The following is a 72,089-nucleotide window of genomic DNA, read 5'->3' as shown; positions in this document are numbered from 1 at the left end:
TGTGTTTTGTTCAGATCCTGAACAGCCAAAGTGGCTTGTCACGTTGCAAGGCAGCAACCAGCAGCAGCCAGGTGCCACTAGGAACCAGCTCTCGGGTGAGCCTCACTCCTGCCTGTGCTACAACTTCCTCAGCAAAGCTGCATTCATGAATCCATTGCAAAGGAATGAATTAAAATTGTTCTTGTAATGATTTTAGTGGGATTTTCAATTGCTTTTGTAACATTATAAAAGAGATAATGTTAGTCTTTTACCAGCAACCCATCATCAATTTTAGCCTGTCTCTCTCTGAAGGAAAAGAATGCTGACAAATGGAGAGAGATTAAAAGGATTTCATTTGGATTTATCATTCTTAATTTTCTAGTCTTAAACCTTCTCTCTGAATGGCTCCTTTTGAGGAAGTGATCTGAAACCTTTATTAGTTTAATAGGATTTGGCCAATATTACTGACCTTATCCCACCCTCAAGCAGGATTTCCACCAACAGACTAAACAGATTTCCCTGACACTGTGGCAAATCCTCTCTGTAAACAGTTGTAACTGAGGTGAGACTTGCTATCAGTGCTTTTCCTCCAAGTGAGTAAGCAATCCTGTTGAAAATCTCTCCTAAAGAGAGGTGAGACAAGTGTGACTAAGTGTCAGCTGGCTGTTTGTTTTTTTTAAATCATATGATTAATTACTTTAAAGTTTTCTTATCTTCTTTCTGTACTCTTCTGCCACCTGAAGCTGATGAAGAAACCCCTGCAATCATGTTGCACTAAAACAATTGCAGTGAGAGATTATCAGTATCATTAGCCTCCGAGGTTCCAGCACACTGTCACTGGGCTAGCAAAAGAGGCTGAATTTGTTTGTGCCATGATGGAAAATACAGTTAATTCCCATTTAATTTCTTTTTATTTCATAGTCTCTCTAAGGATTTCATTACCACACCATGAGAATAAACTTAATTCTGCTAATGAAGTTAAAAATCACTGTATTTGAGGTAATTCCACACCCCGCTAAAAAAAAAAAAAAATGAATACGACAAAATAATTGTGTCACACCTCCAACTTTCCCCCCACCCCCCTTTGTTCCCACATTTCTTCCCAGATGAAGAATGCACTGTAGCAGCCACAGGGGAAGTTATATCACAGATTACGGAGCGAACTCCCTGTGGAATGCTCAGGGAGTCCACCTAAGGCTAAGTGGTCTCTACAGGCTGAGCCCACTCGCTGTAACTTTCTCCGGTAAGCGGATCCCGAGCATTTCGAGGCCCTGGGAGCGGCGTGCGGGCCCCGTGTCCGCAGCGGTGCCGCCGGCGCTAGATGGCAGGCGGAGACAGCGCAGCCACGGCAGCGCCGCTCTCTCTGCGCCTCTCGTGTCTTCACTGCTGCTTCCCGCCTTCCCTGGCAGGCTCGCAGTTTATTATTAGCACACCGAGCTCAATTTCTTCGCTTTCAGTTGTAGTTAAGTAATATTGACGTCTTTGATTTTGGAGGACGTGTTGTTTCGGCTGCTTTAAGGAGAGGCTGCAAGCGGTGAAAGGACCCTGGCTGCCCCTCCAGCAGCGGTCACACATCTGGAAGGTTTGGGGGATCTGTGATTTATCTGGGCGGAAATAATGCACTGTGCAGCCCCTCCTGGGTACTGATTTGAAAGAGCAATTTTTACAGAATATTTTACCACTTTCACTTGCAGTCAGTCCCCAATAGGATTTAATATTGCCATCACCAATACTATAAAAAGTAAAAATCAAGGCTTGTTTGCCTCTTAACCATCCCTGTAGACAAAAAATGTAATTCAAAACAGGTGATGGGTGCCATTCTCAGTTCTTGCTCAGATCCTACTCTATTAGTCCTGCAAGGTGGACACTCCACCAGCATACAGTGCTCCTGCGTGTTGCAATAACCACAAATTCAGTGAAATTCCTCCTATAGTGCCTTTTGCTTTGAATTTCATCCTTGTCAACACAAAAAAGTTAATGACATGTGTGGCTATATACACATACAGCTCTTGAACCCTGCCCTCCACGCGGAGACGGGGCCGGGACCTTGGGCTGGTTCTCCAGCTTGAGTTGAAGTCCGCTCCCCCGCCTGGCACAAAGCAAACAGCTCCTCAGGGATGCATTTTTACAGCTTGTCAGTCTGATTGTGTCTACAGTAGCGGTTTAAATTGGATTAGTGGGTGTGAAGCAAATTTCCTAATCGTGTTTCTAATGATGTCTTGGGCTGCCCAGGGGGGCTGACCTCCGAGCGCTCCAGAAGGATGCCTACTGTGGGAAACTACAGGGGGAGATGTGCTCCAGGAGCACACCTAGAGCTCCCCAGCTGCCAGCAGAACATCCCTGCCCACAGGACTAGCCTAGAGCTAGTCCAAAATGTGAACAATTGGAAATACCAAGTCCTCAAAGCAAACCCCTATGTACAGACAGCCCTATGGGGCAACTCGAATGGCCAAATTTATGTGGAGATACTGTTCTTGATACTTAACCTGAAATTTCTCCCAGTCTTTGTGTAGGAGCAGTTCTTGAATTTGTCTGTCAGTGATCTCTACACTGTGTTTTCTTCAAATTTAAGCTTGTGGAGAATTTTGCCACTGATCAGTAAGAACGTGCCTGCTGTGCGGTACTTTTCTTCCCTCCTTTCTCCTTGCCTCTCTATGAAATACCTTTCAGGACTGTCCCAGGGATTTGTTCTTCTGCAGTATTGATGGACATGGCACCAGACACAGGAAAAATTCTATTTCGTACAGAGAAGTAACATCACTCACTATCCTACTCTACAGTCTATGATGTCAAGGGGTTGAAGGATTTAAAAGGCATGCTGCAATTTGGTTTTGGGAGAATTCAGCCACATAGGGTAGCTGCTTTTCAGCCTTGCTGGTTTTTAACTTTCACCTTACATTCTGGTTTGGAAAAGGATGTATAAAATCCAAGCTCTATGTGCCCTCTAGTGAGAACTGGTTTCTTCCTTCTTCTGATTAGAGAAGCCCTGTCAGAATTTTAATTTCTCTTTAAATATGGATGGAGAGGGCCTGTTGATACCACTTATTCATGGAAAAAATTTCTTCAAAGCAACTCCTTCTGTTAGACAGCAATACTGTCTAGTGATGGATGTTATCCAGCTCTGTTTTAGGAGCTGGTAAGTTTAGGCCTTGCAGTGTGACTGTGTGGCAAGAAGAAGTAAAGCAGGGGCAGAGGGAGAGAGCCAGGACTAGTGCTCACACCTGCAACCTTTCCTCAATAGGTCATTTTTCCCTGGGCACCTTCTCCTATGCTAAAAGATTGCAAGGTCCAGAAACACATGGCACGTATTTGTATCAACTAAGACATACATTACACAGGTACAACTAAGAGGCTACTCAGCTAAGTAGTACTCAAATATTAACTATGACTTAAGTTCTTAAATACAGGCTACTTTAGCTAATTATTACAAGTATTACCAGGCAGGTAGGCAGCTGTTGGTTGTGGGGGAGTTGTCATTTCCATGACTTTTGGAGAAGACCATGATCTCTTGTCTGGCCAAGTTGCTGTATGCTCAGCCTCTGCTTTCTTTCTGAGGGTGTTGGAAATTTTGCCCCTCCTCAGTATTTTCCAGCTGTTACAGCCTTTACAATTTCACTTCTGCCTGTGAACTTACTTTCATGTGGCATTAGCCTACACTCTTTCTTGCAGCTGGGGAAGAATGTTCTAAGCAAAACTCAGCCAAGGCATCACAGCCGTGCTACAGCAAAAGCAAGCCTTGGGCAGGCAGCTGAACATGTGGGCTGGTGTTTAGCATCTGAAAGGCATAATATTGCTCTTTGTTGTGACACATAGACTGCTGTCACACTGATCATTAACATTTGGGGGGACAGAGAGGGGGAATTATCATTAGGGCAGATTAGAACACTGTCTCTGGTTATTTTGGTACCATTATGAAGTTCAGGCTGGACAGCTCATCATGACACCATCAGCATAAGTAACCGCTGACTATGTGACAGGTGGTCTATCAGATAAACACACTGGTTTTAATTTCTAAAAAAATCTAGTGATAGAAAATGTCCCAGTGGCTCAGACATATTGTCCTGGGGGTTGTGTTAACACCTTAAGAAGCGCCAGAATGCTTTCAGGAAGACCACTGGTTTTGAAACAGGCTGTAACAGATCTGAACAACAAATTTTGTGGTGGAGTCTTTCAAGGAGAACAAATGTTCTCCTGTTTGAAAGTTCAGGCAGAAAGGAAGAAGACCAAGCTTTTTGGACAGCAGAGCAGAAAAGCCCTCAGATAGCTGATAACTGAAAGAAGCACTTACATACCAGAAGCTGCACATGCAGAGAATGAAGAATGTGATCTTTGTGGAGCAGCTGGAAAAAAAAAATCTTTGATTTGCTGGTTAATCAGAATGTACTGCAGAGAAATCAATTTAAAGATAATCTCATTTGCTATTTATTTCTGGCTCATATTTCCACAGGCCTGGATATATGCATTTCATCAGTCATCTACTTTGGAGAGGAATGGCATAAATTTCAACACATCTGCTATTTTTGCCTGCAAAATATTCAAAATTGTTTCTGCAGAGGCTATGGGCAGCAGTGGGGGACATTTATTTAAAGAAACTTGGAACAATGGATCACTAGCGATTAAAATAAAAATGGAAATTACATTCTGGATGCAGGAGGCAAATGAGTATTGCATTTACAATACTCTGGCATTTAGCATGTATGAACCATCTTTGAATAGTTGCATTTTGGAAATTTTGAAACCTGGTTGTCTTTTGAAAAATGCAGATTCAAGCTTCTCATTTTATGCTAATGTGAAGAGGTGAAGGAGAATACCAGTTTGTTGAAACAAGTGAATTAGCATGTGAATGGGGCGTATTGGACTTCTCCCTCTTGAAACGGTGCCTTTCAAAGTACAAAGTAGGTTTTAAATCTCACATTGTGCTTTTTCTCTTTTCAGATCCCCAAATCATGTTACTTGTAGTGCATTAATAGACTTTGAACCTGTACCCCATTGACTAGAGGTGCTGTCATTTTTACTAATAGCCATAATCTACAAATCTAGCAATCAATGAAACCTGTTTTCTCTCCCCCTTCCTAATTCTTCTTTTGGATCTCACTTTCAGTTTTCAGGACTGATGGTTATGAAAACACTTGCAAAATAAGAATGTGAATGGCAGACCAACCTGGACTCTCTCCCTCCTCATAAAATCAGGGTTTTTTTCAGAGGACTGCACTGTCAGCCTTGCCAGAGAGGTTTGCCTTCAGTGCTGATGTACTCCTTGCAAATAAGACAGGCTTGCAGCAGTATATTGCTGAGGAAGCTAGACTGCGGTGACACAGGGGAATTAGTGCTGCTAAAGGGAAGAGACTTGGGGAGGTATGTTTCCAGCACCTGGGTGACTAAAATCTCACAGCTCAAACAGTCTAATCCCATACTGCAACAAGTCAAACCACCTTCAGCAGAGACTATGACATTTTTTGCTCCTGTGAAGTAAAACCTCAGGAATCTCTACGGTGAATGAAATTCCCCAATGAAAAAGGTAAAGTGCTGCCTTCCAAGATCCTCTCCTCCCTCTTCCCAACCTCCATGCCCCCAAATTAGCCACAGTAACCTGGTTTGCTTTTCAAATACCTGCTTGTATTTGCGCGATGGTGTGCACATTTGTTTTCCTTCATTGCGTTTTACTTGCCTCTGATTAATGATTAACACAAAGCAAAACCATTGTATCTGGTTCCAAGTGCCTCCTTTAGCAAAGAAGAGAGCTTGCAGAAAGTCTGCTCTGGTGCCACAACACCAGAGCTGGAGCGCTCTTGGCTGCTCTCGAGCCAAGTCCTGTAAATATGACTTGGCAAGACTTGCCTCACCCAGCCTGCTTTTATTTGCAATCATGTTCACATTATTTTTAATGCAACATCGTATTTGACAATGACATGGAGATGCTTCGGTTTTAGTTCTTTTATTTGTTTGGGGTAATCGTTGTCTTCCTCTTATGAAGTAGCATTAGTCCACTAGCTGCTCTGTAGCAGCTGCATGTGTCCACTGCAATATCAGAGAGCGATAGCCAGCATCCATTTGTGCTACACTGCCAGCTGGAAAGGTAGCAGGAGGTGCAGTTGTAGCAGGCTGCTTTAAAAGCTGTGAAACTCTTCTTTCTCATGGCAATGCCAGTGTTTGATTTTCTGACTAAATGACTGTCTCTTCGATGCAATAGCTGCTTTGCTCTATAGGGGGAAGGTAAGTCACTCAATAAAACAAGTGTTTACAGTCATAAGATTACAAAGGTTGTTTATTTTTGTTTGTTTTTAAAACGGATGTGTACTTTTCTTGATTGCTTTACTGGGCAATAAAGGTTTTCTAATCAGTTCAGTGAAAACCTTGGATTGGTGCTGGTGCTGCCTAGTATTGAGATGTAGTGTCTCCCAAAAGGATTTATCATAAGCCACCTGTAATCTTCTCAAGAGAAGGAAATGTAGGTGGTAGCTGGTAGAATAGACCTTGTCTTTTTTCAGCTGAAGTTGCCCTGACTGTCCTTTGAAAGTAGTAATGGGGGTCACATTCCTAAATCTGCTTTACAGTTTGCTGATTTCAATGAACTCAGTGTCTGCAAGGGAGGATCAGAGAGCTACTGCTGTATTTATGGTAGATGAGATCCTATAACATGGTTGAACAAGTCTTGTGCTGAAAGGAGTGGCTCTACAGCCCCTCTGGTTCTCTTGCAGCTCTAGAGAGGATCTGTAACTTCTCCCCATGGTTTTGATAAGGAGTGGGAAGTAGGACCATTTCTCTGATTCTGTAGATTAGCTCCCTAAGGTGGCACCTGAGGCTGGGTCAATGCCTCAGCTGGACAAGGAAACATACCTGGAAATGGGGTGGGGGAGATTGGGCAGCCCCTTGCTGCAGCTGACATACTTATGGCAAAGTGTGAGCCTGATACAGACATCAGCTCTTACCTTCCACCTTTTGGACCTGAGGTTCAAAATTAGCTGGCATTGCAAAGTCCAGCCATTGCAGACAGTACACCCTGACAACTCAGGATTGGCTTATCCAGAGCTATTAACTGCTGGTTCCCTTCAATTCTAAAACCTGAGCATTAGCAAGACAGCTGAGTGACTTTTGGCTGGGGTCAGGATGTAGACTCTTCCTCAGAGCTGTCTCAGCTTCTTAGCTTCCTTGAAATTGTTTCCCAAGAGGTGTGTTAATCTGTTTTTATACATCATGAATGCTATTCTTAGGAGCTACCTTTGATTTGTTCAGTGTGGCAAGGCAGAATACAGAACTGTATTAAGCCGAATGTTTTAAGTGCACTATTCCCCCATATACTGCAAATGCACATCCTTATACAGATGTGCCTCGCATTTGTCTTTGTCTCTGTGTGAACCTACATCAAGTCTTAAAGACTGAGTGGAAAGTCTGTATTTTACCAAAAGAGAAAGAAGGCTCTGTAATGCTGCATATGTAGGGCCAGTGTATTGGGTTTGCATGGCGAGGATTTTGTAGTGAGGGGCTACTGTGAGCTTCTGTGAGAGGCTAGGAGAAACTTCCCCCATGTCCAGCAGAACCAAGGCCAGCTGGTTCCAGGATGGACCTGCTGCTGGCCAAGGCTGAGCCCATCACAGTGCTGGTAGTGTCACTGTGTGACATATTTCAGAACTGGGGAAAAAACCTAACTTGCTCTGGGAACACCAGCAATTGCAGATGGAGGAAGGAGTGAGAGTACATGAGTGAAACAGCCCTGCACACACACCAAGGTCAGTGAAGGAGGGAAAGGAGATGCTCCAGGCACTGGTGCAGGAATTCCCCTGCAGATCACAGTGGGTCAGCCATCCCCCTTTAGCCCATGGAACACCATGGTGGAGCAGAGATCCACCTGCAGGATCCCTTGTTGGAGCAGGTGGATGCCCAAAGAAGGCAGTTGCTCTGCGGGAAGCTGGCCCTGGAGCAGTCTCTTGGCAGGCCCTGTGGAGAGCAAAACCTGCACTGGAGCAGGTTTGCTGACAGGATCTGTGGCCCTGTGGGGGATCTACAATGGAGCAGTCTGCTCCTGATGGACTGCATTCTGTGGAAGGGACCCATGTTGCAGCAGTTGGTGAGGAACTGCAGCCCATGGGAAACACTCACATTGGAGAAATTAATGGAGGATTGTTTCCTGTCAGAGTGACCCCAAACTGGAGCAGGGAAAGAGTGTGAGAAGGAAGGAGTGACAGAGACAAGGTGTCTCTGGACTGACTGCAGCCCCCATTCCCTGACCCCCTGCACCTTGGAGAGGAGGGTGGAGAATTTGGGAGTAAAGATGATATCAACAAGAGGGGAGTGTGTGTGTGTGAGGTGAAGGTGTTTCTACAGAGAAGTCCAGTTCAAATTTGACACTTTCTCTTATCTGGAAATGTGAAACTCAATAGATGTGCTCCACCATGTGTAAAAGCACACACAAGACAGAGGTCCCTTTGAGGGACAGGGTAGATATATCTGGGCTTGATTATGATGCAGGTTGAGCCGTGACTGCGCCTGATGGATGCTCTTTTCCCTTCTGCTCACTTAGAAAAGTCATCCTGTATTTAATTCTCATTCATTATGCATGTGTAAGATTCAGCTACCAGAAGTCAGTACTCCTCAAGTTAAGGTTAAGAGCTGGCAAACATCTTTTGAACACAACTGGAAATGGTTTCTAAAGGCAAGCATTCAACAACCTTAATAATAAAAATGATCTGTGCTCTTCATTCTGCTTTTCAGTGTATCCGTCACATGCCACTCCAAGCTTCAGCTGAGAAGAAAGGCGTTAAACTACATGAATGTGGAAATGTTGTTGCTCATTCGAGTGTGACAACCTCTTGTTTAGCATTCAGTTACTTAATGAAGTGTAAAGATGACTTTGGAGCATCGGTAATTCCATTCCTATCCACATCCACCTCCATAATCTTATCTAATCTTTCAAAGCTAATCCATTTTACAACAAACTTGTAGGCCTGAGTAATGTTGCAACATGGAGAAAGTAAAACTTCAGGTTGTCAGGAATCTGCACAGAATCCATTTTTCACCTTAGAAGAGCATTTTATTACTCCTGTTATCTCAAAGCACTCATCTGCAAGCAAACACCAGAGCAAAAGTTTTCTTCCCACCTATGAAGCCATCATGCTATGCCTTCCCACAGATCATCAAAATAATTTGCATAATTATTTGCATAATAAGATGCATGCTATGTTTTGTTAGCAGAACAGTTGAAAAAACTATTTATTTGTTTATCTTGTTAATTACAGTTTTTTTCCAGTCATCATCTTTGAGAAGGCTGTGTATAGAGACACAGGATATTTTGCTAAATGATGCTCCTGGAGAAGTCACCAGCTGTTGGCAGAAGGCCTTCTGGGCTACTTGAAGAAGCCTGAATGGAGATTACTACACTTACCAGGATCAGGTGCATGGATACGCCCCATGAACATGGTGCATTTACTTCTCCCTTAGACTGTGAATTTAAAGACAAATTCAAATAGATTCTTGTTTAGCATCACTATTGAGCTCCACTATATGCATGGATATGAGTAACTCCAATTGCATCCTGATGAGACTCCACCTTGCTAAGAGGTACTGGAAATTAGGGTAATGACGCAAGAGCTCCTGTACAATACCTACCAGAAAAGCTTATCTCTAACCCAAAACCAGTGTTATTATAACCCTGACAAGTTTCTCTTTAGCTTAGAGCTAATTTGCTATGTCAGTGTACATAAATATGATGCTGTGTTTGCGTATTTTCTCATCTAGACCAGTCTACAAGCTACGGTGTACATGCTATTACAGAAAATCAAGCAAAATATGTATTGCAAGTTACGGGGAAGAAAAACTCCAGAATCCAGCAAGAAGCAGTATCAGCAAGAGGTATATATTTGAAGTCCAGGATGCTACAAAAAGGTTAAATATGATGTTTAACTTGAGCTATGTAAACTAGTTCAGTTTCCTTGCTGTGCACTTTTAAATCAGTACCAAATAAAAGGAGTATATGCAAATGGGAAAAATAAAAGCTTATTGGTTGAACAAGTGCAGGAAAATGTTTTTACCAGACAAACTGGGGAAACTACAATAATTTGTTTAAACTTTATGTGGTCTTAAATAAAGACTAAAATACCCACCAATTCATGTGTAAATCTATAGAGTGAAAAAGCCCAATGAACAGTAAGAACTGTAGATTAATAAAACATATCAGGTCAAACAAACGTGATACCCAAACCCACTGCAATTGCCTGTGTATTATATAAAAGTATTCTAGTGCATGTAATGCTTATTGATTTCAGAAAAGCACTTGATATGATACTGAATTATAAAACTTCTAGCATTTGGTGCATGAGATACAAGGAAATATAATGGGGTAGAAAGGAGGTTGATCAATGCAGATGAACAAAATGATGCATCACTGTTCTCTAAGGGCAGAGTTGCTATTGGAACATGTTTTCTACTGCCAAGATCGGGAAGAGGAGGCAATCAGAAAATGCACTTGTGCTTCCCTAATACTGTTTGGTTGGTTGGTTTTTGAGAGGAAAATGGCTGATGATTCATTACAAAATGTGTATTTGGACTCAGATTTGTTTATTAACTTGTCTCTTGGCACACAAGCTCCTCTGGAAAGTGCAGCTCAGGAGCAGGAATTACACTCCAAAAGATTTTTAACATTCATAAAGCTCCAAAATGACAAGCATGACAGCTCTTCTTCCTAGTTGTCACGGGAGCTGAACTTTTATGCTGTTTTATTTAAGGAATCCAATTAAATTGGTGGATTCTCAATGAAGAATGTTTTGATGTTTCTATAAAAACGGTGGTGTTTCCTGGAAGCTTTAGTTCTCACCTCATGGTTGCATGAAACCCCAGTTTCAGGACAGCTTATATGGCAGAGATGTGAAAGTCCTGGGAAACCTGCTTATCCAATCTTTCAGCCTGCTAGATTGGCTATCAAGTACCAGCAGATATGGGAACAACTTCCAGTGACATTATGGTGTTTTTCAAACAAAAAGAGTGGTTTCTTCTTGAATATTTGAGCGTATGGAAAACGAACCTATGCAAAACGACAAAAAGCGCATTTCTATCTCCATGTGAAAATTTTCAGAGGCAAGATGACTGAACCCTGCTCCCTTAAATGGCAGATTTTATTCCATTTATCTGAGGATATGGGAACTTCTGTTGCATGGTAAACTTCATGAAGCAAGGTCAACTCCTTTTCAGCTTTTTCCTCACAAGACCCCTGCAAATTTCAATTTTGCAAACAAAAAGGTGCTGGGATGATATTCTCCAAAGATAAAGGTATGTCAGGGTGGGGTTATGATTATTCAATCTGAAATACAGTTTTGAGTTTTTCCCTGGAAGACTCCCTAGCAAGGGAAGGAAAGAAAGAAAAAAAAGACAAAGAAAAATTATTTCACACACACTCCTTTCCTACTAGTGCCAAACTAGTTCTGCCTTCTCCTCAAAGTATACTGTCAATCCCATTTTCAAGGATCTAGTACAAAACCCAAAGTTGTGTTTCTTATGTAGCAAGGACTATTCCTCAGCTGGTGTTCCTTCAAGCTGTTTCTGGAAAAGAAGATTAAATGGAAATCCTTGGTACAAGTGTACTGTCTGCTGGTTAGATTCAGTTTTTCACATTTCAGCTGCAAGTTAGGACCTTGCTGTGGGATATTTTTTATGTTTGAATAGTTTTAAGGAAGCACCGAGGGGTTGAATAGGGAAGGGGTTGTTCTGGTGTGGTTCTGTGCCACTCAGTCATAGCTCTGCCTCGTTGGTTCCAATGTTTCCCTTGTGGCAAAAGCAGGACAAAATACCATGGCAATAAGGATACTACTAAATTCTTTTTCTCTGCATTTACTCTCAGTTATCTCAGTGGCAAGAATTCTCTCTCCTGCATGCCTTAACAATTTCAAAAGAAAATATGCTATTAGTTTTTCTTTAGATATGAAAAGTTTTTTGGCTGTTAGGAAGTAATGTAGATCTGCCCATTAGTGCTGGACACACAGATGGTGTCATCTGATAGAGAGTCAACATAAGCTCCATGGTGGCACCAGCTTTAATTTAAAGCAAATTACAGGGGACAACTCTGCAACTGACAAAATTGTGGAGTGCATACTCTAAAAAAACCTAACACCTTGTAACCAGATAAACCATTTGATAAGCCATGGTATTTTTGGTTTCAAAGAGAGTCAAGACTCTTCAACTTCCCAGCTCTTAGATTTGCTGAGTGCAATCTTTGATAGCTCCAGATGGTTCCTTTAGAAAGACTGCTGAACTCACTGGTCAACTAACTAGGATGAGAAAAACTAAATGCAGTGACTACCAGCTTTTGCTGGCAAAAAAATTGGTAAAAAAAAATTATTTCCTTGGGTAATAGACAAGAATGGCTGAAAATGTAGACTATGGTAGCAACAAGGTATAACACTACATGAATATTCCCAAGTGCAAGAACTATCAATCTTCTGAATATTGTGGGTAACAGTCCTTCCAAAGTTACCCACTGGAGTGCACAAATACTAGGAAGAGATAAATCATTAAAAATAAAACCTGATCCTTTTTGAAGTTCAGGAAAGCTTCAATAAAAAACCTTATCCCTTTCTCACTTCATGTGTTCCCAGTGTGGCTTTGATCCACTACTTGAATCTACCCTTGAAAGCACTTAATACCAGGTAGGAAAATACAGTGGGGTTATTGACAAACATTAGGACTGCAAAGAACAGGAATTTGTATGAAACATCAGCCTATACTAGTTTTTCCTGTTCTGTGCTGATTTTTCTGTCATCTTGTAAGAGGTACTTTGGGACTATAATTTTCTGTGTAAATTTTCTCCAAGTAACTGTTACCGGTCATTATTATTGTTCATGTTTCGATTGTATTATCCCCATTCTCAATGAGTGCTTCTGAACTTTAAGAAATAGGGGTTATATTAACTTCAATATAGGTTTATTTTTTTGGTAAAAAAGAAAAAAAAAATTACTATGAATTCCACAAAGTCAATGTGTCTACAAAACACTAATAACTGTGTTTTCTTGGTTTGCAGTTTAACATTCCTTTTCCTCTCCTCTGACATCCATACAAAGAAGTTCATTATGCTGAATCCCCTGCAGCTAGTTTATGGACCTACTACATATTCTGCAGTGAAATAAAACAAGCTTTGTTAAGGAGATTATGGCTCTGGTGTTTTAAAGGTCTGAAATTTTCACTATGAGTAAGTGTTAATTGGGTGAAATACTACATGCAAAAGCTTTGATCCCTGAAAACAATTACATGTAATATAAAGGTCCAGAAAGAACAAGATCTGAAAATGTAACAAAAATGCATCTTTTAAAATCTCCATACCAAGTTTGGATACAAATTTCTGTAGAAATGAATTTTTAATTTTTACTAAGTGCTAAGAAAACTCAAACTCAAAAAATTTATTTTATGGTAACTTAATTTTCTGGTTATTAGTCATAGAAGGGTCTCTTATTTATTCCCCTGGCCCCACTGAATTAACATACAAGTCCCATACAAGGAGCAGCAAAGGCTCTTCCATGTACACCCTGTCATTCGGGTCCCTCCCTCCTGTCATAGCTAAAACACAAATCCTAGGCGAGGCCAATTTTTAAGTACTGGCACTGAATCCAGTGGTCAACAGTCAGTGCTTGAAATTTCTGAGGGTAGGAGACACCAAAAAGCTTTGCTTTTGCAGTTATTTTCTACATCAGTTCCTCTGTTTTAGGGAATCACTCTGCAGCAAAACCTGATATTGCTGCTTTTCCCTCTCAAAGTTTCTGTGGTTTGTGATTCAGAAGCATTGATTTTATACCAACTCCAGCACAGAAAACCAAGAAAAATTAAGGCAAGATTGCTTACTCAGATTTAATTATCCATCTCCTTTGTCACAGTGATGGCCCAACACAAACTGATTCTATGATGTGTCTGGGGCTCTCTGGGAACAATCCAGGGGCAGTGGGGCTGGGTGGTGCTCTCTGGGCCAGGACACCACAGGCATCTTGTCCTCAGTGCAGAGCTCTGGCACGTGTCTGTACCAAAACCTTACATACCTTACACCTTACAGGTGCTTAGGTTTCCCGTTGCCTGTGTGCTTGCAGATTTTAACTGAACTAGGGACTAAGTTGTTCTGGCTACTAAACAGCCATGTAAAAGTGGGTCATCTTTGACCCTTTGGTTAATTCTAGTTATTTCAAATTTGAATCTACTTGGAAAATAATACCCTCAGTAAAAAAGAGTTTTAATATTTATCAGTGCTAAAATTAAATTTTCTTAAGGGATAAATAATTTCTTTCCTGTATGCCTGTAGAAGTTTTTTAATATTTAAACAAAGACGTTCTCATAGACTGAGTTCAGGAAGCTTTTTTTGTACCAGACATGTTCTGAAATACATAAAAAGGCAGGTATGAAGTTTGAGAAATCCAATCCAAATTCATCCAGAAGCAAAACTCAGTTTATCATTTAATCCTATTGATCCCAGTGACATTTTGTATTTTGTATGGTTTATGCCACTACCTTTTCTTTATTTGGGCAGGTTGTTTAAGAACTAGGTTTATGTGTATGCTTGCTGCTGTCTTGCATTGGTGAAACTATAGCCTTTCTCATGCGCATTTTATGTTCTCTCAAGCAAGTCTTGCAGTCTTCTTAAGCACAAGGCCATGAAGAGCTGCTGGGTGGGTCTAGGATTTGAATGTCTTTAAAGTGTGTGTTTGAACAGTTTTTGGTGAATTCAATCTGTTGGTTATGTCACCAATTTCTTCAGAGTTGAGAGAAGCTACTGGGAGTCTGATGAGAAGAGCACACCACTGTTTTGCAGTGACTTTGTGTGTGTCCTCATTGTGGTTTTAGTCTGTATCACCATAGACAAAAACAAGTCCAGTTTTTCACATGGGTTGGCTAATAAAGGTTTAAGAAATTTCCAAAAAAAATGATGCTGTGATGCTTTATATTGCAAAAATGATTTTGTGTTTAGAAAGACAACTCAATAGTTAACTGTTGTCTTGCTACTTTTTGAAGCTGAAATCACACTAGAATTACTTAGAAATGTGAAAGATACATAAAATCAAGTGGCTTAAATGTTGATAATGAATCATCCTTTGAAGTTGCTAATTTCATCTTAATTTGTGAAATGTTATTCTGTCTTCAACAAAAAAAGATATTGTTTTCTGCCAGATAATTCTGCAACTGATTTCAGAGTTATGCTCTAAATGAATCACAATCAAGTCCTGATGAGTATATAACAAAAGTTTTAAAACACTTTTCCTCACCTGCCAAAAAAACTTCAGAATTACAGTGGATGTTTCATTTTGTCAGTCTTGATTACATGACATGCCTCTTCAAGCCAGTCATTGCTATAAGCTGCAATTGAAGTGATTTTAAAATGCTTTCCAGTTATTTTGTACATTAGGTCAGGATTTCTCTGTCTCAGATTCTTAAGGACAATCACGACAGAAAGGATGGAGAGAGACTTCCAGTAACTGGAGAATATTGGTTTCTTTTGCAAGTCAGTTATAAAATTAGAGTAATACTATTGTGTACCTGCTGAAGTTTACATTTAATTCACTGGAGAAAAATAAGGAACTGGTCACCAGTTATTTGTCTTAAGTGCACCTAACCCACATCATAGCAAAAACCAGTCAGTGACTGCATTCAGTGCTACATTTTGATTCTCCAATACTTGGCTTCACTTTTGATTCTAGTCGTCAAAATTAATTTTAATTGTATTCATATGTTCTCTCAGATAAAAATGGAACTTTTTCAGAAAATTTCAGCTATTGTCACATGTAATGAATTTGTTCTACCAGTCTTACACCCACTGTACAACCTGCTGGTTACCTGAGGGCTGTATTTTGGCTGGAAGCCAGCTGGGCAGGCACCCTCTTATGGACCAGCTGAGACATATTAACCGGTCCATATGAAACTTGAGCAGAGGGTATAGCCAGGTGGGGGTTGGGCTCTTCTCTCAGGCAACCAGCAACAGGACATGAGGACACAGTCTTAAACTGCCAGGGGAGGGTTAGGTTGGACATCAGGAGGAATTTCTGCACCGAGGGGATGATTAGATAACAGAGTGGACTGCCAAGGTGTTGCAAAATGTGTCAAATATGCAAATATGTAAAATTTGTTCAAGAAAGGATGTTCTTGGTGTTTGATCTTCGTATATGTTCAAGCTTAACAATAGGGAGATTTAATCTGTGAAACAGAGAGCAGCTAGCAAGCAAGCTATAAGTGATATCCAGCTGTCAGAAAAACAACTTGTTGGTAGAATTGCCTTGTTAAGGTGCAGGGCTTGATATGCTGCGATGATCTCGGATGCAGAGGGAGGTTAACAAAGCTTGGGGAGAAGGATGCCCACTGATAGTGGCCACAAGGACATCTGGCAGAACTCCCAACATTAAGAAGAAACAAATAAAGCCAACTCAGCAATTGTGCTGAAATCAGCTCCAGCTGGGTAAGAGGTAACTCTGGTAGGGGGAGATTGGGACCACTGACCCAGGAAACCCACTGTACCAGCAGAGAGACTGAACATGAGGGCTAATTAACACGGCATGTGAGAGAATCATTAATCACTGATTAATAAGATAATACTGATTAATAAGAGAGCTATGTAACTTGCAGCCAGTGACCACTAATTCTTTTGTTTGCTAAAATCTATAATTAGTAAAAAGTTTTGATAGTTGGTGTGCTTGATTCATGGAATACCAGTCAGCACCCAAGCTTACGCAACCCTGAAATAAAATAGTGTGTCCCTCGAGAGTATTATTATCGGCTTGTCACACAGCAGCTCATGAATCTGATTTTTGTGGACAACACGGCGGTGGAGTCACCGTCTTTGGAGGCGTTTAAGACTGGCGGTGCCGCTCAGCGCCATGGTGCTGTTGACACGGTGGTGTTCGGTCATAGCCTGGACTCGACAATCCCCGAGGTCTTTTCTGCCTGAGGGCAGTGATTGTGACTCTAAGGGCCGGCTCCGGCACCCGGCACTCCCCACACGAACCCCGCTCCGTTCCCGCTCCCCTCACGCGCCCGCCCCGCCCCGTCCCGTCCCCCGCGCGCCGACGTGCGCGTGCGCGGAGCGGGCGCGGCGCTCGCCCCTCCCGCCGGGCCGGGCCGGGCCGCGGAGCGCGACGGGCAGCGCGGAGCGGCCGCGCCCGGGCAGAAGCCGCCGCCGGCGGGAGCGCAGCGGAGCCGGGCGGTCCGCGCCATGCGGCTGTGCGGGGCGCTGCTCAAGAACCCCATCCCCAAGCAGATCGAGTACTACTCGCGCTTCTCCCCCTCGCCCCTCTCCATCAAGCAATTCCTCGACTTCGGTGAGTGCCGGGGCCGCGAGGTGAGGGGGTGTGGGGGTGGCCGCGGCTCTCCCGGGGAGCGGCGGCGGCGGGCACGCAGGCCCCGGTCCCCGGCCGCGGCTTCTCGGCCCGCATCGGGAGCGCGGCCGGGGCCCGGCCCGGCGGCCCCGCAGGCCCCGGGGCCCTGTGCTGACACCCCCCGGGGCCCGGGCGCGGTGTGGGCAGCTGGCGGCCAGCGAGCAGCCGCTGCTCACCTCGCCAAGGGACCGGGAGAGGCGGGCTTGACCCTCCTTCAATTGCATTATCCTCTGACACGGGTACCGTGGGGATGGGAATCAAAATTAGGGCTCCTGACCTGACGTTTTGTGAGCTTAGCGAGTCTGAAGGAGAGAGTAAGTTAATGGTCTTGAGCGTGAAAATTTAAACCTGCCGTGCAGAGATCGCCTTACTTACAGCTCGGGCATGAACTCTTAACCGCACTTGTATAGGAAACCTGTTTGTGTAAATTTCAGGAGCACTTCAGGAAATATTGCTGATGATACATAGCATTTTTCTTTTCAGAAGCCTTGGAATGAAATCCAGGAGTGGCTTGTGTTGCTGTTAAAAAACATGCTTCCATCTAGATAACGATAAACCCGTATCTTTCTCGGAGGTTATTTGACTCTTGCTCTCTGACACGAGAGTTGTTGAGATTTTATTACCATATAAATATTGCTGATAGAGTGAATGTGAAGGCCCTGTGTAACATTGTGGAGCTTAACAGGTGCTCCTTCATTCCACTCTTACAGTAAAGGTACAAAAGAATGAACATGAGCCAGTATTCAGCCAGAAAGTGATTAAAAGTGGATACAATTGCACAATTACGGCAATGGTATTAGTGAAAGAATGCTCTAAGTACAGAAAGCCAGTAATGAGCTTGATACATCCTCTCAGTGAAACAGGATTTTGTACCATTAAAAAAACCCACCAAAACCCCTTGTCTCCACTTAAAGAACCTGACTAGAACCTGTACTTTCTTCTCTGGTCTCCACTCACCTGAGTTTGTTACCTCTTCCCCACCCCTTCCTGTGCTGCTGGGCTTCTCTAGCACTGGTGCTTCTTACTCTGTGTCTTTCTGTACTGGCAAGAGCGATGGCCTAAAACTTAGAATATCTTTACTTTGGTCCTGGCACTAAACAAATTGTGTCACCTTTGCCTATTTGAAAGTTGGGTTTGTAAATTGTTGCTGAGGAAGTATTGGTGTTTGTGAGTCTTTTCAGTTGTGACTGAAGAGGTGTAAAGATTTCAGGATTTGCTTTAATGCCTTGGATGTTTGGACAAAAGTTTGCTTTTTGGTAAGGATTTCTACAGTTCTGTGTTGCCCTGCATTACTGTTTGCCTTTGGACATCTCTTCTGTAGCAGCCTTTTCATAATGCTGTGTTTGTTTTAACATTATAGTGCTGAATTACTTTCTGGTCTTGTGATTCTCCAGAAGAAGTAGTTTTATTTTACAATTTTAAGCCTGGCTTATGTTACTGGAAATGAACAGAGTGAGAACAGGACGTTACATACAGCCTGGCCAGCCTTATTCTTTAGACATGCTCCAGTTGTCACTGGATGTGTCATTGGAATCTTCTGTGTGTGGCTTTATATTTAAGGGTCTTCATGTCTTAAGACTGACGGGAAGCTATCTAGTCATTGACATTTAAAACCACTGAAGAAAAAAAAAAAGTCTATGGTTTAGTCTTGGAAGGTCACTAGGAGTTTCTAAAATTAGTAGGTTTATGTTGTATCAACCTTGCTAAACCTATCACCTTGATCTTAATAAGTTTTATGGGCCACTTAACATCTCCACTTACTTAGTGTTCAGTGTCTGTATTTATTTGGGAAAACTCAAGTAGGAAAATTACAGCAGTTTAAGCAAATAGAACGAAACCCAATGTAGTTACTTAACTTATGTCATTCTAAATGTTTACAGCTTTGGGTAATTTCAAGTTCAGCTGGTGTCTTCAATAGGCCTAGAGGAAAAATTGACATCAAAATGTAAGTGATAGTGCAAAAAGTTTTCCCAATTGGGGTGTGGAAGGCCTGGACAATATGCACCATGTCAGGGAACTGTGTTGCTTATATCTGAGTTAGCCAAAAAAGAATTTGCTGGTGCTGCAAGGACGCAAGTATTGAAGAGACCAAATATGCCAAGCATAAGGAGCATAATACTCAAGGTACAGTTCAGTTGTGTTTGTTCATTTGTAAGAATGTTTAGTGGGAAGAAGACACTGTTTTGTGGTCAGCTTATAGAGGCTATTTAGTGTCTCACTTCAAAAGAAACGGTCTTTTAAATTGACCTACACGAATGTAGTGCTTGTTTTACAAAAACATGACTGAATTTTCAACAAGTGTTGAAGAAGAGTATGCCCAAAGAAAATGTATGAATTACCCTGACATGGCTGTCTGATTTTGTTGTCTGATGTACATTTCTCATATGGAATTTGCACTTATTGTGATTCAGATTTATGTGAAGAGAGTTTTTTGGCTTAATTTCTGACAATAGTGAAACTACTATGTGTTCCTTATGTCCTTTTTTATATTTGTTTAGACTGAGTTGACTTACACATTTGTAAAATTATGGTGAGCTGAGGAAGAGAAACTTTATTTCTTGTGAGCTGAAGGGTCTCTTCAAAGATAGTTTGTGGCAATGTATATTGAGGTACGGCTTTGGCTTTTTTTAATTACTGACCAGCAGTGTGTGTTGTATGGAACACAGTTGTGTGCATAGCGAGGCTGCAGAGTCTCTATTCGTTTCCAGTGATACAAATTAATGATTTTTTTTTAAAACTTTCCTTTCTTAATTCAGCTATTTAAACCACTGTAAGAGACAGTTTGTTCAAAGTAGCTTGCTGTTACTAAAAACCTGTGAAGCAAACCAGAAGGCAGTAGTTGAAGCAGTGGCACTCGCTTGGTTTTTGTAGCCGAGCCCTGTTTGTGTCCATGTTCTGTTGAGCTTGCAGCTGCCGTGTGTCAGAGGTTACTGTGCCATGGGCTTGGGACCTCTGTGTCAGAAAGTCTGAGCATTCACACTGTACAGCTTTTTTCTTTCTTTCTGTGTGTACACTTTGTTTGCACACTCATGAATTCTGTTCAGGCAGTTTCTTTTGTTATGAAGTGCATTTCCCAATCTTCTTGTGCAATCCCTCTCCTTTGCAAAAGAATGACCTTCTGTATTTCAATATAAACAAATTTTGACCTTGTTTAATGCTAGCATGTTTATCCAGGCCTCCATAATTATTCTACTCTGGAAAAAAATACAAAATCTACCAATTGAATTCAGCTATGTACTTTCAGACTTGAGTAGTTCCTCTGGAAGTTGTTTTGGTAGATTTCCAAGTGCAGCCATACCTTAATGACCCAGACTAAATTAACTACTAAAATATCTTTTCTGAAATGAGCTTGTTAGTAGGGATGTCATCTAACATTCAGATCCTTGGATCTTTGTACATTTTGGAGGCTAGGCTGAGAAAAAAATGCCATTCTGGAGATTCATATTCATGGAGCATCTCTGTTTAGTTTTGCTTCGGCATGTAAGGTGGTCCTTTGACAGTGATAGTTTAATCCAAAATACCCAGTACTTAAGCAGCAACCACACAGATGGGTAACCAATCGGTCAATCCCTTGCCTGGGGAAGTAATAACCTGACTGTTTGAGGAAAGTAGAGTTGCTTTCCTAGGAGTGCCTTAGCATTTGAAAAAGGCTCCCAGAGACGTGAGCTCCTGGTGCCTGCACTGCAGCCTGTCCTTGGCGTGAGCCAGCCTGGGAGAGCTGCACGAGTGCTGAACCCTGCCCTAGCTGGCAAGTTCCACTCAGCTGCTTGTTCACGTCTGGGTACCTCAGTTGTCAGTAAAGTTACCGACAAATGTTGTGTCAAATAAATGGTTGTACTGCAAAAGTTACATATAATTAAGCACAAATGAAGAGATGAGCGAAGTATAAATGGTGTAATCCTTTGATCATGCATGAAAGAGTCATTTGAAGCTGTGCTAGTGCTGCGTTGTGAGTGTGTGCCAGAATACTGTATTCATGTAATCCTCTCATTGCTGCTGTTCAGCTGACCAAGTATCTGAGACCTGAGTCTGAGGTGTGTTTTGTCAGAACCATCTACTTCTACTATTGAATCTGTCTTGGCCAGTTGTACCTAGCTACATTCTAGCCCATTTTGTTTCATGTTTCAAATTAAATGCTTTGGATGAATTGTGTACCTAAGGGGTTAAACTTGTTTTTTGTTAGCTCTTTGAACATGTCATATATTAGTGTTCATGTACCACACAGTTAGTACTCTAATGAGTTTGGATAAAAAAGCTGTGCTTGTGCTGAAGACAGAAGATAGTGAATCACAGTGAATTCTTGTTGTGGAATGTGACTTAGGAGATCCTGATTTTGTAGGTTATAATCAAAATATTTGTGGTGACTGCTGCAGTTAGTGGCATTGAAAAATATCACAAAGGTTGTAATTTAGTAATTTTACTGTACTGAGAACAGCTGAGCATGCAGCAGATAATCACAATGAGTGCATGGAACTGTTGTGCTCTGGGGCATATCTGGAGGAAAACATGATTGGTAGATCCTTCTCATTTTTAAATACAGTTTTTGGTATGAAACTGTTTAGTTTATGTGACATCTGTTAATCTTACCTGTCTTGGGGAAACATGTAGGCCTCTTCCAAAATGATACAAAGAGCAAACCAGGTATCAGTATTGCTGTTGGTTGCTGCAGTTTGTAGGAGCAATATTAGATTGGGGTTCTACAAGAGTCTTTATGCTTCATATTGCCTTCTTGATAGAGGCATGGATCTGAGCTGAAAGCCTGCCGCTGGAGAGGTAGCTGGAAGATACAGTTTGAACATGTGGGGTAGGAAAGTGGAGATCAAAACCTGCCTTGTCTCCAAATAAAATTATTAATCTTATGAAAGATGTCTTTTGGAAGATTTTTCTACACAAAAAGATACTGGAAAAATTTTATTGGTTTGAAGTTTTTTTTAATAGAACATTAGTGGAGAGACTGTGCATCTATAGCACTTAAGAAGTTTAGGGCTAAAAGATCTTAAATAATTACCTTCTATTTAATGGTTGTGGCTGTGCTTTTTCTGCTGCTCACTGTGCATGGTCCTTAAAACCTTAGACTTGATTTAAATGCGTCTTCAAAACAAAAATACCCTGTTAGCACAAATGTTAACCATTGGTATGCTGACCACTGACTGGAATTAGGAAGATGAATGCTAGTCGGACATTACTGTCTTTTATTTTCATCTGACTGGCTTCAGCTTCCATCCAGCAATTTCATTAGAGCTTTTTTTTGGTAGGTTGGGATCCTTTGATGCCTGGAATATTTTCACTGTGTGATATATGTACGTTGTGCTGGAGTTATCTTTCTTGATTTTGTAAAGACAAATACATTAAATGAGCTGTTTTAAGCCTTATGAAAATACCGTGGAATTAACTTTTGTGACTTTTCCAGAATTTTCAGTATTGTTCTTCAAAGATGTCTTTTAGAGCTTTAAATAGAATCTCTTTAGGGGTTTTATGGAACATTGGATTAAAATTGTTTTACTGCTGTGCAGTTTTTACCTTGAAAGGCTACCAGTGACAGCTGGATGTGCAAGCTGGATTGTCTGTCTGCTTTTGTTCTTGAATTCTTGCAGTTACCACTTTTCCATGTTCAGTCCTTCATTCCCTAGAACTGGGTATGAATAAAGTTTGCATTTCAGAACATTAAAAAGGGTTTTCTTTGAATGGGTTATAGCACAGCAAGTAAACTGGAAGCCTTTCTGATGCAACTGTTATTTATAACCTGTTCCTGTTTACAACTGCCACTTGCTGGCAGGCAGTGATGTTCCAATACTATATTTAATATTGAAGGGTTTTATAAGGCCTAATATTGATTGTTTTGAAGGTCTGGAAGAGTCATTGTGATTAAGTAACTTTGTTCAGCAGTCACTATTGAACCGTGATATAATAGAGGTATTTGTGTGTGGGAGTGCTGTGTAATACTAGATTGTGATGCATTTAATTTACAGAATTCTCTGTATCACTTTTACAGTGACTTACCACTTTTACAGGCTGTTTATTCAATAAAGGAATGCTTAATTTCTTAATTACTTAATTTTTAATATGTTCTGAATTCAGTATTTTAGTGTCGTTATAGTACAAATTCCATAAATTGCTGTAGATGATCAAACTGGATCACCAAGGTAATTTTTTTTTTCTTTGTCATAAAGCCTAAGCATTGAAAATTCTGCCTTCATTAGGGGGTTTGGCTGGCCACTCTTGCCTAAGAGGCATAGGCTAGTTGTCTACAAGTGAGCATCGCTCAGCTGGTGGAATTTTTGAGTTTTGTTTCCCAAAACAGCAGAAAATTTATCAGTCTGTGTTCTGTTTGTCTATGGACTGATCAGAGGAGCTGTGCAGTCCTCTGCCTTGGGATGCTGGGAATGGAAAGCTCTTTCCCTGCCCATGGACATGTCTGCATGCTTGAGGTTTTTTTGTATTCCCTGAAAATGGTATGGCGTGTAAGCGCACAGCTGACTGTCTTGGGTGAAAGAGAGAGGACATTCCCATCTGCATGAAGCAATAAACAATGCCAGTGGGTTTGTTTATTCTCTTTAGCAAGTAGCAGAAGCAACAGAGAATGTTCCTTGACAGAAATTGAGGGCTTGGGAAGCTTCTTTCTAGAGGGACAAAAAGGTAGGATTTGTAGCTCTTGAAGATCTAAGAATATTTGGGCCATGCTTTTCTTCTAGAAGTGGTAGAAATTGTTGAAATACCTTCTTTAGAGTAGATTTAAACTAATAAGGAGGCACTTGAAAATCTGAAATTAAATTTTCAATAAAATGAACATGAATTTGGTAGCATTCCTTCTCTGGAATAGAAGAACTGACAGTCAGTGATTTAAAAATAGTGTAACTTTTACAAGCCAAGAAAATAGGGTGATAGGGTCTCTCCTAAGACATAAGGAGGAGTATAAGATGATCTGTCAGTTTGAGAAAGAGCAATTCTGATGTAGACACAAGATAAGAAAGCAGTAGAACAGTGTTAGGATTTCCAGAAATACTGATGATTAAAAAACATACGAAAGTGGAAGCAAGGACGTCTGTCTTGGGTTGCAGTACAAATAACAGCCAAGGTGAAAAGTCATGGGATAAAAAAGGAGATAAAAAATGTTGAGATAATTTATAGCAATTGGGGAGAATGCTGAAGTGAAACATTTACTTGATAAATGTAGGTACTGATAAAGAACGTTGAATTTGTATTTGCTTTGGTCTTCAGAAAAAGATGAATTGTATCCAGAAACATAAAGGAAATCACAACTCTCCCCTGACCCAAATTTTAGATAAGCTGAAATATGTCTAGATCCTCTTGGCTTAGTGGGTTCCAGGGAAAGTAAATCAGTTCTGTGTGTTGTGAGTAGCTGAACACTTCTTTCTGCAAACGTGTGTGGCCTGGTGCAGCACAGGTGGTGCCTGTGTGCCATGGAAATAATGAATGGTGATGGCCCCAGGGTTTTGTAAGTGGGAAAATACACTGCTTGTCTTTCAGAGAAAAGGAAGAGGAGGACACTGGAGTTAAATCAGGTTGACTGAAGTAGCTGAAAAAGAGATGAAGCTAATAATGAAGTTAATTTGGTGTATGCTAAGGCAGTAGTAATAGGTGCTGTACCTTGCTTTTTATGAAGTTTCGCACAGCCGCATGTGACATGCCTAATGAAAAACAAACAAGACTCAATGTACAAAATAATGGAATAACTTCAATGTAAGGTTGTTATATCAGATGTTCAGTGTTATGGTGGGTTGACCCCATCCAGCAGCTGAGCACCCACCCAGGTGCTTGACGCCCTTCTTCCATTCCCCACTGGTATGGGGAGAGAAAAGGGAGGGCAAAAATGAGAAAGCTTATGGGTTGAGAACAAGAGAGTTTAAGAAGTAAGGCCAAGAGGAAGAGAAACAAGTGATGCACAGGCAGTCACTCACAGAAGCGGAGCTGTGCCCAGGCAGTCACTGTGTGACAGACATCTTGGGGGACAAAGCCAACCAGTTTGTTATTGCTGGACATGGCATCGTGTCATATAGAACATCCCTTTGTCCAGCTCAGGTCAGCTGTCCTGGCTCTGTCCCTTCCAGCCTGGTACCCAGCCCCAACCCTACTTGCTGGGAGTGCAGGAGAGAGGAAAGCTGTGCAGGTGTGTTCAGCCATAGCCCAAACACAGCTGTATCACCAACACTTGGAGTTACAGCTCTGAGGCACAGCCCCTTCTGGGCACTGTGAGGAAAACTGGCTCCAGCAGCCAGCTCACACAGATGTTGCTGAAGAATAATTCATAAACACTCTACATTGCACTAGCAGTCATTGATCTTCACAGGACTGTGTTGTGAAGAGTGAATGGTACGTGTCCAGTCCCTCTTAAATCAGCATAATCCATCATAAAATTAGCTATAGGTTTTGTTTCATCTAATTCCACAGTTACTCTATTAGAACAGCTTTTCTTGTTGCCAGTTATGCTTAATATAATGCCCTTTTTTGAAAGCCACTTTTTTCTCAAAACTGCTGAAATATTTTACAGGCTGATACTTATCCTTTTAAAAATGTTTGGGTTTTTGTGTTTATCTGGAGTCAGTTAAATGTAATTTTTCTTTTTGGAAATACTAGGTTGAAAGGATGAATTAGAGCACTGAACTGTGGCTCTTGAGATGTAGTTCTCCTTTTTCTGGAGAACTACATCTTGGTGTGTTATAAGAGGCTATTTTACTCACTCTTGTTTCCTTTAAACCTTTCTATGTAAATGTGACATTCTCTCACATTTCTTTGTTCTGTTTAAATTATTTTGTGTTACTTTTTAGTCAATATAAAAAAAGTGACACAGTATTATAAATATTTTCACTGACTTAATTCATTAAAATATTAGGCTTGTGCAAATGATAATTGGTGTTTTTCAGAATTAGGTTTAAGAATGTGAATAGAGAGGTAAAATTTTTTGCTAAAAATAATTTGTATTTTAACTATGACTTGTTTGGTTTAGTCTTGCTTACGCTTTTCTGAAAGATTTTTATAGACATCAAGAATATCTTCAAACTCTGATAACTAGCAATGACAGAGAGGAATCCTCTAATCTTTTTTGTAATGTGGTTTGTTAATTATCATATCAGAAGTGTTTTGAAACAAGATGTATAACCATGTAGTACATTTCACCTCAGTGAGACTGAAGGGAAAATGGAGCATGTGGTATTGGCAGTATTTTTATGTAATTGGTTTTAACTGTGTGAGTCTTTGCTCATAAACGTTAATTTTATTTATGCCAGGGATTTGGAATAGCTTTTTCTTTGGCAGGTTGTCAGGAACTAGAGGATAAACAGGGATTTGTATTTTTCTGGAATGGTTAGAGAGAATTATGGAAGTTTTTCATAAAGGTTAGGAAGGAAGTTGTCAAAGTTGTGAGAGCTTAGGGAGAGTGTTAAAATTTGGAACATCTAATTATAATCTTCAATGTGAAATAGATTTTTACCTCTTATGGGAGAAAAAGGTGATTGTAAGACCCAGGAAGCACAAGTCAGTCTTTTCTGGTCAGTTTCTCGTAAGAGAAGCTGATCAGAGCATCAAAAGGGGAATAAGTTTTTTTTGGCTTGCTGCTTTAAGCCTCATTTACATTTTAAAAAAAAAAAAAGTTTTAAATTTGTTGTAAAATTTTGCATCTCACCAGAGTGAAACACAAATTTTGTTTTGTCTGGGGTCTGCTGTTTGAAAGCCATGGAGCCCCTTGGCAGTGCAGGCCAGGGCTGCTGTGCCCCTCTGTGCTGCTGTGACTGCTGCTCCCTGCTTTGGTCTAGTAGTGCTGGTGGAAGAGAAGCTGATACAGCCTGCAGAGCCACGTTGTTTTGGTTTTGTTTGTCTACTTTAGAAGCCCCTTGTGACTGGCCAGGGAAGGAGTCTGGGTTGCACAGATCTAAGATCAAGAACCTGATCAGGACCATGGTTTCTCCTGCAAACATTTTGGCTCTTTGTCTGTCATTTTCTGAGGGGAGTGCCTGTGATAATGGCGAGATAGAGCTTTGCTGCTGAAATGATTCACCTGACTTTCAGCCTACTCCCAAATTGCTCAAAGGAAAGACAGCCTTGGGTCTATACGTCTAAAAATAATACAGCCTGTAACTGGTTCAATGCCTCTGCATTAAACTTTATAGATACTTCTGATTACTGTGTTGTCTCTTGGCAAATGTATTAAAATATTAAAAAAGTTATTTTGTTTGAATTGAGTGGTAAGCAGCTAAACATGAGTTTTAGATCAGGGAAGCCTATTTTAAAAATTTATGCTTTTATTTTAATTTGGGTTGTTCTGTTTAACAGTGCACAGTGCTGGTTTACAGCTTTGACAAGTGGTTATCTGATAATCCATTCCTCTTGATAGGGACATACGTGTCTTCACTTGGGTCTTTTCTGTGACAGGAAGGCTGTGGCTGTAGGAGTTAAAATTAATTATTGCAGAGTATTGTGCATCTGTTAATTCCTCCTGTTGATCTGTTCCAGATCAGCAGTAAGTTAAGCTGCTTTCCAGCACAGTCAGTTTCATACAGAGCACCATTTACTTGAAACAGGCTTACTGGAGTTGACAAGTTATATACTGTTATTATTATAATTTATTATGAAATTAGTGTATAGCTAATATGATAGTAGATGTAATGATTCACTCCATGTTGAGCTATCCTGCTGTGCTAAGGACGGGTAGCTGACATTTTTTCTTTACCTGCGTTTATATGAAAACATGAACTGACTTTTTCTCAATGCCAGTGGTATTCCTTAACACAGGCATAGTAATTAATACACATAAGACGTAAACCAGCTCCCTCTTAGGGGTTTTGGAAATAAGTGGAGATAAGTATTTTTTTCTGTATACAAATTCAAGAGTAGTTGTATTTATTTTTTAACTTTTTAAGTTCAAAAGTCTAGACACTGATTTTGAATGGGATTTGGTCTGGTCATTCAGACAACAGGATATAGGCTAATATATTCTCCTGGGTGAATGCTATGCAGAAATTTTTCTTTGGAGCAGAAAGTGAGCATTGCAGTTGCCCTGCTAGCTAAAGAGTTCTTGAATGTGATATTTGAATTGCAGAAATTGGAAATGGTTTATAAAGCTCAACTGTTTCAGTACTTCAGCCCTTGTTTTATCCATATGCTGTGTCATGTGATTGTTGGAAAATTTAACTGGAAAGCTAAATAACATATGAGCTTTCTAGTTTGGATTGCACTTAGCAGTGAAATGGCACAGAGTGCAAATCAATGGCCGTACAGTGGTAATAACTGAGTTCTCATCTGTGAACATAAACCATGTAGATTGAGAAGACCCAAGCACCCCTATTGGAATGCTTTCCTCTAGGCTGAAAAGGCCCAACTAGTCATGGGAGTTGGGCTGAAGAAGAGAAACAAGTATTTGGGAAAGATTACTTGCAGGCTTCAGTTCCTCTGGCTTTAGGTTGGTTTTCTGGCAGTAGTTGTTTGACAGAACTTGATTGACTATATAAAAGTTATATGTTTATTATAGTTCAGTAAAGTCTAAAAAATATTTTTTTTACTTTTTCAAGTTTCATTTTTTGAAACTTCAGAATTTCTCTGGTTTCTGTACTGACATAGAACCAATATCTTAATCTGCTAAGTGAAGGCATGTCCTTAAGACAGGACACCTGCATGAAACAATTGCAAGGGTTGGTGGAAGTAGCCTTAGAGAGCAGTAATGGAACTTGGGCAAAAGCTTAATCCTGAGGTGTCTAAAAAGAGCCTGAATACCTGAGGTAGTGTGGTTTGGATCCTTAAATTTCACGTCCTCTGTCTGTAGGCTACAGAGTTGGAACAGAGCAGCTGTGCAGGCTGTGTTTGCTATTCTACAGCACAGCGTGATAGGTCCAGTTTCAAAATACAGATTTCTTAGAGGCAGTCTGTGGTAGGGAGTAAGGGTCAGCAGGAGTCAGCATCTCTGATTATATCCTATGTGTTCCTTTTCCACTTGCTTCGTCATCTTCATTGGGTTTTACAAAGCCCAGTCTGGTAGCAAGTAAACAAATCCTGTATACTTTTTGTGTTATTGGTATTTTTAGTGCTTGGTGAGATAAATATCTAGAGAGTATGCTGAAAATATAATCATTTCCATTGGGGAATAGGAATGATTTTAAGCTCAGACTTGTTTTGCTGGGTTTTATTTTGTAGCCACATTTATTGGGACCATGCAAACATAGCTCGTTTGTCTTTTAATAAATAGCCCATGTTCCTGAAGCGGTGTGTAATCGTTGGAATTCAACTATTCTTCTTTACTTCTATTTTCCTACCTTCAGCAGCAAGTTATTAGCTATCAGTTTTAGCTTTTGATCAGTCTGCACTGATGCTTTGATCTTTTTGCTCATTCTTTTGAAGATTTATTTATACTTCTGCTTCACTTTGTTTTGTTTGCCTATACAGGAGTTAAGAAATAATCTGGAAGCTCAAGAGAAGAAAGTAGATATGGTTGGTCACTCCTGCTTTCCTGTCTTTCTTCCTTTATTTTGCCCTATCTAAAAGCAGCAGTAGTAATTTCTGATCTTGTTTTTATGGATTCTGGATGAAGTCCCTTGTCTCTGGTATACAACAGGTGGGACTTTGCTTTTGAGTCTTAAAGTAGTACAGTGTCTGTCTCTGCTGTTCAGTACATAGTTAATGAAGAGAACTAGACCTCTGCCTGCAGTGCAAAGACTGAAAAGAGCACTTTGTTTCTACTTTTCCTGCTTCCTCTGACAGATGAGTTAATATTTAGAAGCTACTGATGCTTTTATGATGTGACCTTGGCAGTCCAGTGACAACCTGGGGATGTGGCAATTGTACTAGGTTTTTGAACTAGGTGACTTTGACCATCATTGTGAAGGACTGTTGCTGGAGTCTGTTCTCAAACGGGTATTCATGAATGTGGGAATCTGGCAGCTGACCTGAAGAGTGTTGGAACTAGAGTTCATGGTCTCTTTCTGCATTTCTGCCCTCTTCTGCAGCAGAATGGAGGTTTGTGTAGAGCCTTCTGTATGGAACTAATCCTTTTGTAATGTGAATCTTGGACAGCACGGTATTGCTCTGGCAGTTTGTAGAATTTGCCAGAATTGGATCAGGGCCTGCTGCATGTGCATGAAAAGCCTCTGCATTGTTTGTGCCTCTTGTTGCAGGAACCAGAGCAAAAGTTTTGTCTAAGTGAAGCTTTGCAAGAGTTGTCTAATCTACTTTCTATTTCTTAGCACTGTGGAGTAAAAGGTAAAAGTGGGAAACAGAAGAGATGAATTAATGTTAGAGAAGAGTTGAATCCAGAGAGGAGAAAAGAGAGTAGTAGAGAAAACTGAGAGTAGAACTCTGTTTCCTGAGTTTCCTTTGGATGGAAGGTCCACCAGTGATAACATTGATAACCCTGAAACATTTCACTTTTAATTCTTTTCCTTTCTGATGGCATTACATGTAGAAGTTCTAATACGTTCAACTCTGTTTTTGTGACCTGTGCTACCACAAAGGTTCTGGGTAATGTTTTATTAATATGTTTTTCTTAGTTTTTTTTCTCCCTCTGATACCTGTCTAGTTGAATAAATGGCATGATTCATTTTTGGTGGAAACATGTAACACTTTTTCATGTCTGGAAAAATTGATTTAATATTAAATGTCTTCTTATGGGTGAACTTCTTTTTAAATTTTCATGTGTGAATTTATTTACATTTTCAGCTTAAACTTGTGCTGTGGCAGTCACATCATTCTTCAGGTGTATCATATTTCACTGCATAAGCAAATCCACACACGTGAGCCGTGAGCATTCCAAATGCAGCAGTGTTTGTACAGGTACCAGTTCCACGGTATTTTTAGAAACCCTGTGTATGTCATGAGTAAGGCTGCTACACTGAAGGTTGTCCATAGAATATTCTTCACTGACCTTAGTTTGATGTGAAGTCCAGGAGATTGCTGTTTAGATCTTTGTTTGACTGATGTATTTTCTTATTTTCACTATGTGGAAGGCTGTTTGTTGTCAGTCCATTACATTGACTTGTTTTTAAACAAAATTGTCTCAAGATTGGCATCACAGTTTCTCTTTGGTGCTAGTTTTGAGTTGAAGGTTTGAAAGTGGCAGAGAGGAGTCCACAAATATGCTTTTCTGTGTGGCTTTTATATAGGGTAACTAATGAGCCCAAACAGGTAAGATTGTTCAGAAGATTGAAGGCGCTAGAACATTTATTAAACAGTTCATTTTTTTAAACCCATAGTGACGCTTGACATTTCTTTCAGTTTTTGTACTAGCTATGCATACAATAGTAATAACTTGAGGATTAGTTCCTTCACAGATAGCTTGCTTTTTATTGTCGTTTTTCTGTCAAAGCAGCTATTATTATATAACTTAATTTATGCAGTATATTCTGTGTTTTTGCAAATTCTGACTTGCTTCAGAGTTTTGACTTTTTACTTGTTTCCCTGTGCAAATTTGCACTGCTTTCGCTTTGCAAGTGATTAGCAAAATATAAGGTGATCACTTTCTTCCCCTTGGGTCATGAGAGAATTAGGGCTACAATGAATGTTAGGCTGTGTTAAATCTAATCTCATTTCAGAGACTGACTCAACTAGCTTAGTGTAATTTTGGCAGATGTCTACCTTCACTAATAAGAGACATGCCTAAATCAAATCAAGTTGGTCTCTTTTACAGTGTTTACCATCAGGAAGTTTCTGCAAATTAAGAGTTGAATCTTCTGCAGTTTGAGTCTAATGCTTGTTTGGTTCTTGATGGACAAGGTTAGTGCTGCCTCCTCTGTAGTGAGCAGTGAGGCCTTTGAGAGCATTGCTGTGTTGTTTCTTCTTAAGTAAATCCATCAGATTCCCTAATTTCTGTGTCACAGACTTCTGTTGCATCTATCTGTGCTTTAAGAGGAAGCTCAAAAAATAGCGTAATTTACCAGTAGAGTGGGATATTTTATATATGCTTTTCCTTTATCCTGTTGGATCAAATTTTGGGTTAAGTTGCAGGCACTGTAGGTATGATCTTGAAGTTTTTTAATAATTTTGAAAGTGTAACTTCCTTAAGAGTAAAAATTTGAAGGTAATCTAGCCTCTTGACCCTGAATTAACACCTAATCCCTTAGAAAATGTAATTACATTATGGGGTTATTTTCTACCAGGAAGAATAGTATGGGATTGCTTTGTTCCCTGCAGTAGGGCAGACCTCTAACAAAGAGATTGTATCCTGTCTGGTTTGTTCTTTTTGTTGCCTTAATGTGATACTTGTTGAAAGAAACTTTTTCAGTGCCTGACTTAAGAATTTGGTCTGTGCAATTACTCCACTTAAAGCCACAAAACTGAATTATTGTTCAATTGCAATCGAGTATTGCTGTTTTACAGACAGTGGGAAACAAATGGTGTGTGCAAAATTCATGAACCCTATATATCATGAGATGCCTTACTTTATTTCTTGGCTTTGTGGAAAAGAGGTGTTTCACTTTGAGTCTTCTAGTATTTCCATTTTCAGTTTCTTAAAAACCTACTTTATAAAGAGTTTAAATTTTTGGAAATAAAGCAGAATACAGCCCTTGATGCCTGGTGTAGTGTAGTTACCACTAGGGCTTAGAATGACTATTCTTTCTTCTGTTTGAGTTTATACAAAGGTGAGTGGGTCATTGTTTCATATATTTGTGTTTCTGAATAACTTATCGAGGGTTGCAGTGTAAATCAAAGAGGGATTATTCACAAACCTAACTTGCACTTTAACCTTGAGAGAGTGATTTCAAATCCTTTAAATTGAATTCCTTTAAACTGAAACTGATAGATTTAGACAGGCTTTAGCCTGTGCTGTTTTAAGACAAAAGCCTGATGCTGGCAATGTGTATTGACCCAGCTGGAGTCATAACAAAATCAAGAAAGACTGTTGTATATTTGGAAAAATAGATGGAATTACTAGATCAAAATTAAAGCCAGCCTTTGAAAAAAAATTAAACTGACTGTAGGTTAAACATGCAGAAGTCTCATTGCAGCTTATTAGAATGCTGTTTCTGGAAATATCTTTAGAATTTAGACTTACTTTATCATACATGCAGCTATCATATAATTTATAATAAAGTATATTAAGAAAATACCAAACATATAGACTGAGGGATTTTTTTACTTAATCTGCTGTTCCTTCTTTTGATGGAAATGGTTGTACAGGTTTTGCTGTGAGGAACAGCAGCCAAGGAGCAACATTAGTTTGCTGTTGCTTTGAAAGCTGGAGGATATCTAATTACTGCTGCTCCTGGTGGGTAGCCATTCTCTCTTGCCATGCATGTGCTGTCTGGCAGGCAGGTAACTGACCTGATGCTAAATGCTGAAGCAGCTCTGTGGAGGCTCTCAGATAAAATGATTGCAGCTAAAGAGCTGATACAAGGACCATGTGTCCCAAACCAAACAGATGAGCTGAACATATGCTGAAGCAAGCTTGCAAGCTGGGAAGTCTTAAACCAGAGCTTCCTTTCCCCTTCTTGCACTGAACATGCAAAGGGACCCCAAAGGGCTCTGTACCTAAAATGTAACTGTACAACAGGTCAAGGTAGCTCCTTAAAAAGAGACAGCTTAGAGCTGCTGGGTTGAGAGATAGATTGAATAGAGGTGTGTCCTTGCATGTGGGAGGAGAGGATGTGGGTCTCTTCAGCCAGCCCTGACTGCCTGTAGCAGCTTTTGTTTGTCTTGCACAAATCCATGAGCTGTGGGTTCTTACTCGTAATTTTCTAATTTTCTGTATGGGCTGTCTTTCATTCCTTTTGCTTTTTATCACCTAGAGAATCACTGCACTTGCTCTCAGTCAGTCAGTCTTGGGACGAAGCAGTTGTTGTCTTTGTTCTGAGGAGCTTTCCAGGTCAGAGGGTATAGACTGAGCTGAGTCAGAGAGTCTTTCCTGTTGTCCAGCCTCAGTCTTTAACGACCTGCTGTATACAGTGACTCATGAACAAAAAAATGTCTGTCCTCTGTTGTAGGTGAATTGGTATCTGATTTACTTGAAGGATAGAACTCTGAAATCATTACAGTGCTTCACAGAAAATGTAATGTCTTGTTTCCTTTGTCTAATTTTGACAGGATGTGTGTGTTTGTAATTGAGATGTGAAAATGTGAACAAGTTAAATAAGTCCAAATGTTTACTGGAAGAACTATAATGGAATTGGTAGCACTATCAGAATTTAATGAGCCCCAGATTGATGATACCTAAATGAGCAAGAAATAAAGGGAAATCCTAATCCTTCCTGCATATTCCTCAAGCTAATGTTAGGGTTTAGGAACTAATCCATCAATGCACGTTACCTATGCAAAGAAGGTGAAAACTCTGTGATTATAATGGGACTGTCTTAAAAAGTATCTCCTTGATTGTGCTGGTTGCATTGTACTTGAATCTTGCAAATTGCAAATCTCAGTGATTATGTGCCTAGCAGGGCTTTTAACACTTTCTGGTTTGCTTGAACATAATTTATAGCTCTTACATTATGCCTTCACTCAGAAATTTTGCAGATGGTTGAACTGGTTATCATCACAAAAGACCTTTGCTGTCTTTCTAGATGAAAGCAAAATCCAGGCTGTTCACTACAAGTAAAACATGGACTTCTTAAAAAATTTAATTTACCTGAATTCTTTAGAAATTAGTTGTGATGGAACTTCCCCCGCTTGTAAAATGATGCAAAGTACAAAAAACTATGAGAATTAAAGTCTGATTTTCCATCTAAACTACTTGGCAAGTGGCTTGATGTCTTGTGCTTTTAAATATTTGTGGATAAAGTTTTATAGGTATCCTTAGTATTAGCTTAAGATTGCTCTTAGTTGTGTCAGTCTTTCAATTCATATAGGATGGCTTCAGAGAATGAATGTGGTTACCTCTAGGTGTGCAGGAAGGCATTGTTATTTTGCTGGATCCATGTATTTGCTTTCTGACTGTATGGTTGGGTGAGTTTATGTTTTATTTTCAAAATACTAGCCTAGATAAAAATGTGTTTTAAAAGTGAAAGTTAATCTTAGCTGAGGCCTTTCCAACTGAGAATGTGGTCATAAGCACTGGACTTTTCCTTCCAGGTCCCTAGTGAGAATCTTAGAGGCCAGTCCTAGGAGGGATGATGGCCTGTGCTGGTCTCACCAGGTGCTGCTCAAATGTTAAAGTACTAAAGGTTAAAGAACATGTGACATGAAACATCAGCAACTGTTGTCACTGTTCTGTCCTTTTGTTTCCACTCCTTACCCTCTCTTATGAGTGCAGCATTTACTTTTTAAAAGCTCACTTTAATATAAAAGTTGTATGGATAAAAGCTAGTATTTTGGGGTCTTATGCCAGGTAATATCAAATCCTTGATATTTGATGAATTTCATTTCTATGATGAGAAGTTTTTGTTTATGGGAGAGAAAATGAGATGATGTGAAATGTGGAAGAATGTCAGACAAAAAGGGTTAAGGTCTAGGAGGGTAAAAGTTTAAAATAAAAAGTAAAGGTGAGTACTGAAATTGCTTTATTATTTATATATTTATTTATAAAATTGCTATTTTCACAAGTGGTTTTTTTAAAGCTTCTAACATTAGGAAGTCTAAAATTTGATCTGCTGTAATGGGCACCTGTTTCTCCTTTCTTCTGACAGGTCGTGACAATGCCTGCGAGAAGACTTCATACATGTTCCTGCGGAAGGAGCTTCCTGTGCGACTGGCGAACACCATGAGGGAAGTCAATTTGCTGCCTGATAATTTATTGAACAGGCCTTCGGTTGGGCTGGTACAGAGTTGGTAAGTTTAAAAAAAAAAAGTGGAATGAAAATAAAGCTAACACTGTATGTGTTGTTTTGCTTGCAACAGCAAATGTTGAATTCTTCTGAATTGGCCAGTTTTCTGCCTTGAATTCTTTATAGTGTGTCCTGTCAAATGAAGTTTCATTTTCTTATGTCTAATGTTGATTGAATACTCTAATCTGGATCCTAGCTAAGGATTTGTAAATTAGTCTTGTAATTTAGTAAAAACTTATTATTGTCTACCAGGTAATGAAAATGAGTCTGTAACTTCCAAGAGCAAGCTTTTTAAACATTGCTTACTGTATTGCACTCATGGCTTCTTGAAACAGCTGCTCTTTCTCCTGATTCTTCCTTTGTCAAAAATATTGAGAGAAAATTAAAACTTCATCTGCTTTTTCACTGCTAAATCTTTAAAAACATAACGTGGTATTCAGTGGAAGTTATGGAATGGATCAAAAATCTGGTGTCATCCATTAAACATTCTCCATTGTAATAACTAGCGTGGATCCAAAGTGATTCAAAGACCTGCCATCTTTTCCACAGCAATTAATTTCTAGCCTAATTGCATGTTTGGTGAGATTTAGAGACTGCTGCCTTGGATGTAATCTGCGCAAAAAAATTGTTGTTCATGGGTCCATTTACCTGTTAATCCTTTTCCAAAGACTTTGTAAAAATATTTTTGCAGTATACAACAGAAGTCGCTCTGTGGGCAGCAGCTTATTTGATGGTAAAAGTAGCTAATGCTGGAGGTTTGTGTTAAATTTAGTCATAGCCTTTGAGCCAAGAGCTTCTGTGCTGACTATACGTTGACTGCCGGCTTGGGTATCCTATTTATCAAGCTTCAGACTTAGAAATATAAATTAGGATATGTGGTATTGTGTTTGTCTTCGAAAGGTAACAGTGGATGTCTTGATGACCACTTGAAGTATAGTGATGAAGTGCTTCAAGTGAGTGTAAATGCTATGGAGCCACACAATCACTTTGTGGTTAAGTGGCAGCTTGCGATGTTTGAAGGCTTGTCTGTCTGTCTGTCTGATGTCACAGGAAGTTGTTATGCTTATAGAAAAGAGTAGATAATATGCAGGTCTTTTAGGCTTTTTTTATCTGGTTGACTTGTGAAGCTGTCTTTAATGAAATGTGCACTAATAGGTGAATGAAGAAAAGGCAGTATTTTTTCTGTAGTGACTGCAGCATAATACTTTTAGTCCAAATGTCTGTGCTGTGGCTTATGCTTCTGCCCTGCCTGTATATACAGAGCTAAGCAACATTTGGATCCCTCTGGCAAAGGAATTGAATGGGTGTTCAAAGTGGAGGGCCCCTTCAGAATTTTTGTTGAAGAGGTTTGAGGACCCCTGGTGATTTCTATGGCCAGAATAGATACTACTGATTAAAAAAAGGAAAAAAAAGCCCCAAAACTCCAAATAAAAAAAGCAGTATCAAGTGTTAAGTCAAAATGTGATTTGCACTATCACAGCTGTAGACCAGTAGTTATCTGTTGGACAGGCTAAAATACCAGACTGTGTTGAAGAAGTTGGAATGGACATCAAGCCCAGAGATGGAAGTTAGAAATCAAAGTGTTTTCTGTAATTTTCTTCTAATTTTGAGCCAAAGTTTTTGTGGAAAGGAGTATCTTCATTGAGATTATGTGAAACGTTTTTAACATCTTCTGTCAAAAATAAGAAAAGTAAATGTAGCATTTTCCCCCCGATTATAGGTGTGGACTTTAAAGAGCTTAGTTCTTATTTTTCTGTTCAGAGGTTTTTAATTGCTTAATTAAACATTTACCTGTAGTTTGTAATTCCTGATGATGAACCTTGGGCAAAATTTACTTCTAAGTTTATATTTTAAAAAGACCAAACCAAAGGTTTTATGAACTTCCATGTGAATGACATTAAGTATTACGCAGCTATGCTGATAGCAAGTTTTGAAATACATTTCTAGTTTCTTAACTTTAAGTTTAGAGATACCCAGAGTGAGATTCCTGTATTTTATGTATTAGAATAAATAAATAAATATAAATTGCTCATCTGTTTTGTGAGTGCATAAAATGAAAGAAACTTCTTGATGCACTTCAAAGCTACTTCAAGAAAATATTTTTTTTGAGGGTCAGATTTCACGGTTCTTTGTTTTTGCTATGCCATATATTGAGAAAGCTTGGCAGTTCATTAACAGACAAGCAAAAGTCTTTTGTACATTTGCCACAAGTGAGCAAGACATTTAATTCCTTATTCATTTTAATATATTTATTTGTTAATATTCGGTAATTTTTACAGTCACAAGCATGTTTAATTTTTGCTATGATTTTACACTAGAAAACTTAATGATTTTGTGTTCTTTTGGTGAGACTCCAGATTAGCTGGAGCTTTAACATTTGAGTTCCCAATCTATTCCTTAATCCCAGCATTCCAGAAATTAATACAAAAAGGTCCTAATCTTTAAGATGGGTTTTATTAGACTTTTAAATTAAAGTGGCTCTGTAAATAGAGGAATAAGAAATCAGCCCTGCCTACAGTAGAGCACGGATCCTTTCCCATCAATCCTCCCTGCTTCCAGCCATCAAACATTCTGGATTGTGTCAGTTTTCTCACCCCTTATGTTCCCCTTGGGAGGCAGCCTGTTTTTGTTGCTGCCTGCTGCAGGCAAGGCTTGTTCTCTCCTTCTCCAATCCATCTCCATGGCCATGCTGGAGGCACTTTGCTTCCTGTGCTTCGCTGCCTATCAGATTTTACAACTGATTGCTTTATTGCTCTTGGGAGAGGTGCTCTGTTGGTTTGTTCTCCTTCCCTTCCAGGCTCCTCAGCCTGATGTGTGCAGCACTGAGGAGAGGCAAGACCACTGTCCTTCCTTTGTGCTGCTCAGCTACAGTCTCCTGAATAAAGCTGGCATTACCCAGAGAGTGAACTCTTAACAAACCAAAAATAACAGTTTTGCATTTCAGTAAAGGTAAAACATCAGCTTTGCCCAGTTCGAGTTCATAGTTTAATTTACGTGTATCTTTTGCAAGGGGTAGGGAAGGAATAAAGTGACTCAAGGCAGTATCACAGTTAATATCCTCTGTCTGTGAACTGCAATAATTCCAAACAGCAGACAGATCAACAATCAGCACCTTGTTTTCAGTTTTTCAAAATCAATGGGAAACTTGCTTGATCCAAAGAAGTGGGCCTTTTTTAGGCCAGCTTTGAGAGGGAAATATATCTAAAGTGCAGGTAGGATACTGAACATATGGCGGAATTGTTTAATAAAGGATATGGTGATGAAGGAAAATAGTTACAATAAAACCTTACAATGGATAAGGTTAGAGATTATAAAACATCAAAAGTACTCGTGAGGTTTGCACAGTATGTTACTCAGTTATATGTAAAATTCACATTTTATTTAGTCCTGGACAAATTTCTGTATTTTTCTTTAGTGCTTTTCCTTAGAAAATGCTATATCTTTCCATTTCCCTCTTGGGAAAGACCCATTAGAGAAATACGTACAGTTTGGGGATTAATAATTGGGTTTTTCTCTATTTTCTGCGTTGAGACTATGCTAACAAGATTGTGTTACCATGGAGATTTGTTTTATCATTTTAGTGCTTTGATATTAGAATGATTGTAAAGGAAAATCTTAGTGAAATACACATCAGGGAAAAAGCAGAAGTGTCTTGCATTAATTTTTTAAGAAAAGAAAACCCAGAGCTGATATTCTGGGCTTTTTCAGTGCTTTCATGTATGAAATGTGCCATTCTAAAATTATTGCATTTGGCAGACTCACAAGAATTCAATCTACTTGGCAGTAATTAACAGAAGAACAAGGCAAAAGGGTACTTGAAACAAAAGAGTTTGCCCAATACATTGTTGTGTATTGTGATAAAAAATTAAACACCAGAAAGACAATAGATTTGACTTTGATTTCTGCTTTTGATGGTTCATGAAACATAACATAATATAACTGACATTCTCTTTTTCTCATATATACTGGATTTTTAAATTTTCTTTTATATTTGTATTCTTTATAGTTGTATTGATTTATTAATGATACAGCAATTAATGCATTATTCTGGTACTTTTTCCTTTTGTTATTCCTGGCTGGTAATTGTGTGTGAATTATGTTTAAACATCACGAGGTCTTGCTTTTCATTGCTTGATAAATCCTGTAGTTACCACTTTCATTTATCCCTCTCTGCACCTACAATTCAAATAAAAGAACAAGGAAGTAGATGGATTGTATGAAAAGAGAATGACTTTTTCACACACACTTGGAATGAACTGGATTGCTGACTGCTTACCTGTCCTCAGAGTGTAATGGTGGTAGTCATTAAGACCAGTTAGAAATTTCCTTTTAAACGTATTTTTTCTTAATTTCTTTAATTTTGAGCTGTTTGGGAGAGAGAGAGAGGGTGGGGGGCTGAATTTGGTGTACAAACTGAAAATCACACCTACATAAAAGAAAAAGGTGCTAAAAGCATTTGCAGCTTTTAGTTTCTTTCAGAGGTTTAAGACACAGGGTCTTACAACATCCCAGACTGGGTGATGTACAGTGGTAGGCACTGAGCAGTGGGTTACAGTTGTTTGACACGAAGTGACTTTTTTCTAGCTTGGTTTAGTTGTGGGCTTGGAAGAAAATAAAGTAACTTAAGTTTGAAGTTCCCCTTTTCGCTGAGCTGACTTGTTGGATACAGTGCTTTTGCTAATGAACTTGACTTCTAAAGTAGTATTTCCTTTAGATTGGAATCAGAAATAGAAAACTCTAAAGGAAAAGCATTGCCTGTTTCCATAATTTCTCCAGTAATGGCAGGCAACCAGTCAAATCCACACAGTATAAAAATCAGCTATCAGCTACCTTCAGTAGCAGCAGCATTCATTGCTATTTTATCCTTGTGTCTGCACAGGATTGCTGCTGTTTGACATTTATGGTAGTGGGTCTGCATTAAAAGCAACCTGCTGTGTTGCTTCTCAGGTGTGGTGGTGTCTTTCAGAAACAGGACTTCCATAGAGTTATATGATAACAGGTGGGGGTTGAAGAACATATATCTCTGAGTGAGCATGATCATAATTTAATTGTTCCATGTGCATCAGCTGAGTTCAGTGTGATGGTTGTGAAGTGGTGCCATCTCTTAGCATAAAATAACATCTTTTGGAATAAGCTATACTGGAGATATTAACTACGTGCCCTATTTGTAAGTGACAGATACTTGGGGGCTTTCTGTAATGGTTCCTGATGTTTGCAGGAAAGCACAAATGCACTGAGGGACAGGAGCTGGTGTTCCTGTGCTGACCATGTTGAAAATGTCAGTGTCCCTGGGCAATGTCAACCTGTGGTTGCAATGTGAAATGGGGGTGGAGTGAGTGGCATGTGGTTCTGGAGGGAATTGTCACATAGACAACAGTGCTGTCCCTAGCTTCACTGTAGCTTGAAGATGCAGGGTGAAGTTTCATAGTCTTATTAAGCTGGTCTTAACATAGAACTGCTACCAAAAGAGCTTATGCAACAATGGTCATTTTGTTGAGCTGACCTAATCTATTGGGTAGTTACTATTGAAAAGGGAGAGGCTTGGTTACTTGTTTTGCTTTTTCCTTGTGGAGGGTCTGTGGTTATCTTTTCTCTCTTGTGTTAGCTTTAGCTGTTTAGACCTTTCAATTAGTTGTTCTCGTGTGCAAGAAAGGTTTGTTTGATTTTTCATCTATTTATTTCACCACTACTGGGAGCTGGAGCTGTTGACGCACACATCTGATTAACATCTGATTAGTGTTGATATTGTAGTTTGAGTGGCAGTGCTTAACCAGGAGTGAAGGGACAGTAACATTGAAACTCTCCCTTTTATGTGTGTGATTGATAAGCTTGTGTGATTGACCTCAGGAAATAGGTCCTGGTTCTGGTCCCTGGTTCATCTGTGCTGCTGAATGCACCTGCTCCAGGGGTGATCCCTGGTCCTGAGGTGCAGTGCTGTGTGTGAGGTGGCAGAATTTATACTGGTGTTGGGCCAGTGACCTGCAGAGCAGGCTGGCCACGTGCATGTTGAGGGGTTCTGATTTGGGGGCTCTGTGGTACCTCTGGGGCTCTAAGCCTCAGTTAATCTCTCGTGAACCAAATGTCTGAACAGGAGAGAGCTGTGTTGTGTAAGAGGGGTTTTTATGAAATTGAAGGTTGTGTGACACAGAGGAGCTGTGGGAGTGTGTGAATGGGAGTGCTCTCCCGGAGTACTCTGGTAGGACCAGCAGTCCTGTTATTGTGCCTTTGGGGAGTGTTCCCCTGAGCTTTATTTTGAAAGAAAATTGGGTTGTTCTCTAAGGAATATGGGAACAAACTAACATCTGTACAGAGTAGATGAGTGGAAAAATCAAAGTTCAGGGACAAACTACCTGAAATTACAGATGTACGTGTGGAGAAGTTTTGCTCCTGCTAACTCCAGTTTGATTGATACAGCAATTTCCCTGAATTGCAGACTGTAAGGTCATAAGTAATACTTTTTAACTTACATATTGTAGTTGCTTTCTTTCCCTTTGTTGCAGCATCCCGCTTACTCTTAGTCTTTGCAGAGAAATGTGTACTATGCATCTATTACTTTTACGTGACCCTGTCGTCTTAAAATTAAAAGAAATTCAAAAGTATTTTAGGTTTAAGTATTTTAATTGTCTTTTTATATTTTTTGCTTATTTCAGGTACATGCAGAGTTTCCTTGAGCTTTTAGAATATGAAAATAAAAGTCCTGAGGATCCTCATGTTCTGGATGAGTGAGTAATTTATTTTTTCTAACAGTCCATTTTAAAACAATCTGTCTCAAATACCAAGTTGTTTTGTACTATAGGAAAACAGTTACCTTATTTGTAAGGTGGAGTATGTATGGCAAAAGCCCAAATTGTAATCTGGAGTAGAATGTAGATATCTTAAGTGCTTTTGAAAAATATATTTTGTATTTATGCAGACTGGTAGTTCAAGAAATGGCATGAAATGCTGCCTCCAAGGCTATATTGAGAAAACAACATGGATGTGAGACTATACTTGCATATCAAGATACTTAAGACTAAAATGTAATTTTAGTACATTGAGCTTAGTGTTCTGTTGTGCATAAAGTATGTTAACACATTATTAGTTTGATTTTTTTTAAAAAAAGTTTTAAAGCATTCCAATGTGTCAGTCATTGTTTTTATCTAAAAGCTTTTTTAATGGACTTCAATTAGTGGTGTTCACTTACCTCACTGAATAACATTATATGAGAAGAAAGGAAAACTTAGACAATTTTCTTTATCAACAAAATCACATTGAAATTGCCATTAGAATGTTTCCTTCAAATGTGTATGTATAAAACAGAAAAGAGCCCCACATGTGAGAACAGCAGGTGCAACATATGCATCAGAGATTTGAAAACAAAATGAAAACACACACACTTGTCTAACACTAGGGTCTGTTGTTACTCTGTACCTATATCAGTCAACTTTGTTTCAGGATATTACTTCTTGCAGGTTTTTTGTTCCATTAATTAGCTGTCTTAAAGTAGTTTGTCTTTGGGATTACTTTTTAAGCTCTGAAATCCTGTATGATCAAGCGGTGCTTTATAGAGAGTTTCATAAAACATCTTGCTTTGTTTGTGTACCATGTGGCCTGTGCTGTGTAAAAATGGTGTTTTGCCTTCAGCAAACTTCAGATACATTAACTGTGATGTTACATTAGGTTACATAAGGGCTTTAGAAGGTGCTGCATTTCAAATGTCGTGGTCCTTTGGTTGTGGGCGTGGTATGTGAGATCTTGACACTTCAGCTTTTGTGTTTCAACCAGTACATGCAGGAGAATGAGGTTACCTGCTTGGCAGAGCTGTAGAAGGAGCCATAAGGATTACAGACTGACTGAATTGTAATGCTGTTGAACAAAGGGAAAGGAGCCATTTGCTCAGAGTACTATGCTGGAATGCTGCCTGCAGTTCTGGGTACTACCTTTCTGGAAATTAAAACACTCACAGACTGTACTGATGTGAAAGGAACAAGATTTAGAGACTTGGATAGTCCTACCTCTGAATAATGCTGAAGGCATTTGTTTAGACTAGCAAAAAAAGATACTGGAGACACTGGAAGTCAACGTGTGCCAAAAAAATAAGATCACTATAATAAAGGATAATTGGTTGCTGTAACTGAAGAAGTGGAGAATTAAAAAATGTCTGGTTGTTATTAAAGTTGAGAATGTGTGCAGGGCAAAATGTAAAGATTGTAGTATTAATGAGAACAGACTGAAGACTGTAGAGCATCCTGTTTTAAAAGCTTTTATAAATGTATTAGATAGTTTCTCTGTTTATCACAGTTTTTAGTGGCATTCTAGGAATGCTTAATCTGTAGAGGATAAATAAAATAAATTTTTCAACCACCTCTACCTCTTATATTTTGAGATTCTTTATTTACTGTTTGCTGATGACACAGGAATTTCTGTTTGTGACTAGTTTATCAACAGGCTTTCCTTTATGGGATTAAGTTACCAGAACTTAGGTGTCTGTTGCCCTTTGAGATGGCATGAGCTGTCCCAAACACCTGTCCTCTGAAGTACAGGTCCTCTTAGGCTTGTAATTATCTGGATGTGTGGGTTGAGGCAAGGTGGTTATGTTGCTTCTGAAACCATCTTTGGTGTTTGTACTTAGGTAACTGAATTTCAGCTTTTTATGAACATCAGAGGTTCAAGGTAGATCACAGCATAATAAATATATGTATTTATAAAGGCTAATGAATAGTTCTCTTGGAGATCTATTTTTAGAGTCTCATAATTAACACACGAATTATCTGATTCTGCCATATGGATATGGTGTTCTTGATATTTTTTTATGGCAACTGCAAATACTGTTTGCAATGCTCTATATGAGTATGGTAGAACAAATATTTCATAATGAAGAAATTATCAATATCATTCAGGAAAATTGTTTGTTAAAAGCTTTGAAATATTGAAGTTTTTGTATTCTGTGCAATTAAGTACATATAATAAGGATGCATGGAATTTATTGCTACCTATTGAGGTGAAGTTCAGCTAGGATCTTTGATAACAAGAATTGTCTTCTATACTGCATCTGGCCTGTGAAAAGAGATTAAAAATGTATTATCAGATTAAAGAGCAGATTTTTTTTTTTCTTTTTGGCAGTGTTGGATAGGCTATCTAAGATTACAAAGTCAGATTTACTCTCCTGCTCAGGGATGTCATCTATTCCTAACTTACTAAAGGCTATGTCATTTAATTGCATATTGAGCTATAATTAGAATTTTTTAAATATTCTTTACAAATTATGTCTATCAAAAATACTCTTAACTATGTCCATATTTATTTTATAATAACCCACTTAAAATTTCTCAACTCCTGTGACAGTATTCCATGTTGCTGTTATCTAGTCTTATCTTACTGTTATGTCTTGTGATCAGAAGCATTATCAGTTTGGTCAGAAAGTATTAGGAATGCTGGTAGTTAAATGAGCTGCTTTTCAGTGGGGAAGCCCCCCACATTTCTAAGTTCATTTAAGTTTGCATAAAAGTTTTCTGATTGCACATATCATTACATATGGAATTTGAGCCATTATCTGTGACTTTGTGTCTTTAGGGACATACAGGAATAGTTCTTTACTTTAAGCAGATTGGTTTGCTTAAAGAAAAGCTCGGAAGGTTATAAGGTATGTCTGGTCCTTTGGATCAAAGCCTTTTTTGTGCAGGCAGGATCTGTGAGGTATCTCTGACTACCTTGCCAAGAGTAGCCTATAATGAGGGGCTGGAGCAGCTTCATCTCTTGGCTACTTTCCACCATCCTGTTCCTGTGTGGAACATGCTGTAGAATAGCACATTTTACATGTTAATGTTAACAGGGTATATGCCTCATATTACAGAAAACCCAGCCTTGCATTCTTTGGTCATCAAATGCCCATCCTTATCCGAGGCCTGTGGGATATCAGGTAATTTAGGCATTTTCTGATGGCCCCCATTTCTTCTTCCTTTAGTTTAATTAATGTCACAAGATGTGAGTCTTGCGTGGGTATAAGTGCTTTTGTTCCAGTACCATCCCAGTAGCTTCTGTTTGGAACTGAACATGGTGTCCACCTCAGACACTCAAAAAACATGAAGAATAACAGAGCAGTTGGTTTTTGGAAATTAAAGAAGTGCCTTGTTGGACTTCCTGTCAGCTGAGGTGGACTTTAGTTTCTGTTCTGGCTAATCAGGGTAACAGTAGCAGAGGAGAGAATGGGAGCTAAACTGATTCTTCAAGGAGGTTGGATATCCTCAGATGTGCTGTCAACTGGCAGTAGGTCTTCAATTACTGTTTTCTAAAATGGTGCAGTACTTTTATCAGCAGAACAGAAAACTGTCCCCGACTGTTTGTGGTTTTATCGCTGCTCGTCTGGGGAGCAGAGTTTGGGCTCCTTCTGAGGAAACCATTTTCTGTATTAGTGTTACAGTGTTATAGATGTCATCCATGTACTGGCACAGCCATGTGTGAGGCCACACAGTGAAGTGAATTGGGAAATGGAAGAATAGCCCACATTCAGCTCAGTGGTCCCTAAAATGTTACAGTGTGTGCCCAACAAAGGCAGCAGTGCCCCTGCAATGGAGAGGGTGAGTGGTTAGAGGAGTAGGGGCAGAGGCTAAACTAAAGTTGATGTTTTTCAGAGTGGCCCAACTTCTCTTTGCTCCTAGTGTATGAATTGGAGGGCAGATGGATTTTCGTGAGTGTTACCTTTTGTCAACATTGGACAAAATTCTTTGAAGTTATTTTTTTCCCTTGGCATTGTTCTAATGAAGCATTTCAGAAGTGTTTCAGTTTCTCTGTTGCCTTCTGTTGGTTAGCAGACCTAGTGAAGCCTCACTGCAGCATTGCCACATTACTGTCACTGTCAGTGGTATGGGCATTTGCCAGATGGTAGGTTACTTTTACCTTTTTGATAACGCAAATATCTTTTTTGAGCTGTTAGAGTGATCAGGTGGAAGTTTTTGCGCAGTTCTGCCAAACAGTGTGATAACAGGAGCCCTACGATAAGGTGTCCATGCTTGGTGAAGGGTGCAAGCGGGCACAAGTGTTGGACATTTCCCAAGATGTCACTATCCAGTAAGCACATAGAGGTTGAAGCTGTGTTTCTAAAATTGAAGGGTTTGTAAAACATGCTGTTCACATGTGCTCTCAAAGCACACTTAGAGCAGCCTCTACACCCCCGAGTTTCTTTGCTGATTTTTCTCTTTGTGGCCCTCTGCAGGGAGGGTGTGCAGGGGAGTGTCCTGGAGCTGGGAGCCACTGAGGCTGTCAGATGCCAGCATGTGTGAGATAACACAGAGGAACTTGGTAAACAAGGAACCTTCCTTTCTGCAGCATTGCAGTTAAAATAGGGGTTCGGTGAGCAGTTGGAGCTGAGTAAATATTGGAGTATATCTGATTACAAAGGTGACATTTTGTTACTTTTACATAATGTGACATGCTGCTTTAATTAGTTTTGAACTTTGGAAGTAGACATACTTTCTAGTGGAGGAACCTTTCAGAGTGTGAACTTTTACCTCTCTTTCTGGTGATACTCAGCTGCCAGCTAGCACTGATTCAAAAAAGAGCAGCCATTCTGAAAAAACCCAAACTATTGCATTTGTTGTGTTTGAAAGGGTATTTACTCATCACTTTCATGTTTTTCATCTTTCAGGTAATACTATCCATAAGAGACACTAGAAAGATTCCCTTTGTCTTTATATTGACTTTCTTATGCTTGTTTTCTTGCACTGTAATGATAGATCAAAACACAATAGTATGTACAGGTTATTAGGAAGTTAATTAATAAATGTCACAACACAAGTTACTTATTGTATTTGCAGAATTTTTTGGGCTTTATTTATTTAACACTTGTGGTAATGGCTTAAGTATTCTTCTGTTAATACAGAAACCACTGAAGCTCACTTAACTAAAGTAGCTTCTTATTAATAATTTCTCATTTGTCAAACTGACTGCATTATTTATTCTTTGTGGTTTTGAAAATACACAGAATTGTGGACAAAAAATTGGTAAACAAAATTTTTTAGAACTGTTCTGGTGTGTTCCCAGTTAATCCCATAAACAGTTTAAAAATTCCTTGATATGGTCCCCCACAGTTTGAGTCCAGTAAAAGCTTTGTGGCCTTCAGGCGTGTAGCAGGTACAGGGACTGTAAGGAATGAGTGTTAAAATTAAGATGTGTTCTGGTTTCTGCTCTGCTACTTTGAAATGTGCCTGTATTCTTGTGTTTGCTTCTTTAAAAGCATCTGCTTGATGGAAACATGTGAGTGAACTCAGTTATTGTGGAAGATGGAACAGGAGGTTTGTCATATCAGTGCAATAATGAGGCAAATAATGAGGCATTCCTTTATTATATATTTAGTTATATGCTGACTAAGCTTCAGCTATGATTTTGCTGGTCTGCATGAGATAAACCTAAGCCCTTTGCCCTTTGGCATGCTCTGTGCATTTAAGCACTTCGGTAGTGGGCTATCAGTGAACAATTTGCCTTCTTGGTATCAGGTATATACTGTGGATAGTGGGGATATTTAAAAACAAATAGCAGAGCAAACAACAGTTAGGAGAGACTGCTGTCAGTTCTGTTTCAGGTGTGACTGTAAGCCATGCTTCCAGCTCTGCTCTTTGCTAGGGTCTTGTTGCTCAGAAACAGAGAAGCAGCACAAGTACAGCCAGGCAGCAGTCTCTAACATCACCTCTCAGAGGTAACAGATCACACAGAGTCAAGACTCAATAAGCATAAAAAGTCTGTAAACGTTTTAAGCCTTAAGTGTTCTAAGCTGCCAAGTCAGCAAGACTTGTAAATACAAGAACAGTCATATGTACTGTGATAGTATTTAGAATGGGGAAATAGGCAGTTAAAACTTCTCATTTTCTGTGCAGCAGAGTAGTGTTGAAAGACTGCTGAACTGTTTGCTAACAGGCAAAAACTGGTAGCTAGACTTAGGATCAGGAAAAACTAGTAAAAAGAAATCCTACATTCCTTTGCAGCTGGCAGGGTAGAGTGGGAGAAATTATTTTAAAAGTGTATCACTTGTTAAAAATGGTATTAAAAAATATTACTACCTTGCCTAAGTACTAAGTGGTGCTGGAAAGGAAGAAAACATCTGATTTAAATGTGGTGACCAGTGGCTGGTCTTTTTTATTTTTCGTGGTCTTTGTTCTTTCCCTTGCTCATTTGCAAGGGGATTGGACTAGATGACCTTTCAATGATTTCTGTGGTTCTTTCATTAGCTCGTGTATATTCTACTTTTGATAAAAATAATTAATACATTTCTTTTTAGTATTCATTCTAAATCTACAAAGAATGTTCTGTTGATGTTTTTTGGAAAAGGATCTGTGGAGTTGCAGATACAGACATAGCTGAACAAGTCTTCCAGCTCTATTTTCTTTGGAAAGCAGCATTTCACCGTTTGTACTTTCTAAAACAACATTACATAAACATTGTGGCGTTAACATTAATTTAATATTGGAGAATGTGGCACAGTTGAATAGTACTGATTTTCCATGTTTCTGCTTTAGAAAGCTATTAATAATTGATATTTCAAGTATTTATGGGTTTGCTTGTGGGGGAAGAAAAGGATGAGCACATTGAAATCATAGGTGTTGAGCTGCCTTGGCAGGAGAAACAGAAATCCTCCAAGCTGTTTCAAAGGAAGTGCTTGTTAAAAGCAATGGGAGTGTTATCCTCCAAGTTGCCGAGCTCTGGAGGAGAGCTCCGTTGCATTCGCTCTGCCATCCAGTGGTGTCAGAGGAAACTGAACGGGAGTCACACAACTACCTGTCCTGAGATTCTAACCTAGCCTAGGAGACCCCGGGTGAAGGAAATGCATTCAAAGTTCACTGCATGGGTTGAAGTGTTGGGAAAAAAACACGAATTTTTCTAAGGAAATGATAAAAGGTGGTCAAGTTGTTTTTCCTGAGTTTTCTTTCCAGTCTCCCACCTGTTAGAAGTTGCAGGGGATGACAGTTATGGTAGTGCATATGATTGCAGTGAATGAGAATCTTTTGCTATCCATCAATGTTGAAGAGAGATAGATATTTGGGGAGGGAGTAACTTACTTTGGGGCTCTAAACGCTTCACAGGTTTTGTGAGGGAGAGGTTGATCAAATATGTCTCTTTAAATAGGCTTGTTTTGGTGCTGTATTTCTGGATTTTCCCTCTGATATTTTGTTCTTGACTGGGAGGCATAGTAAACAGATAATATGGTTATGCTGTTGAATTTAATTTTATTTCTAACAATCTGTTTCTAATTTTGTTTCCTTCAGCTTTTTAGATGTTTTAATTAAAGTCAGGAACAGACACAATGACGTGGTTCCAACCATGGCACAAGGGGTGATTGAATACAAGGAAAAATATGGCTTTGATCCATTTGTTAGCAGTAACATCCAGTATTTTCTAGATAGGTTCTACACCAACCGCATCTCTTTCCGTATGCTTATTAACCAACACAGTAAGTAATTGCTTTTCTCTTCCTTGAAAGTTCATTAGTTATTGCTTGTAAACCTGAAGATTAAGCTTTGTTTTGTATTTTTTCCCTTACTCATGACTATTCTGTGCTAATTATGGCAAAAGATAATACTGGCAACTGGTTAATTTGGTACTTTGCAATGATCAGAAATGAATCAAAAACACCAGTGTGCTTTTTAGAATTCTCAGTCTTTGTTAGTGTGGCTCTCACGTTTTAGTCTTGTTGGCTGAGATGGCTTGTGAAGTGATATATGAAATATTTTTAGGTAGTAGTAGAGTTTCTGTATCTTCCTGCTCACAAAACTTTTTGTACAAAACATAATTTGTAGTGCTCATATTTATTTGGTAATGAAATGCAAAGATGCTGTAAATTTTGAATAGGTTAGGTACTATACATATTGTTTTTTCCAGCAAATTATCTAAACTTTCTTGCCTTCTGAAGAGGTTGAATATTTCTAACTGAAGTTTTAAATTATATCTCTTGGCTTTCCTCACTTCCTATTCCCTATTTATGGATAAATGCTGGAATTAGTCATCCTTTGTCATTAAGTTCTATTTCATTTGTTGTTACTAATAAACTCACTTTTTTATATTCATGTTACAGAGTGAAGGGAGTTACTTGCACAGCTCCTATTAACCAATATGTGCAACCATGCAGAAAGTGATCTGTGTAAAGTTAAGGACAGTCTTCTGATCTGTTTTAGTGTGTCTTGTGCCTTTTAGCTCTAGAGCTTCATTCTCTGCTCAGTGTTCTGCTTTTCTGAGCTCGTAGAAATTGTTGTATGCTACAGATAATGCGGCTGCTGGAGTATGAGGTGTTTCAGTACAACTTGTGTGTCTTTCCAGTAACCTCTCATGTGACTAAAAAATGCCTTGCTGTGTGTGTACAGATAACCTGAATGTGGCAAAGCACACAAAATGAGATTAATGTATGGCTTTTTCTTTACTTGCACCTGGGCAGAGAAAATGAGAGACATAAAGCCAAGTTAAAAGGCTTTCATAGAAGAGTTCTAGCAATAGAGTGCAAACATTGTCCTAATAGAATTCTTGGGCTGAGTGCTAGCATAATTTGCACTAATTCTAAAATATTAAACTCGATTCATTGAACTGAACTAGCTTTTCCTATGGATCTTTGTGTTTAACTGGTCGGAGCTTAAAACTGCTTGTAGATGCTTAAAGTTTAGTTAACCTTGTATAATGTGTGTTAGCAGTGTTAGTGGTCTGTCTGTGATGGCAAATATTAGTCTTGAAGCACTGAAGAAAAAGATAATTTGAAAGCAGAATGCAGACCCAAGTTTCTGCCTAGTTTGTGTTCCTGTTCCTACATTCTGTGCAGACTGTTTCCTACAGCGTTCTTCTGCAGGACACAGTGCCCAGTGTGTGAACTTGCTGTGTCCAGGATAGGAAAAGCTTTCAGATCTAGACTTTTGCTCACCTCATGCTGCACCTGCTTCATGTTAGAGCTCACTAACTTGGTAAAATGGCAGAAAATCACTCCTGAAATAAAGTACAAAATCTTTCTACTTCTATGAGAGTCTTCTTTAAACTCTTGGTGAAGGGTCTGGTGGGTACCAGACACTTGTACAAAGAGGGAGTGGGGATCATACTGCTGAGATCCAGGGAGAAAGTTGAGTGAGTGAGAGAGACCTCTGTTTGACTGTGAAATTGCAGCTTAGGTGAGTGTAAAAGGCTTTTAATGATGCCTTACAGTTCCACAGTCCTTTTTACTTTAATGTCTTCATTGTTGTGAGTGCTTTTGTTCTGACAACGGTATGAATGAAGTGTTTTATATTTTAATTTTTTCTAATTTTTGATGATCTGCTTTGGAATGCAGGTTTTCACCTTAACCTTCCCACGTCATGAATTTTAACTAGTCTTAACTGTAAAAACTGAAAATAAAAAAAAAAAAAAAAAGGGAGGGAAGATGAACAGTTAGACAAGTATTCTTCTTAAATGAGGATTCTGGCAATCTGCTGGGGTATCTTTTTACAAGATGATGCAGTATCCAGTAAATCTCAGATACCTTCAGATTCAAACTTTCTGGCCTGCCTTAAGGGTAATAAATAATTTACTACCATTTCTTTTTTATTTTAGCACTTCTGTTTGGTGGAGATATTAATCCTGCTCATCCCAAACATATTGGAAGTATTGATCCTAATTGTGATGTGGCAGAGGTGGTTAAAGGTAAGATGAAGCTAATATTTCTTTCACTGAAATCCCTCATCTTAAAATAGTCAGAAATACTTCATTTAGAAACAATAAACTGAAGGTGATTTAAATAGATTTTTTCTTATTTTATTGAAGGAAAGTTCTGCTCACAATAAAGCCCTGGGCTTGTTGAGACTTTCTGATGTCTTCATTATTGAGAAGAGAGAAACTTTTGGTCTTTTAACAGAACTAGGAAAACAATTTGATTTTTAATAGCTTTAATCTATATTTTTAAATATCAGATGAAGTGTCTAAATGTTTCGTTAAACTTTAAATCTTTTTTTTCCTGAAATACTTAGAAACAGGTTCTCCTGTACTGCTTTTGTATCACGTGCTGATATTACAGAAAACTGAGAGTAAGTGAAATTTCCATTTTGTTCAGTTTTGTTTAGCTAGGCCTTTCAGTAAAATGTCCTCAGGTGTACAGATATCCCAGTGAAACTCCACTTTCCTCTGTCATCTGATCATACCACAGCTTGTTTTGTCTCCTGCAGAAGACATGGATGTAATGGTTGTACCTGCCTGACCTGGCACAGAAACACTGGAAGTCCTGTTTGCTCTGTGTTGTGAATGTTTACATGCTCTCAGAATGTTAGCCAGAAGTCATGAGGCAATGCTGGCTGCTTCAGGAACTTCTCTGTGGAAGGTTCACACTCTGGGTGTATTTATTTGCAAATGCAGTCTTGCTGTAGGAGAGAATTCCAGGTTCTGTCCTTCACTGCTGTTTGTGCAGCCTGCAAAGGGAGAAGGAGTGTGCTTCTTCCCTTCACTTTTTCTCAGCCTTTGGTGAAGTGAGAGGGAAACCTTTCTTATCTCAAAATCTGACCTGTGTGATAGCTCATTTTGTAATGCTTTTTACAGCTCTCTTAACAGCATTTTTCTAGCTCTTCTTGGCTCCTAGGGTGGCCTTTTTCAGCAGCTTTTTTTTCTTTTGATTGACCTTACTCCACTTTGGCCTCAGCATTTTTATATGTTGCAGCCATGTTGTTTATTTTGCTTTGAATTCTAATAGCAATATTTGAATCAATTTTGATCATCAGCTTCACAGTTACTGCCTTGGACAAGGAGTGCATAGTGTCAGAAGGTGCTACATTCAGTTTTCAAGCAAGTAGCTAAAATAGATCATACACAACACTGACCAAACAAGGGCATAGCAAAGAGTGTTCAGTGTTTCCTTTCAAAGAAACAAAATGTTCTTAAAGACAGAGGCTTGACAGTCCTGTCAGGGAGTCAAGGTGATTGAGTCCTTTACCTTGTAGAATTGGTGGTGGGGTTAATTTATGTTCTGTATGCTGTGCTAGCTCCCAAATGTGCTGGTTCACGGGCGGCATTCTGAGCAGTTTATCAGTTAAAATGTTGATTTTGGTACTGGTATGTGGCAGCTATAAGCCTTGTATGCCCTTCAAATAATGAAGAAATTATTTAAACAGATGCTTCTTGCTTCAAGCAGCTACAGCAAGTGTTGTGTCTGTGCTGCCTGGGGTGGCTGTCTGTCTCGCTGACTGTCTTAGGACTTTTGAGCAGACAGCAAATTCAGGTTTTTTTCCTGGAGCCAGGATTTTAGATTTACCAATAGATCCCTCACTGTTATTGCTACTTAATCTCCATCCACACCATGAAGCATGCTGTGAACTTCACAGTCTCTTCAACAGTCTTAGGACTCTGCCAGAGTAGGCTTTTAGAGGAAGATGAAATGTTAGACTGTACTCAGACTGTTTGACCCAGATTTGCTCTAAGAAACGAGTAGGAAATCTTTCAAATGCAGAATTACAGAATGGGTCAGGTTGTAAGGGAGTACAGCAAATCATGTGGTCCAGCCTCCCCCTGCTCAAGCAGGGCCATCCCAGAGCACATGGCACAGGATTGTGCCCAGATGGTTCTTGAACATCTTCACTGAGGGAGACTCCATGCCCTATCTGGGCAGTCTGTGCCAGTGCTCGTTCATTGCACAGGGAAAAAATTCTTCCTCATGTTCAGGTGGAATTTCCTGTGCATCAATTTCTGCCTCTGGTTCTATTGCTCAGCATCACAGAAAAGAGCCTCCAAAGGGCTCCAACCTCTTGGCACCTCCTCCTCAGATATTCTTAGGCATTGATGAGGTCTCCTCTCAGTTTTCTTTTCTCAGGGCTGAACAGGCCCAACTCCCTCAGTCTCTCCTCCAAGGAGAGGTGCTCCAGTTCCTTCATCATACTTGTTGAGCTCCACTGGACTCACTCCAGGAGCTCCATGTCTGTCTTGTCCTGAGGAGCCCAGCACTGGGCACAGCACTCCAGACACGCCTCACTGGGGCTCAGTGGAGGGGCAGGATCAGCTCCCTGACCTGCTGGCAGAGGTGTCCCTAATGCACCCCAGGATCCCCCTGGCCCTCCTGGCCCCCAGGGCACTGCTGCCTCATGGACAGCTCATTGTCCACCAGGACCCCCAGGCCCTTCTCTGCAGAGCTGCTCCAGCAGGTCGGCCCCAGCCCGTGCTGGTGCCTGGGGTTGTCCTTCCCCAGGGCAGGAGCCTGCATTTGCCTTTTCTGAATTTCAGACCATTCCTCTCCCATCTCTCCAGCCTGTCCAGGCCCCTCTGAAGGGCTGCACAGCTCTCGGGGGAATCGGCCTCTCCTCCCAGCTCTGTGCCATCAGTGAACTCGCTGAGGAGGCCTCTGCCCCTCCCGCCAAGTCACTGATGAGTAAGTTAAACAATATTGCTCAGTATTGAACCCTGGGGGGCACCACCAGTGACAAAGGGTAACTTAAGCTTTCTATCTGTGTCTCAGCAATATATAAAGCCTGATCAGGACTATGGGAAGGTATTTTCTGGGGGACTAATTTTTTGTTCAGTGGGAAGGAATGAAGAATCTTACCCAGCTTTTCCACCAAAATTAAATTGAAAATTAAGTATTGTAAACAGTATTATGTTTGGAAAACCTGAATTTATGGCTGCAATGTAATCTTTTTTTATTTGAGACTGAAAGAATGAGTATTAAACTGTTATCAGGAAATAAAAGAATAAGTAGGCTTTATGGTCACCCTAAGATTATATCCTTCTGGTTTTCAAGCCCCAAACAAAGAAAAATAGCTTCTCTCCAGCACTGTGATATTTTTTTTAGAGCTTTAGATAGAGTTTTTCCTTTCTTGACAACCAGGCTATGAGTGTACAGAGAAAAAAGGATTATATTGGATACCAGTGTCATTTCTGTAAACTAGAGCTCAAAGTGAATATTCTGTTTGTGGTCTTTTACAGGGAGAATGAGCACTCCTGGTCATTGCTAGAAGATTTTGATAAATCAGTGTTTGTTCTGTTGTTTTGTAGATGCTTATGAAACAGCTAAGATGTTATGTGAACAGTACTATACAGTGGCACCTGATCTGGAAGTTGAAGAATTCAATGGTAATTATGAAATTAATTTAATTGATGTATCTAAGAAAGTGCATTTCTGGTATCTGTGATTTCTGGTTTTGTTAATTAATTGTAAGTTATAACTTGAACTATGCAGTTACTTTTGTTCTAATATGATTACATGGGCACCTGAATTATAATTTATCATCATGATGTGTACTTTTTTATGCTGAATGCAGAGCTCTACCTGCTAAATTAACTATCAGTTTAAAGAAAATAAACCAAAACTCCTCATAACTGAGAAAGAAACATGCCTGCCTTTTAGTCTTCAAAGAGAACTGAAACTTGTTTCATTCCAAAGTATGATGATAAACCCGTGAATTCCACTGGCACTCTCAACACAGCGGTGAGCCCTTCTGTGTAAGATGGCAAAATTGGAATTTTTATTAGGTAGTCTATGCTTTAAATCCAATCATAAACTCCTCACATGAAAATCTATTTCAATTTGATTGCAGAGATCAAAATTGGATGACACAAAACTTATGAGACAGGCCTTGTCAGCATATTGACTACTTTTTGTTCATTATTTTATTGACAAAAGGAAGCTTATTTTTTTAGTTAAAAAAAATTTCCTGAGTGATCTCCCAGGTTTTGGACAGCAGCCAAACATAATACTAAGATGGTTCCAAACTTCAGCAGCAGAACTGCAAAAGTCTCAGAATTAGGTAACACTCAATGAGAGAGTGAGATACATGGAATATGTGTTGCTCAAAGTACTACTGAGTAGTGTAGAAATATTTCCCTATACAAGGTGATACTGTCAGCATTGCCATCCATCTCCCAAAACCAAAGGACCCAACCTTCCCCTTTTAAATTGAGTGGTTCTGGAGATAAAAGTACTGAGTGTTGCAGCAGAGGAATCAATCAATGCAAAATTCATCTGAAGGAATAAGTAAAAATATCCAACAGTAGAGAAAGCAAGCTGCTGGAGCTAAAAAAAGGAAAAGTGAATAAAGAATTACCTGTTTCTTTTAAATCAACTTATTATGAATATAAGGAAAGCAACTTTGCAAATTACCTTGCAAGAGCAACAATGACTCATTTTCTATCTCTGTGCCTCAAACAAGTGTCAGTCAGTTTGCCTTGGTTTCCGTGAAGCATAAGGGCATGGGAGTATGGACTGACAAAATTAACAGAATAAAATATCAAGTTGCCTTGGAGAGCATTGTTTTGGTCTTCTCCTTTTCCTAGGAGTTTTCACTACCATGACTTTTAAAATAATGACTGGGATTATTACCGGCTCTCAGTGCCAAAAGGAATGAAGTTGACTCCAGTCATGTTCTTTGTGCATATTTATATTATCCTGGAATTTATGAAGCAGACAGTTCAAGACTTCAGTCTGACTCTCTGTGACTGCATAATTTAATGCCAGTAGATATTTGAATGTTCAGGGATGACTTCAGCCCCAAAACTGTCCTGGAATATATTAAATGCAGCTGTATTATTTCCTGCCCAATCAATCAGTGAGCACTCTGGCATTCAGAGCTGTGCTAAGCCATAACCCCTCTGCTGAAACACTCAGTGGGAGTGCAGTGGACAAACAATTCAGTGATGGTTTGGAATATGGAAGCTGTGATATTATTTGCAGTAGATTTGAAATTTTTATGAATACTTACATTTTGCATGTTTTAATGAAGGGAAAATATGTAGTTGTTTTTAGAATTTTTAAACAGTGGGTTTTTCTTTAGTTTAAGAATCTTTTTGTGCAGCAAATATGCTTAAATAGTATGTGAGCATGTGAAAGTTTCCCACTTAAGTAGGAAAGTTTTCTTGGTTAACATACACTGTTGTATGTGCCAGCCACTGCTTAATGAAGTTTTGTATGTAAACAAAGTCTGCTGACTGGAAGGATTTGAAGATCATAATTATGATGTGTCCCTTCAGGTGATAGCAGTAACTACAATTTGTTTTTACTTCATGGAACTAATTTCTGGGAAAATCAGGACATGCTTACATACTTGTCTGTGCTTACATGTTCATGTTTTTCTGGTGAAGAGCAATGCTGCAAAGTGCTGTTTTGAAGAAAAATGATCTGACATTTTTTTCTCTTTTTTTAGCTAAAGCTCCAAACAAGCCTATTCAAGTAGTCTATGTACCGTCTCATTTGTTTCATATGTTATTTGAATTATTTAAGGTAGGTTGCACTTGTTAATATTTGGGAGGGTTTTGTGACCCTATTACTCTTGAAATTGGGATTCCTTTTGGTTGCAGCTCTTAAATGTTATTTCAGATTTCCTTTCTTAAGCTTATTCTTAAGTTTCAAACACTCTTCTCTTGTTTAAAAGCCAGACTTAAACCCCTCTCTTATGACCTTGTGTATTTAAAACCACCCTGGTTTCCCACTTCTCCTGTTGTGCTTTTTATAGCTTTTTGATTAACTTAGAACACTCATGACAGTCTAGTTTTGCAGTGATGGAATATTCATGATGTTGCAGTTTTTATGAGCTTGCTTCTGTATTGCATATTTGAGGACTGGTTAAGATGAGTGTCCTTATTGTGAAAACAGGCCCTGTATCTTTGAATGGTGTAGATGACATGCTTTGTTTTGGTTTTGTGTTTGTTGAATAATTGGAACAAGAGTGAAAATGGAGCATGTCAGAGCTGTTATATGGTTTAAAAGAAGAGAGGAGGTCTCTAAGTGGTTCAGCTGAACACCAGGAATCGAGGGGAAAACTTGCATTTGGCCAGAGAGAAACTTTTTCAAAGTAGTGGATTTTGAGGTTTGATTTCTGACATTTGTTAACTATCATTTAAGTCTTCTCCCATTCTGCTACTTGTAAATTAGTTCTGGGGCAGAACAGATGAGAATTTGTACGATACATGTAAGTATATTTTTGGTACAAGTCATGAAACAGGCTGAAGCCAGTAAGTTGTAGCTGTAAGAACTGGGAGAGACTGGCAGTGAAAACTCTGTTAACATGAAGTCAGATTGACAGATGGTAACTTAAAAATTATGTGACCCAGGCTGAGAAAAATCAAAACTAGTTTTCTGTGGTAAACATCACTGTTGATGTGGTACATGATGGAGGTGAAAGACGTTCTCATCCTTTGGATATATTTACTTGATTTCACACAGGAGAAAAAAAAAAGTCTTGCTTTCTTTTCTCTGAGTATATCAAATAAATAAAAGTTATGTATAACAAGTTGTAATATAAAAATTTAACCAGGAAATTCATTGACTTGATGGCACTTGAATTTATGTTAAATACAGCCTTTTCTGTCTTGTGCACAAGTGTAGAACAGGGTAGATGCTATAAAATAAATTCTAGTAAGTTCTAACTTGTCACAAAAAGCTTATATGTTGAAGTTAGAATCAAAGAGACTATATTTTCTTATATCTTCAGAATTCAATGAGAGCTACAGTGGAATTGCATGAAGGTAAGAAAGAAGCCTATCCATCGATCAAAACCTTAGTCACTTTGGGGAAAGAAGATCTATCTATTAAGGTAAATGCCTAAAAAATAATACACAGCTTGCAAACCTGCTAGGTTTAGAGTAGTATGACTTAATTTGAAAAAGCAAATTAATTATTGTATCACCTGCTTCATATTCATTAGAACAGAATATTTCATTTGGGAAGTACCTACAAGGAACATGTTGTCCAACTGCCTGACCACTTCAGGGCTGACCAGTAGTCAAAGCACATTTGTTGTGGTCAGTGTCCAAATGCATCTTGGTCACTGAAAGATTTGGGCCATTGACCATCTCTCCAGGAAACCTGTTCTGCTCTTTCACAGCCCTTCCCATACAGAAATGCTTCTTAGCGTCCACTCTAAACCTCCCCTGATGCTGCAGCTTTGAACTGTTCCCACATATCCCATCACTGGATCCAAGGAGATGAGATCAGCACCTCCCTCCACAGTTCCCCCTCCTCATGAGGCTGTACACCATGGCAAGGTCACTCCCAGCTTTATTTTCTCCAAACCAGACAGCCCCAAAGTCCCTAATTGGTTCTTTAGTATATCTAAAGTAATTTAGATAATGCTTCTTGATGTTTTGTGGGTTTTATTTAGAACATAATATTTAAAGCTCTTAAATTTTCATTCCTTAGATAAGTGATCAAGGTGGAGGTGTACCTCTAAGAAAAATAGACAGATTGTTTAACTACATGTACTCAACAGCACCCAGGCCCAGTCTGGAGCCCTCGAGGGCTGTGCCTTTGGTAAGCAATTGCATTATGTATTTAAATGTCTCTTTGCACCTCTCTGATTTTACATTATCCTTCACTGCAATCTGCTGGATTTCCATCGGTTTTCCATTGAAGAAATGGTTTATCATTAGCAGGTCTATCTAGGTAGGACAGGAGAAAATGAATTCTGTTGTCATAACTTAGTCTACAGAATAGAAAATTGCTTTGTCTTGACATTACATTATTGGAAACAAGCATAAACAAAGCTGCATAAGCACAGTATTTTCACAGGTTAATGGGCAGGATCTTTAGTGCTATATTGCTGATCAGGCGAATGATCTAATGAGCTCCTCTTTGGTGTATAAATTACTGTTAATCCAAGTTTCCTATCATAAATGGATTAAAAAGGTGGGCCACACTGCTCAGCACTTGAGAAGCACCCTCTGGCAATCCACAAGCTTATACTGAAATTTGAAGATAACTTTTCTGTAAGATATGGACTATAAAAACACAATAAAAAAACATTTGCAAAACTGCACGTGGTATGAACATATTTGGTATATTCCTGTTTAATTGGAAATATCTTATGTGATACTCCTTTCTGAGATGCATCAGGGAAATTATTTCAGTGTTGAATGTGTAGATTCTTTTAGTAAACATGATTTTAAAGAAATATTAAAATACTACTTCTAAATGGTTTGATTAAATTGCATATTGGCTTATTGTGATAAAAATTGTATAGCTACTGTTCCACTTGACTGGTTTTCAGTAAGTGGACTAATACAGGTACTGTATTTTGCCTCTTCTCATTTCTACTGCTTCTGATGCAATCCTTTATCTCTAAGCCTGTTGAGAAGATGATTCTCCAAGAAATTTCCTTTCCCTGCTTAGGAGCATTCTCATTTAGCATGTTCCTAAGTGATTGGTTTTTTTCTTCCCTACTAATACTTCTGTGCTTCAAGTGCCTTCAGATAGATAATAGAATGTGGGGCAGAGTATGGATTCACAGGATCATTAAGAATGGAAGTGACCTCCCAAGACTGAGTCCCAACCTTTGACCAAACACCACTATGTGAATTAAGCCACAGCACCAAGTGCTATGTCCAGTTGTTTCCTGAACTCTTCCAGGGATGGTGACTGACTCCAGTACTTCCCTGGTCAGCCACTTTCAATTCTTGACAATCTTTTCAGTGAAGAAATTCTTCCTGATGTTTAACCTGAACCTCCCTAGCACAGCTTGGGGCTGTTCCCTCTTGTCCACATTGCTATTTTGGATATGAAGTATGTAACAGTAAACTGAAGGTAAAATCAGTTCAGAGTGACTCAGAGGTAATAAATTTCCTCTTAGCTTATGAGCAGCAAGTCTTTATGGTGCTGCCTTGGTCCACAGTGGGTACCATTGTGGCATGGCAGTGCATTGCACAGAGTTTACCCCTTCCCACTGTGGGAGGTGTGAAACCCAGCCCTGTGTCTGCACTGACTTGGTATGGGTCTTTCACAGCTCCTACCTCTACAGCACATCTCAGTCTTATGTCTCTAACTTCTTTTTCATAGAAAATCTTCTTGAATGTGGTGAGTGAGAGGGAACAGGCCTTAATTCAAATATAAGCTTTTTTCTTTGTCACAAATGGTAGAATCTCTCTTGATGCATAATCTGCCTTTGTTCTGTCTCACTTTTGATCAGCAATTTACCGTATCAGTCTACAAGGAGTTCCTGAAACTTGTTCTCAGGATAAACTTATACCTTGATTACTGGTTGTATTCACTATTAAACTGTCTCTTCCTTTGTAGCTCTGATTGTAAAATGTGTTCATCTTACGACTGATACTATTCTTTTTTCAGTGCATCTTTAGCAATGCATTGCTGTGTTTACTTCCTCATCTTCAATACTGCTTACTTTGATTCTGTGGCATTTACCCTTGGTATTCTTCTGTATCCCTTTTCAGGTTTTATTTTCCTTTCCCAGTCTATGCCATTCTAGTCAAACCTACAAAGGATCCCCCTCTCTTGTGAGTCTGGCAGCTTTTGCCCTGTGAGTGTGACCATTGCCTGCACAAGACTGAACATTGAGAAGAGCTGTTCAGCTCTGTTATTTATGTGTGTGTGCAGAGAGAAAAAAGTCACAAACTGTGAGTCTTTGCCATATCTTGCCACTAACAGGAACAAGGACTTAGCAGTGAAGTTTGAAAGGTTATGTGTTATGGCCCAGATCCAGTTATAAAAACAATTTTTCAATGATTCATGTCTGTCTGGAAATAAAAACCCTTCAGCAGAAAAGTTCCACATAAATCCTCTTTGATGCCCATACAGAAGGAGTTTCTTTATTGTTTAGTGCCAAAGACCAAACCACTAAAGAATTACAGTGCTGCAGAAGGTTAGTGGTGTGTCATCCTTGACTTAGGTAATATTCTATGCTAAGCTGGGGTGCAGTGTAAATAGACATATTTTTCCGTTCTAACATTTTTTCCCCTTGTTATATGATCCCCTGTCTAGTTTATGAAACATTCATGGAATTGGGCAGTGGAAGAGAAGTATCCTTCTGTTGATTGGGGAAAATTTTTGCTCCTTGTCATTGCAAATGTTGTTTAAATCCTGCTGAGAAACCTTGTTACCATGGCAGCATTCAGATTCTAGCAGGTCTTAGGTTCATCTGCACAGTATGTAGAGTACACATTAAAACACATGGTCATGTTTAATGATAGTAGGTTTTCTTAGGGAATTTAATTGTTTTCTTTCTGACAGCATTTGTTTATAGTGGGAGAAATGTGGCTTAAATTAGTTTTAATTTAAATCTGTCGATGCTAGTAACACAGAAATGTAATAGTTTCCCTTTTTTTTAATGCATACCATAACGTTTAATGATAAATTTGCTCTAAGGAGCTTTCCTTTCTCAAGGCAATTGTGCCATCACAGACTATTCTGTCCTCTAGGCCAAGCACAGATCTATTTAGTAAACACCTCTTGTTAACTGTGTTTTGCAAAATAGACCCCTTGTAAGGCCAGGATTTAACAAGGTATTCATCTGGGGTCTCTTGTCTCTCTATTTCTTGTAAGTTATCTGGTTTGGAAAGCACCCTAAAGGCAGTGCACAGAGAGGCTGACAGGAAATGTTTGAAAGTGGGCTGTATGATGTGGGCTAGCACAGAGCATAAAGAAACAGGAGACAAACAGAAGTGGGATTTTAAGGAGGGGTAGCTCTTGAGTGAGGAAAGTATGAAGTGTTTATGGTATTGTTCGATATTGCCCATTACATGAGCTGGTCCTTGGGATATGGACTTTCCATAAGTTGCATTTTGGTCACTCTGCTTTATAATTTCTGTAATGTATTTATTGTCTAGTCTCCAGAAAAGGAAGTCAGCTTTTGGCATTTTTTAGTTCTTTTTAAGACAGTGAAATCAATCTTTTAGAGGTTAAGAAAGAAATCTCTGGATTCAAGGCCAGGTGTTTGAAAGTGATGCATAAGTCTCTAGTGGGAGATGAAATTTTTCTTTGTGAAATTTAAAAAATGATGTTGGGAAAAGTGCAGCTAAGCAACCGTTTTAACTGTTAATGGACTCTAATAACTATGACGAGCAGTGTGTGAAAAGGGCATATTTGGCATTTCTGTTTCTCATTTTGCTCAGAAGAACTGAGTGAGCAACTGTAAATCAGTTTAATACTAAATTTAGAATTCTGTAAAAACAAGGCTAAAAGGATCAAAAATACTGTAGATGACAGCAAGAGAAATTGTGATGGACACTCTAGTACAAGTTCTTTAATGTTCACTTCTCCCTCAAGGGATTTCCAATAAAGTGATACCACATATAAGCTGTACATAATGCTTGCAAATCCTTCTTTATAGCATTCTCTTTTTTGTATAATTTTAGGCCTTTGTTTATAAAATTTAGGACATGTTTATCACTTTTCTGTCAGGCTGCTTTTGTAGAAATATTGTGGAATGAATTTATTAGTTTTGTGAAAGCTTCAAGTGTCTAATTTTTCTCTTAGTTCACCCATACTACCTTGCCAAGTATATGTTTGGGGTTTTTTTCCAAATGCGTATGTGTTTGGAATAGTTCCTTTATTACACTGAATAGTGAAAAATTCCGGTGGGATTTGGGTGCATAACCAACCACTGTGGTTCTCAGCACATAGCCTGTCATCTGAAAGAGTAATTGAGTGTTGCAAAAATCTTATTCCCTGGATCCAGTGAGAGAGACTTGGAGGGTTTTCTTACAACTTATCTGACAAGAGAGGTTGGAAGAGGTGCCAAGTAATTGATCTTCTTGCAGGCATGGTTATGAATATTAGTTTTGTCAATTTAAAATCTAAACTTCATACCCATCAACTCCATTATGCTTTGGTAATGGTGTGGGCTGTAATGTCTCAGTCCTCAGGAGATCATTCAGTGCTGGGGAATCCTGATCTTTTGTTAAAGAGAGAGGATAATTTACCTTGTATTAGTCTGTGTTCCTTGCAGGACTCTGCTGATCTCTCTGGCACTGTGGCATCAGCAGTCACTTAATAGTGTGACCTAGGTGAAGCAGACAAAAGTTGTTTCTGGCTTTCTTGTAGTCTCCTAAGTGTGGAGACATTTGAGATAATAATTGCAGGCTTGGGGGAGAAAAAATATGCTGTCAAAACTCTGATTTTTACCAAAGAAAGAATGCAATACTACAGCAGTGGTCATCATAGTTGTGTAGAGCATTGGTTTGCTTTGCTGGTTGCAGGCAGCATGTATGGTATGCTGCACCTACCTGCTTCTGAGAAAATGCAAATGGACAAAGGAGTTCTAGCAAAGGACTCAGCCCTTTTTTTGTACTAAAAACTAATGCACAGGAAAAAAGGAGTTTGCTCAAAATGGTGAATATGGACTTAGAACTGAGAAATAAAGGGAAGCTTCAAAAATAATTTGACGCAAATCTAATATTTAGGTATCCTCTCTCTTGTAAATTAATGGAGATCTGTTGCATTTTTTAAACTTTCCATCATGTTTTTCCTTTTGTTCTCTCGTTTTTGCAGGCCGGGTTTGGCTATGGATTGCCAATTTCTCGTCTGTATGCAAGGTACTTTCAAGGTGACCTTAAACTCTACTCAATGGAAGGCGTGGGTTCAGATGCTGTTATTTATTTGAAGGTATGAATTTCATCCTATTATAAACTGGTAAGGCAGTGCATGTTGTTTGTATGTAGCAGGTTCTTTTCACTCTGTAGCTTTTTGTCAAATTTCTTGTTGCTACCTTTGACTCTTATACATAAATCAGTTATATAAAATCCTAACCCCCAAGGTTATTTAAATAAATAAATAAATAAATAAATTTGGCACTAATACTAGTTTGTTTGCTTTGATTTTTTTTTCAGTCCCTGTGTTGAATTGTTGCATTTTGTTACTCTAAGTGGTGAATCTTCCAAGAGCTGTGATAAGAGATAATTTTGGTTAATGCTTTTTGATTTTAAGTTATGGTCACAGTAGAGATGAGAAGACTATTGGCCAACTCTTGACTAGTAAATGTGTTCTATTCTATGCAGCTCTCGATGCAAAAGACTGTATTGATCCTGTTGCCATTTTCTGGGAGAGCCCAGGCTACCCAGGGGCTATAGGCTGACACTGCTTGAATTCCATCAGGGACTTTAAAAGAACAGAGTGTACAGCTTGTGCAGGTTGTTGGCTTTGCACTGTCACTGTGCCATGCTGTATATAGCAAGTGAGTTGTGAACTCTGCTTCTGATGGGTTTGATCCTCTGCATGTGTGCATGTGGAGGAAAACAGTCTGGCCTTTCTCAGAGGAAAAAGGTGACCCAGGGCACTGAACTGGCTCAGCCCCCACAGGTCAGTGTGCTGGCAGAGCCCAAGAGCATTGAGGAGGGGAAATGTTGGCTTAGCTGTCTGCTCTATGTCAGTGACAAATCTCACTAAAATGTTTGTGACCAAAAATCTTTTTCTTGCTATCTGTGTAGGCACCACTCCCTGGAAAGAAGGGAAATATTTTTCAATGTTAGTACTTTCTTTTCACTCTGACTGGGACTTTTGAGTATAACTAGAGCTACTAGTGACAGCTCAAGTATGTTCAAAGTAGCGCTGTGGCGTGTTACACTGGATAACTGTGACACTTTCTGGGTAGAGAAGCTGTAACTGTAGAACTCCCCAGAGTATCACCTTGCTCTTCTATCTCCAGTGATACCTAACTATTGCTTTTGTTTTTCCATAGGCCCTTTCAAGTGAATCATTTGAAAGACTTCCTGTTTTTAATAAGTCAGCATGGCGGCACTACAAGACCACACCTGAAGCAGATGACTGGAGCAATCCTAGCAGTGAACCAAGGGATGCTTCTAAATATAAAGCTAATCGATAATTTGCCACCTTTTGTCTCTGCTGGAGATGACCTCTGCATTCAGTATAAAGTCTCTGCTTTGTTCCAAAATCCTTCAAACCACAGTAGCTAATTACTTCCAAACAAAGACCTAATCAGGGCATTGAAAAATACTAAGAACAAAGTGATGATTGGGACTTAAAGGAAGGCACTGAGCACGTTTGGTATGTGAATGCTGTGTACTTCACCAGAATATGCTTGGTTGCTTCAGTCGTGCATTGACAAAAGGGATCGCACTGCGATTGCACTTAGGAACACAATGTTGTAACAAAAAGATACTATTTGAAGTGGCCAATTCTTATTCCAATGTAAGGATTGGTAAGATGTGCAGAATCCCTTAAAGTGGTGAATAGTATCTTGCCCAGCAATATGGTGTAAGAGAAAAATTCTAACGTAGTTAAATGTGTGCTTTGAAAATCCACTGTTTGCGGCATTTTGTATTGCACAGTGTCACCCCTAAGAGAAAACCCCTTTCAGCTCTTCAGATCTTATCTCTAGTGAGTTTATAAATGCATAGTTCTAAAAAGGGTTGTGCAGCTTTAAACTGATGCTTTCTCCAAATTTCCAAACCCGTTTGTCATGTGCATCCAAAAGTTGTGTTGTTATAAGACGGTAGGACTTCCACTTCTTGGTATGCACCTTAATGATTTTCTTGACTCAGAAATGCATTTCTATACGTTTTTCCGTGTTTTGAGGAAAGCTCCTAAGTGGTTAGATCATCTCTCCATACAAGAAATTCTGTGAAAACAGGGGCAGGGGGTAATTCAATTTCCTATTTGCCTATCATTTATGGGGAATTGGGGTGGGCAGAGAAATGCTGAGAGGCCAGACAGCCAGTCATACAAATGAATTTGCCTTAAGAGTGTTGGTTGCTTGAAACCTGATTAGTTTAAAACGTGTAAATAGTTTGCAAAGTTATTTATACATTCAAAGTCTGACTACAGTCTGGTAATCTGAATTTGTAGTGTATATAAAGATGTTGTACACCAGCTTTTGGAATGTGTCATTGGTCTAAGTACATGAAACTGGAAATACAGGAGAAATGGGAGGGACAAAATGTGGCCGGTACCTGGTTAAAGTTAAAAAATATCAAAGACAAAAAAAATCCAAGTATTTTCCCCTTAATTTATCATAAGGGTCATTGCTGACTATTAGAAAACTGTTTTTCACAAAGTCTTTGCCAAATGCTGTTTCTGATACTATGGCCTTTCAGAAAAACCTGTGAAATTTAGACATTCTGGTGATACATTAGCTGTGGCAATAAAGTAGATGAGTTGTAAGCAGCTCTGATGTACCCTCAATTTCTCTTAGGTGTTTTGATATTTTTTGGAAAGATAGAGATTTTAGCATGGAAAAATGAAATTTGTTTACTAAAATTGTGGGGGAACTGTCCCTTTTGTCCTCCCAGTATTTATTTTTATAAAGTACTGATTTATTAGGGAAATGCTGAGAAATTCCTACGTATTTTAAAAAAAGAAAAAGAATCTTAGTTTGACTTAACAATAGTACTTTGCACTTCATAGCACATTTCATTGGAGCATTATAAAGTGCTTTGAGCAATAAACTCCATAGAGCCCCATTTCTGAGGAGTCGGAAGTTCTTGCGTTGCTGTTGCAGTGAGTTCCTGAACGCCGTGGTGTGAGCAGTGGATGAGCTCACAGGGCTCAAGGTCCCTTGTGTGTTCCCACACACAGGGACTGGGACCAAGCCTGTGGGAGCACCGGGTCCTTGTCTCCATGGGCTGCTGCCCTTCCCTGTAGATCAGATGGCAGCAGGGCAGCTGCTGAAGGCTCTCCCTGCTGGCCAGCTGGGCAGTGCTCCCCTCAGAGCCCCCTCTGCCAGCAGGCAGGAAGAGGAGGAGGCTGATGGGGCCCTCCTGTTCCCAAACCAGACTCGTTTGGCCCTGGCCACAGGATCTTGGCAGGGCATGGTGAGGGTGTGACACGTGTGGCCTCCAGAGCAGCAACTTCCCAGCACTGCAGGCACTGCTGCAGAGAAGGCAGGTTGCTATTCAAGCTGTGCTGCTGTGGTGAAACCAGGGGAATGGTTTGACTGAAACACTGGTTGCAAGTCACATCTACTAAAAAGTAGTCATCTATCTTTTGCCCCCACCTGTAATTTCGTATTGGTTTTAAAATTATTTCAAGTAATTGCAGAGGAGAGTTTGCTTAAAGATAGAAATTTGTGATGAAACTAATATACCCTCAGTTGCATGTGGTCAGTCTTTTATAGAACATTACCCAAAACATTCCAAGGAATAAGATAGTCTGCATAAGAAACTAGAGTTCCAGCTTTTGTTAGAAATGGTATTTTGAAGTAGTAAATCCTAACCTCATTTGGCTGTCTCCTTATACACGATGAGGAGAGGGAACAGAAAGCAAAGGAAGGATGCTGACATATTGGATTTGTTGTCATGAAGTGAATGCAGGCCATGGGAGGTAAACCATGGAAACTGTGAACAAAAGCTGAAGATACCATGGAGGATTGTTATGGTGTATTAGTGATGTGACTTCCTGAGTCACAGGAAAAACTGGCTGACTTTCAGGACTGGAGTGCTTCAGTGCTTGAAGATTGAACTTCCCTGAAATGACTCCCATTTCCAAGAACCCTGAGCTTATTACAAACACCTCAAAGCAGCAGGGTGGAGCACAAGGAATTAATTTTCTTTCCATTCCGCAAGGTCTTTATGGGAGCATTACAATGAATACCAGAGAGAAGCAACTTTTCTTCTCTCCAACCTTGTCCAGGCAGCCTGTGCTTTAGTGGCAATGCAAGGTGTGCCATCAGTTGTTCCCCCTCTCATTGTCCTTATGCCGTGTGTCTACATAGGGGTATTAGTCTGAACACTGTTTTAGGAAGCAGAAGCAGCAACAGAAGACCTTCAGTTAGGAGAGGGTTTTTCAATGGCTGTGCCTGAAAAATGAGCATGGGTAGGTTTTTAATATGGCTGGTTTAACTACAGATACTGATTTTTTTCGGTTACTTCTACCTGTGATTGGAATCTCTTATAACTATGTTTTAACATCTTGGGGCTGTTAATTCCAAACTTTCTGATGATACAAAAGTATATTTTCTTTTTATGAATTTCAGAGTTACGGTCTGCTGATGTTATTGCAACCTGCTTGTCTTACAGGACACACAAATACAAAAAAAATGTTTTCAGTGAAAATGTTACTTACCTGTTGTGTTTAGTGATTAACAAACTGAACAAGAGATGTTTGCTCCTTGATTCTTCCTGAGAATTTACAAACAACTTCTGTATGTCATAGTGTAACAAATAGTTTACTTTTTGTTCATTGTGTATTTTTCTGGTGTATGTGTCTTGAATGTAATTTTATTAATCCCCTGCCTAGTTTAATATCAATAGATATATCAAATCATATATATATTTGTGCTCCCTGCTTTTCTAGGCTTTGTTTTGAGGCAACAAGGGGTCTTTCAGAGTCCGCACTTGGTGAGAAATCTTCAGAAGATACCAAAATGCTTCTTTTGCAACTCAGGTTCAATCTTTGCCTGTGTAATTGACTGTGATGACCTGGGAGAGCACAGAGAAAGTCTGTCCTGCTGCAGTCTGTGCTACCTCTTGGGCAGTGTTTAAAGCAGCTCAATTGGCACATGCTTAAAGAACATGGGTATTAATTGTAGTGTTCTTGGAAAACTCAGGCTACTTTTTGGCTATGAAAGGCTACATTTACTGCTGCAACTGGGTAGTATTCTTTTCTTTGTCCTCAGTAGCATTTGCTTTGAAGCAGCTGTTCACTTTCTCCAATAAATGAGCAAAAGTGATCTTTAGTGCAATCTCCTGTTCACCTCCACCCAGACATAGTATTTAAGGTGATATCTTGACCTCATTGACATGGAAGAGGTTTCCTCCCTCCTCACCTTATTAATATAGCTATCTCTAGATCCTTATGTGTGAGGTGCTGCAAAAGTGGTCAAGATTCACGAAAATAATTCTGTAGAAAACAGCCTAAATGTTTCATGTTAGTATTTATCTTGAGGATAACCATTCCCCATTGTACAGTGTTCCCTTTCCTTGCTTGTTTCCAGGTTGTGGTTTCTGGTAGCTCTTCCTTGCTTCTCCCTGGCATACACACCTGTCTATGGATGAACATACGTAAATGTGTTTTTGCTGAAGTTAAGAGAATATGATGGCACATGACCAGAACAATGTGTTACTGACTTCATTTGTTCATAAATGAGGAACGTAGGTATAAATTGTCTTGTGACTTCAGGGCTGAGTCTTGCAAATACTTGCACAAGTCAACGGTGTATGAGAGGAATGCCACTTAAATGAATCTGTTCTCAGGATCAGGACTCAGGCTGTTGATATTAATTTGAAACAATGAAGATTTGTGTAATTGGAGTGGCTTTCTAATTAAAAGTAAATAAGAAAACTTAAAATTTGTGTGCTTTAATTGCAGTATTATGTTGCCTTAAAAGTCCTCAGAAATCAGCATAGAGAACTTGTTTGCCACTTTAATCTGTAGGGGTTTTCATGTAGTACTAGCATTGATGAGTGTATGGTAATTCTGACATTGTCCTTCTGGTGTTAATTGCTTTATTGAATTTTTCCTTTGAAGTGGAGGAACACAAAGAGGTGTTGGACACAGTCCTTTGAAATCCATGCCCTCTGCAGATCACATCAGCTGGGGCAGTTTCCAGGCAGTGCCCTCGATGCTCCTGTCACTGCAGCAGGGATTGTCCTCAGGGACCTGCAGGCTGGCTCACCTCACATGGAAGGTGTGCTGACCCTGCACTGGGGTGTGCCAAGTTTGTCACGAAGTCCCTTTGTTCCCAAGGTCAGGTACAGGACAGCTTTTCCTGGTGAGCTGCTCTGTGCTTCACTTGGTGTCCACGAGAGAAGTGGTCTCGTGGTGCCTTTCCTCTGAGGTGGCATCATTTGAATCTCCTAAACCTGTAATGGAGGAGTGAGAACGTAATTCTTCATGAGATTACTTGGCGATACTTTAAATTTATTTTTGAATCTTCTGTAACTTGTCTTGTTTCTAGTCCATTGCCTGTGTATTTGACTTGTGTATACTCTTATTTTCCTTTTTTCTTTCCATGGTTAACAAATAAAATGATGCAAAAACTACATGTTGGTATTTTTAAGGGACTGGTTTGGTTTCACACAGTATGGAGCTCAGTTTGTGATTTGGCAGTCCAAGGTCAATTTCTCACATGTCTATGGATGGGCACCCTCAGAGAGCTGCACTTGGGAGCTCAAGAGGAATTCTAGCATAAAAGCAGTTTTTGTGTTTGGGTTTATTTCTGCTATGTAAACCCTCAGAAGCTAATTCTCAGTATATCCTTGACAGCCAAAATAGCTGTTAGAAACAGCTTCTACCTTGAAAGGCTTCTACCTTGAAGTTTTTTCAGCGTTCCATGAAGTTTTGCATGCATTCGTAAGTTATTCAAGAAAATGAAAAAACCCAGTTTGTTACCAAGCAACTCCAGAACAGGAAAATGCCTGGGGACCTCTCTTGCTTGGCTCGTTAGCTTTCTTATTAAGTAATAAATGAGGCTCCAGATGGCCAGAATTTTGCTAGAACTGAGATAATTTTCTTTCAGATGAAGAATTT

At 39.4% G+C, this 72,089-nt stretch overlaps 1 protein-coding gene across 1 annotated transcript; it reads left to right on the top strand.

Moving 5' to 3' along the window:
- Positions 1–17,021: 17,021 nt before the first annotated feature.
- On the top strand, positions 17,022–71,602 carry PDK3 (pyruvate dehydrogenase kinase 3). The gene is made up of 11 exons (XM_058829985.1): positions 17,022–17,246; positions 35,858–35,999; positions 42,646–42,717; positions 50,230–50,414; positions 52,526–52,615; positions 55,940–56,017; positions 58,084–58,160; positions 59,371–59,472; positions 60,078–60,188; positions 65,157–65,270; positions 66,343–71,602. Exons 1-11 carry the CDS (start codon positions 17,141–17,143, stop codon positions 66,484–66,486), a joined length of 1,221 nt encoding a protein of 406 aa, XP_058685968.1. The 5' UTR covers positions 17,022–17,140; the 3' UTR covers positions 66,487–71,602.
- Positions 71,603–72,089: the final 487 nt, after the last annotated feature.

This window comes from Poecile atricapillus, chromosome 1, assembly GCF_030490865.1.
Source record: "Poecile atricapillus isolate bPoeAtr1 chromosome 1, bPoeAtr1.hap1, whole genome shotgun sequence".
NCBI lineage: Eukaryota > Metazoa > Chordata > Aves > Passeriformes > Paridae > Poecile > Poecile atricapillus.
This window is presented reverse-complemented; position numbering and strand designations above follow the sequence as displayed.

Coding starts and splice junctions, on each gene's coding strand:
- PDK3 (XM_058829985.1), top strand. CDS start 17,141: ATGCGGCTGTGCGGGGCGCTGCTCAAGAACCCCATCCCCAAGCAGATC. Junction 42,718..50,229: donor GATCCTCATGTTCTGGATGA/GTGAGTAATTTA, acceptor TGTTTCCTTCAG/CTTTTTAGATGTTTTAATTA. Junction 59,473..60,077: donor AAGAAGATCTATCTATTAAG/GTAAATGCCTAA, acceptor TTCATTCCTTAG/ATAAGTGATCAAGGTGGAGG.